General features: G+C 35.1%; 3 protein-coding genes and 1 pseudogene across 3 annotated transcripts; 2 read left to right on the top strand and 2 right to left on the bottom strand.

Annotated features, from left to right (window-relative positions):
• Window positions 1-37,721: 37,721 nt before the first annotated feature.
• On the top strand, window positions 37,722-44,792 carry LOC143590200 (type I inositol polyphosphate 5-phosphatase 13-like). Its single transcript, XM_077070755.1, has 10 exons — window positions 37,722-39,265; window positions 39,902-40,154; window positions 40,290-41,103; window positions 41,773-41,897; window positions 42,057-42,141; window positions 42,433-42,738; window positions 42,832-43,099; window positions 43,729-43,852; window positions 43,936-44,293; window positions 44,439-44,792. Exons 1-10 carry the CDS (start codon window positions 38,473-38,475, stop codon window positions 44,790-44,792), a joined length of 3,480 nt encoding a protein of 1,159 aa, XP_076926870.1. The 5' UTR covers window positions 37,722-38,472.
• A 522-nt stretch (window positions 44,793-45,314) lies between these two features.
• LOC143590189 (uncharacterized) lies at window positions 45,315-48,396 on the bottom strand. Its single transcript, XM_077070742.1, has 3 exons — window positions 47,213-48,396; window positions 46,571-46,980; window positions 45,315-46,499 (listed from the first exon to the last, which is right to left on the bottom strand). The coding sequence occupies exons 1-3, from the start codon at window positions 47,610-47,612 to the stop codon at window positions 45,639-45,641; spliced, it is 1,671 nt and encodes a 556-aa protein (XP_076926857.1). The 5' UTR covers window positions 47,613-48,396; the 3' UTR covers window positions 45,315-45,638.
• Window positions 48,397-51,121: 2,725 nt separating this feature from the next.
• Window positions 51,122-53,679, top strand: LOC143590199 (G-type lectin S-receptor-like serine/threonine-protein kinase At2g19130 pseudogene; annotated as a pseudogene).
• Window positions 53,680-55,497: 1,818 nt separating this feature from the next.
• On the bottom strand, window positions 55,498-58,440 carry LOC143590198 (polygalacturonase-like). Its single transcript, XM_077070754.1, has 4 exons — window positions 57,790-58,440; window positions 56,709-56,998; window positions 56,347-56,572; window positions 55,498-55,716 (listed from the first exon to the last, which is right to left on the bottom strand). The coding sequence occupies exons 1-4, from the start codon at window positions 58,219-58,221 to the stop codon at window positions 55,498-55,500; spliced, it is 1,167 nt and encodes a 388-aa protein (XP_076926869.1). The 5' UTR covers window positions 58,222-58,440.
• Between the last annotated feature and the right edge of the window lie 13,649 nt (window positions 58,441-72,089).

The raw sequence follows: 72,089 nt of genomic DNA, 5'->3' as shown, positions 1-72,089 counted from the left end.
AGCAAATTTAATGAAGAGTTTGGGCTTGAAGTCGCATTTTCTTATTTACTTACCTTATTACTTTTTTATTTGTTTATATTATTTTTATTTCTATTTATTTTTTATTTTTATTTTGAGAACAAAACAAAGCTTTTCAACTTTCACGAAGCATTGTTAACTATAAATCAACATTAGAGCATGTAGGTTTAATTTAAAGTATAGTTGAATGAGAAGAAATGAAAATAATAAGAAAAAATCCTATAAGGTAGACATGGAAAACAAAAAAGCAAATCAAGGTTAATAAGACTTTTTCAAAATGTTTTGTGAATATTTAAGTAAAATGTGATGAATTGCAACATATTTTATACTTTCTATCAAGATATGGGAGGAAAGTAACATTCATGTGAGTATATGAATTTGGTAGAACGAATTCTATTCCAAATATATATAGTGGTGAACCAAACATATAATTTATGAAAAGTTTTTCAATTCCTTTAGATTTTGTGAATCAAACTCGATCTCTCAAGCTCGTTTAAACTGGACTCAGTTTTAGTTTTTATCAAACAAATCTTAAGTAACCCGTTAGTTTGCAATGCCGTAGTCCGAGTCAATGGTTAGAGTTTTCTAGTTAACAAACCTGGAAATGCTCTAAGGAGTATTTTCTTGATAAAGTGAAGATGAGTTGAGTTGAGTGTGATGTTGCGTTAGGACATAATGAAAATTTGGTGAATTGGGGAGAACGCCCACATGGTTTTATGAATAGGTGAATAATTAGAAATGGTACATTTAGACAATTTTGAAAATTATTTTGGTTTAGTTTTGAGGCAATGTATTAGGTTTTGTATTTAATATCGTTTTTTATGAATTTGAATCTTGATATAATATGTAAATCCAACAAAGTCGCTTGCGCTGGTTTTGGGTTCTGCCACGTATGAACCATAAATGCCGATTTGATAAGATTCCATCTACTTAGAAATACAACAACTTTCCAAAACTCTATTACTTGTCATATCGATGTGTTTCTTCTTCATTGCATAAAAGCCATCAAATAAGTATAAAGTATTGCATATATTTATATAACATGTCAGTGTGTTGTTTTTACTACTTTATTCCTTTTTTATATAGCACATATTCTTCCTATTTTTCCTTTTCATTTATGTTTTTTTAAAAAGGTTATCATTTACTCATAATAACATAACATATATTCTCTATATATTTCTAAATATGCACACATACGTGTATATACATAAATACGAGCATACATAAAACACCATACTATTGCAAACTTTTGTCACTACATTCATCACGATCATCATCGTCGTAACAGTTTCATTTAGATTACTTGGACCACCTACTGGCTCGTTATTATGCCAACTTTGAGTATTTTGTTTTAGATGAGACATGATAATCTTTAATATCTGGAGTTTCCTTCGATGGTAAGGTGGAAATAACCTTTTCAACAGTCTTTTTTACTATCTGCTTATGTGCGTCTTTGCTCCACTTACCATCACACCATGCTGACTTCAATAATCCTTTCACGGATTCAATCAAAGCAGCACAGACACATCTAAGCAGTTTAGAGTCTCTCTGTGGTTTAGATCTTCTATGCATATCCCATTCTGCAACAAAATCTAGTTTATGAATATAAACTACAACAATGCTTAATTATCAGTTAGGCTTCTAATTTCTTGTCTCTAATATTTTGTAAAAAACGAGACTAAACTGTGAATCACCTAAAAAATTTGAATAGGTGTATTGTTTTACTATGGTAAAAATTTAATATATTAAAAAATAGAGAATTTCAAGACTTAATCCACAATGGCTAGATCGACAACATCAGAATTTTGATACATGTAATTCAACCTAAATTTCATATATGGAAGTAGTGATTATTGTAAAAATGATACTTACTTTCTCAATCACCTTGAAAACCTTTCATATCGCTCCGCAAGAAAATCATTTCATATACAATAAATTATTTAAGGAAACGTTTGATGTAAGAAAGCGAATTCATATGCGGTAAATTTTTATTAGGAAATATGATTCGAAATTCAATATAACCAGTTAATGAAAAACATAGCATCAAACAAGGACTCTAATTTAACATACTACCTCTAAGTGGTGAAATAAAACCGTGATGTTTAACATTACCATGCGACTCCAAATTTTATGGTTGCTTGTTATTTTGCTATGAACAATCAACATGTTATAATGGATTGACATATAAGGTCTCCAGTTCCCTGCATGATGAAACAATGTAGAAGTAATTAGGCATGCCACTTCGTAACAAAATCAAAAGTTAATGATAAAATGAACACGAAATTCTCGTTACCTATATAACTCAAAATATTATACAATTAATTAAATATAAGTAACAAATTCCTACCCTCAGATGATGGTAGTTATTTTCCTCTAAAGCTAGCAGCCAATGGTTTGGCTTTTAAGGCGGCATGTGACGGCGTGCGGCGCTGCTAGCTACTAAACAAATGTTTTTGGTGATATAACAAAAAAAAGTATGTTTTATGAATGTGACAGAGTAGGGCGTGATATTTACCGGTTTATATTATTGAACTACTAAAGAAAAATGTATTGGGCCTAGGAAAGAAAAGTGTGCCGACATTTACAACTGACAATATCTATACCATAGCAAGTACCCACTACATCTACATTGATTTACAAGTTAAGATGCACGTGACACTGCTCTTAAATATAATAAATAAATATGATATACAACTTTTCTCTTAATAAAATTAACTTATTGTAGAGAAATTGAATTTTATCAATCTCACATTTTTAGGTTGGTCGATAACAATCTCACATCAGACCAGTTTTAAGCCTTTTTTGTTCCTTTATTCACAATTTTCATGAAAGGGTCATAAAATCTCATTTCGATTTAGGCCTCAAAAATCGTTGAGCTGGTCCTATTCGTAGAATGTTTGTGATGAAATTGGAATGTTTAAACGGAATTGGAATTTAAAAGAATATAAATTAATTCCATCTAAAACATGTTACTTGTTTTTGGTAAAAGTATAAAACGAATTGGAATGAAAATAAAACTCAAAATACAAAACCATCATTTTGCATCTTAAATGTCATTCTTAGCCAAAAGAGTGTCACAAGCAAATTCAATGAAGATTTTGGGCTTCTAGTTATACAATTTTTATTTACTTACGTTATTACTTTTCAGTTTGATTACGTGTTTTATATCTATTTATTGTTATTTTTATTATGAGAACAAATAAGAGCTTTTTAATTTTCACGAAGCATCGTTAACTTTAAATCAACATCACAACATGTAAGTTTGACTTTGAATACAACTAAATGAGAATTGTTAAGGAAAAAAAACTTTCTAGGAAGAAATGGAAAACAAAAAAACAAATTGAGGTTGACGAGACTTTTTCAAATTCTTTTGAGGGTATTTAAGTAAAATGTGATGAATTACAAAGGATCATACTTTTTATCAAGGTGTGGAAAGATAGTAACATTCCTATGCTCGAGTTAATGAATTTGGTGAAATGAATTTCATTTCAAATTTATCAGTGATGAACTAAACGTTATAATTTATGGAATATTTTTCAATTCCTGCCTTAATTCAATCAGATTATGTGAACCAAACAGGCAAACACGACCTAAGTCTCAAGCTCGCTTAAACTGGACTCAATATCAACTTTTTTTTATTAAACTAATCTTAAGTACCCCCGTTAGTTTGCAATGTCGTAGTCCAAGTCAATGGTTAGAGTTTTCTAGTTAACAAACCTGAGATTAATTAATCAACTCACTTTCTACCCTTAGTCCACTACGTAAGTCTTTGATTGAAAAAATCGAATGAACTTATTTCGGTTTTTGTTAGAATTCGTTTTTGTCATAGCCCCCGACCCCTATACCCTTGGAGGGAAGCCGTGAACATTGATTGGTAGTATCGGTGTTTATTAAATTATTTTGCAGCGGAAAATTTCATCAGAACCGTAGTTAGGGAAAATGATCAGAGTTATAAAAACACCATGATTGTTATTATAATAAACTGGAAATTTAATCTATATTGATATATACATAATTTTTATAGGGATAAACCCTAATTTACAAAACACGTTTCTTTATTCTGGTGACAAGCCACTTATTTAACCTGAGATCCCGCATGCATCATTCCTTCCTCTAACAAGTCACCTGAAACATGTTTAAAATATTTGATCATCAAGAAATACTGGTGAGTTCATTCATTTGTAAATGACACATTTTACAGTTACAAGATTAAGATGTTTTTACATCTGTCTGCTTACAAATTACCGAAAGATACTTGTCACTCGACCGTATCTATGACTGTGGTGATATTACTTATTGGCTAACACTTGTCCAATAAGTAACGTGTATTAGCCTAGTAGGCTAGCCTTGTATACAAAACCCCACAATACCATTAGTAACCATCCTGTAAGTCTAAAGAGACTTAATAACTGTAATGTATTTAAAATACTTTTAAAAATATATTTGAAAACATTTAGACCATTTGCCATGAGCTTTATAGGTTTTGAAATTATCATGACAATGTCGGAAAAATAGTTGTCTCACGCAAATGTGAGTGTACAAAAACTCGAATGTCTCACCTTGCAAGTTTACAATTAATGAATGCCTCTTGGTATTAAGCACCTAGGTTAAACACAATGTAGTATATCTAAGTTAGTATAAAACCAATAATCATAACGATAATCACAAGATTAGAAACTTTACACGATGACACAATGTCTTACATTAATACGCTGAGCTTTTGGATTCGCGTATATATGTTTCTTTCAATCGGATAGGATATCGTTATGACACTCGGGTATTATACCATTCTCTTAATATATATCTATAATATATATAAACGAAAACATAAAAATCATATGTGTCGCGATGTGGTCGCTCCCTCTTTTTTTGGAGTCACCAAATTTTCTTGATTTTTAAATGGAGGCTTCTCATGCATTTGACCCGAATTCATGGGTATGGGTCTTACCAAACCCAGATATTTATTAAACGGGTTATAACATCTCATTAAATTAAAAATTATTCTCACCAAATTATTGATGTAAAAATCCTATAAAATAGGATATACTAAAAATTAATATCTTATTTATTTAAAAAAAGATATATATATATATATATATATATATATATATATATATTATTTAAATTAAAAAACCAATTTTATAGTAAAAAACATAAACGGGTCTTGAGTCTCATCAAACCATAAGTATATTATTAACTTTCAAAAATATTATTATAATTAAAAAACCAATTTTATAGTAAAAGAAATAAACGGGTCTTGAGTCTCATCAAAACCATATAGCTGTTAAATCGGTTATAACATCTCATTTATTTGTGAAACAATTTATCACCAAACCATAAGTATATTATTAGCTTTCATACAATAAAAAAATATAAATTCAAAAAATAAATAAACATTAGAACAAATAATATAAAACAACCCCCATAATACGTGGGATAAAAACTAGTATATATATATATACATATATATATAGACAGAATTTCAGAGAGAGAAAGATTTTTGGACGAGGAATGAATGTCTCAATTCCAACCTATTTATAGCAAATTTTGGAGCAAAGTGCGCCATCAAAGCGCCACATTGCGCCCATAGCACTTAACCCGTGGCCGTGCACGTGCGCGTTCGGGTGCTTCGCACCCTCCGCTAGGACCACTGGGTGTGATTTGTCTTATAAGAACATTAACATATGAGTTTTCTTTCTTATAAAGAACTCACTAGTTTTATAATCTAGCGATGTGAAACAAGAACTTACACTCCTATTTATACCATGGTGGAAGCCTTTCCTTTTGTTTCCTCCACCAATGTGGGATGAAATTTTATTCTTTTATTTCCTTTACTTTTCCTTTAATTTATTTTGTGGTTTGTTATAGTCTCCTTATTTTTAATCTCGTCCTCGAGATTTACTGGAATAAGTGTGGGTACTTCTGTTTCATTTCTGATTCTAATTTCCAAGTATATTCTGGCCCACGTTTTGAATCCCACTTCACTTTGACCAGAACTATTCTTTTATGCTTGAGATTCTTGATCTTTCTATCTTCAATTTGCAAGGGTTTCTCAACAAATTTCAACTTTTCATTTACCTTTATATCTTGAAGGGGTACTTTTAGTGATTTATCAGCTAAGCATTTCCTTAAGTTGCTTACATGAAATACATCATGTACACATGTCAATTCTTCTGGTAATTCTAGCTGATAGGCTACTGGTCCAATTCGTTTGATAATTTGAAATGGTCCAACAAATATTGGACTTAACTTTCCTTTCTTACCGAATCGAATTACTTCTTTCCATGGAGATACTTTCAGTAGCACTTTGTTTCCAACTTGAAATTCCAATGGTTTGCGTCGATGATCTGCATAAATTTTCCGACGATCTCGTGCGGTCTTTAATCTCTCCTTAACTTGATTTATCTTGTCAGTACTTTCTTGTATGATTTTAGGACCTGATAATTGTTTTCCTCCTATTTCGGCCCAACACACTGGAGTACTGCACCTTAGTCCATAAAGGGCTTCAAATGGGGCAACATTAATGCTTGCATGATAACTGTTATTATATGAGAATTCTATTAGTGGTAAATGGTCATCCCAATTTCCACCAAAATCTATTACACATGCTCTTAGCATGTCTTCCAATGTTTGTATGGTCCTTTCACTTTGACCATCAGTCTGTGGATGGTATGTTGTGCTCAAGTTTAATTTTGTTCCCATAGCTACTTGGAAACTTTTCCAAAAATGATGTAACATCCCGAAATTTCCAAAATGATATTAATTATATTACTTAATAATAGAGGGGAAGTTGACTCGGGTTCGGGAAATAAATAATAGAGTAGGAGTTGGTATGAGTCGGGCTAGTGTTAGATTATTTGAGATGGGTTAAATGAGAATGGGCCTTAGGTCCATGGGCTTTAAGGGATATAAATATCCCCTAAACCATCATAAAACCCTAAACCTCATCTCTTTCCATTCTAATCTCTACACATTCAAAAACACACACACACCATAAACGAGCAGGATCCGAGAGAGAGTAAACGTTAGTTAGTGCTAGATCGTCGTGACGAACCAAAGCAACAAGACCAGCTAGTGTTCGTAAGTTCGACTCGTTCAAGGTACGTTTATGGTTAGAAATCGTTCGTATAGGTTCGGTTTGATTTGAGAAATGGTAGATCTGAGTTTGTATGGTAAAAACGAATCCAACAAAGCTAAGCTTACTGAAAATGGTTATGATTTGATGGGTTAATCGATTGATAAAAAGGACCCGTAACCTATATGCCTAAATCGCACCCTCTAAACATCGATGTTAGGTCGATTTGATAGTTGGGGTTTGTATGCGCTGGTCAGACGATTCCATGGGTACATAAATCGAGTTATTTGGTTAAGGAACGAAGGATTTAAGAGCGAACAGAACCTGCAGACGACAACTTCGCCTGCAAGCTAAGTTCGCCTGATGAACTTCGCCTGCAAGCTAAGTTCGCCTGATGAACTTCGCCTAAAGCTAAGTTCACCTATGGTTTAACTTCGCCTAAAGCTAAGTTCGCCTAAGGTTTAACTTCGCCTAAAGCTAAGTTCGCCTAAGGTTTAACTTCGCCTAAAGCTAAGTTCGCTTAAGGTTTAACTTCGCCTAAAGTTAAGTTCGCTTAGAAAATAAATTAAAAACCTAATGGAAAATGTGTTAAGACAGTTAATGTAAATAAAATTTTTCCAAGCTGACCTGGCAGCTCGACCCCAGCCAGGGGCTCTGCCCCTTGGACCCTGCTAGGGGCTGCCGCCCCTAGACCCCGCTGCCAGGGGCGCTGCCCCCGGACCCCCGTTCGTTGTGGGTAGTAGTTAAGACTGGAAAGATGATATGAGTAGTGATAGTTGTTTGATACGTGTACTTGTTATACAGTCAGCCGTGCACAGCTGAAGAAAGGGATTACGATTAACGGTGAACGTAACCGTGTTCAGGTGAGTTTCTAGCCCCATTCCTTGTTATGTTTTCGGGGCTGCGTGCATACTCGATGTGTTGTTAATACATTCATCCTAAGTGATAAGTGTATGTCATATGTGATATGTGTGATAGATATGAATGATTGCTTCGGTACGCGAACGATCTTCGGATATTGCGCGTACTGTCAGGTTAAAAATAAGGGTACGAATATTATATATCGAAGATGTATGATTATTTCAAATGAATACTTGTCGGGGCGTGAACGATCTTCGGATATTGCACGTGTCGACAAGGGGTATGGTTGTTAAATGAATGAGGTAAAGAATGCCTAGAGTGTTCTTATGTTATATGTAAGTATGTGTATATAGTACACGAATGGCATGTGAGTTCTACGTTCGACATAGTAAGTTAGGATGGCAAATCCCTCTAGCTTCTGTCGGACATAGACTCGGCTGGTGATGGCGTAGTTAAGGACTGCGAGCCTTATACGTGAAGTTGATGATATATGTAGACGTAGATAAGGACTTCGAACCTTATACGTAATGTAGATAGGCGTCAGCATAAGAAAGGACTGTGAACCTTATACGTGCTGTATTTGTAGCATAGGGGAGGACTGCGAACCTCGTACGTGCTATGAATTAGGTTGCAACATAGGGAAGGACTGCGAACCTTGTACGTGTTGTGGATATATTACAGCATAGGAAAGGACTGTGAACCTTATACGTGCTGTATTTGTAGCATAGGGGAGGACTGCGAACCTCGTACGTGCTATGAATTAGGTTACAGCATAGGAAAGGACTGTGAACCTTATACGTGCTGTATTTGTAGCATAGGGGAGGACTGCGAACCTCGTACGTGCTATGAATTAGGTTACAGCATAGGAAATGACTGTGAACCTTATACGTGCTGTATTTGTAGCATAGGGGAGGACTGCGAACCTCGTACGTGCTATGAATTAGGTTGCAACATAGGGAAGGACTGCGAACCTTGTACGTGTTGTGGAGTGCTATGGTATAGGGAAGGACCGCGATCCTTGTACGTACCATAAATGGTGAACATAGGTAAGGACTGCGAACCTTGTACGTGTTCACGACCTTGAGTACAGGTATAGACGGTGAACTATGAACGTACTCTCGGTAGACTGAGGTTAGTGATTGTAGATATGTATGTATGTATGGTAGCAAGTATGTATGTAGAACAGAAGGGTAACTAGTGAAGTACGGATATGTATCTACGGATATGTATGTATGTGTATGTATTGAATGGCGTTCGATTAACTAGAACTCACTCAGCGTAGCTGACTTTTAGTATGCACGCAGGTGAGCTGATTATAGAGTTAGCATGAGGATGACACACGGCATGGATTGAACGGGCTGGCATCTGAAGAAAGAAGTAAAGATGTTTTAAATATAAAGTTTTGTGTTATGGTATCAAAGAAAAGATTTAATGTTTTGTAACAAATGATTGATGTTTTATATTCCGCGAAAAGTTTTAATAAACTCTGATTTGAAGAACTGTGTTTATGAGTAAATCCGACGCTAAATTAGGGCCACCGGGTTCGGGGCCTTACAAGTGAAGTAAAACGGCTATCTCGATCCGATACAATGGATAATGGAACTCCATGTAATGAGACAACTTTGTCTACATACAGCTTAGCTAATTGTTCCATTTTGAAATAAAATGAGCTGATTTTGTTAATCTATCCACAATCACCCAGATTGTGTCATTACCTCTTCTTGTGGTAGCTTATTTAGTAACAAAATCCATTGTTAGTAATTCCCATTTCCATTATGGAATTTCTAATTGTTGAAGTAATCCTGATGGCTTTTGATATTCTGCTTTAACTTGTGAACAAGTTAAGCATTTTGAAACATTACAAGTTATGTCATTTTTCATTCCTATCCACCAATAGATTTTCTTCAAGTCTTGATACATTTTATCTCTTCCAGGATGCATTGTGTATTTGGATTTATGGGATTCTTCGAGAATCTTTTCTCGTAATCCTCCTATGATTGGTATCCAGATCATGATCATGTTTCCCATTCGGAGAATTTCATCATTTCCTTTGACAAGTAGATCAATGGTACCATTTCTTTTTTCATCAGCAATATTATTTTCTTTTATTGCTTGTTTCCGAGCATTCTTTACTTCATCAATTAAATTAATTTGAAGTTCTAACCTTAGGGATCTCACTCTTTTAGGTTTCTCATGCTCTTTTTTGCTTAATGCATCGGCTACTACGTTAGTCTTACCTTCACGATATTTGATTTCACAATCATAGTCGCTAAGAATTTCCATCCAGCGTCTCTGCCTCATGTTAAGCTCCTTTTGCCCAAAGATATATTTTAAACTTTTATAATCTGTAAATACAGTAAACTTAATACCATATAGATAGTGTCTCCAGATCTTTAGGGAAAAAATTATTGCTCCCAATTCTAAGTCATGTGTTGTATAATTCTCTTCATGCTTCTGTAGTTGTCTAGATGCATAAGCAATAACTTTTTCACGTTGCATTAGTACACATCCCAATCCTGATTTAGAAGCATTACAACAAACTGTGAAATCTTCAGTTCCTTCTAGTAGTACAAGTATTGGGGCATTTGTTAACTTTTGCTTCAAAGTTACAAAAGCTTCTTCTTGCTTAGGTCCCCATTCAAACTTGACATTCTTACACGTTAACTTGGTTAACGAAACTGCTATTCGGGAAAAATTTTGAATGAAGCGTCTATAATATCCCGCTAATCCTAAGAAACTTTGAATTTCTGTAGGAGTTTTAGGAATTTCCTAATTAGTAATAGCTTATATTTTGGAAGTGTCCACATGAATACATTCATGGTTAATCAAGTGTCCTAGAAACTGTACTTCTTGTAACCAAAATTCACATTTTGAGAATTTAGCGTAACGCTTCTCTTTTCTCAATAGTGTCAAAAGTGTATGAAGATGTTTGACATGTTCTTCACTGGTTTTGGAATAAATGAGTATATCGTCTATAAAAACGATTACAAATTTATCCATATATGGTTTACATATTCGGTTCATCATATCCATGAATGCAGCCGGTGCATTGGTTAAACCAAATGGCATGACTGTAAACTCATAATGACCATATCTTGTCCTAAAAGCTGTTTTAGGAACATCTTCTTCTTGCACTTTTAATTGATGGTATCTTGAGCGTAAATCGATTTTAGAAAAATATCGAGCTCCTTGGAGTTGATCGAATAAATCATCAATTCTTGGTAAAGGATACCGATTCTTAATTGTGACTTTATGTAATTCTTTATAATTGATACACATACGCGTCGACCCATCTTTCTTTTTGACAAAAAATACTGGTGCTCCCCAGGGTGATGAGCTAGGTCGTATAAAATCTTTTTCTAGCAATTCATCTAATTGCTTCTTTAATTCTAACATCTCTGTTGGCGCTAATCGGTATGGTGCTTTAATAACTGGCGTTATTCCTAGTATTATATGGATTCTAAATTAAACTTCACGATCAGGCGGTTGTCCAGGAAAATCTTCTGGAAGTGTCACACCCCGACCAAAGGCGGCAGAACATGCCGAGGTGCAACGTGATTGGACAAATACACAAGACACTATTTAAAGTGACAATATTAATTTGTAACATCCTACTTTTGGTTATTATAATAAAATAAATTTCGTTATTTTATAGTAGGTCGTTATCGGTTTAGATAAATAGAATACGAGTTGGGCTAGTGTTGGGTAAATGAATATGGGTTATGGACTTGGGTTAGGAAAGAAAGAAGGAAATACCATGGGCTTAAGCCCATGATCCATAAATATATAAACCCTTAATATCCATTTAATCCTCATTCACACATATTCCATACACCACCCAAAACACACACTTAAGATCTCTCTCTAGTTCTTCCCTTTTCTCTAGCCGAAACTAAGAAGGAAACCGAGCACCGACCCGAGGTAATGATAGTTTAATATTGTATGAGATTAACCCGTTAGATATAGTCACGAAACGACGAGCCGACACCGTTAAACCGTTTAAGTCACGAGATCCGGGTGGAATTGGGTATAAACCGAACCTATGATGAGCTTAGGGGTCACCCTAGCTCAGATCTAGATCGAACGGGACGAAAAACGGTGAAAAACGAGCTAAAACTCGTTTTTCCGACGTGTTCGAGGTTTTCCAGCGGATTTCCGGCAATGGCGGCGCCAGAAAAGTTAATACGAGGTAAGGAGGTGTCAGGGAATGTTCTGACATTCCCTGACCTAACCCTAATTCGCTGAAGGAGGTCTAACGAACTAGCTTTGATTCGTGTACTAATTCGTTAAGGAAAGACTGACGAACTAGCTTCAGTTCGTTAAGTTCAATTCGTCTGTTGACCAGTTCGCTATAAGGTTTAATTCGTTATGAGGACTGGTTCGTCATAAGGGTTCAATTCGCCAAGGAGTTCAATTCGTTAGACAGACCAGACGAATTTGGACTGATTCGCTAAAAAGGCCAATTCGTTATGAAATAACGAATTAGCCAATTCGTTATGGAAGACAGAAGTAACGAATGAACCCCAATTCGTTAAAGAGCTTATTAACGAACTAGATTTTGATAAAATGACAGAACAGTCCCCGGACTTAGAAAAGAATGAATTAATTACAATTAGGCCCTTGAACTTTTTAGTAAGCGAATCATTTAATGATTCAAAATTGTAATGGAAAATGTGTTACGACGGTTAATGAACCCCAGCTCGACCCCAGCCAGGGGCTCTGCCCTTTGGACCCTGCCAGGGGCTGCCGCCCCTAGACCCCGCTGCCAGGGGAGCTGCCCCTAGACCCCCGTCCGTTGATGGTTATAATTAGAATAGAAACGTGATATGGATAGTGATAGATAATTGATGCGAGTAATTGTTATACAGTTACCCGTGCCCAACTGAAGAAAGGAATAACTATTAACGGTGAACGTAACCGACTTCAGGTGAGTTTCTAGCCCCATTCCTTGTTATGTTTTCGGGGCTGTGTGTATACTCGATGTGATTAGTTAATGCACTTATCCTAAGTGATAAGTGTATGCCATATATGTATTATGTGAAATGTATGAATGGTTTCTTGTCGATACATGAACGATCTTCGGAATTGCATGTATTGCCAGGAAATGGTTGATGTTATATGTATGTTGTAAGATGAAGAATGAATGATGTGTGTATGAAACTTACGATTATGTATGTAGAAAAGTATGTTAAAAAGGTATGGAAGAAAGGGCACCGGACCCTAATAATATCCGAGGATGGAGGGTACCGGACCCTAATAATATCCGAGGTATGTAGGGCGAATGCTCTTTATAACGTAAGGTTAGATATGTATGCGTATGAAAGATTGATGGACATGTTAAGTATGTAATGCGTACCTACGGGCACGTGTATGTGTATGTAAAGTAAGTTATGTGATTAACTAGAACTCACTCAGCGTAGCTGACTTTTAGTATGCACGCAGGCAAATAGGTTGAGGCAGCTAGCATGATTGAAGACACATGGCATGGAATCGAAGAGATTGGCATCTCGAAGAAATGTAGTGATGTTTTAAAGACCATGTTTTGTTTTAAATGACTATGAATGTTTTATAAGACAAGATTTGAAGGTTATGTAACATATTATGGTTGAAGTTTCAATGTTCCGCGAATGTTTTAATTAACTCTGATTTAGAACTGTGTTTATGAGTAAATCCAACACCAAAGTAGGGCTACCGGTAACGGGACCTTACATAATTCAACTCGTTTATCTCAACAAATCAATCAATAAGCAACACATCTCGTACACACAAACAAGTCGAATACAAGTATCAATTATGTTGTTCGTTTTACTAATATCCTAATAGTCTTGATAATGTTTTCATCAAGTCCCCGAGACAACAAAAGTCAAACCTGTAACATTTCATAAAATAAAGTTTGTCAACACAAAGGTTGGTGAACAATTCATAAGTTTGAGCATATAACTATATAGTAATAAAATGCCACAAAACTTGTATACAAAACAATAAATAATAGCAACAATTTAGATATGCAAAAGATAAATAGTTCGGACCATTTCTAAATAGTAACAACCAAGTATACTCGGATCATAGTGTCCATGAGGCTACCCGCCTCATGCTAAAATAGTTATCGTTAATAAGAATACATTAACGACACCCTCCATAAGAGAATACCAAATGGACTAGGAATTTCGATTCGGATCGCGATACCGTCTATAAGGGGATGCCAAATAGATCAGATTTTGTGAGGCCAACCTGCCTTAGCATTCAAAGTTTAGCATTCAAGTGTGGCTACCCGCCAAAGCAATAAACATTTAAGCATGTAAGCATATAGCACCAAATCGAGCATTTATTTAAGTAAAGTATACAATCACGTTTGTGGGTTTAAAGATTCAAGTAAATAAAGCATTTAGTTTGATAAGTATGAAATGTCACCCCAAAACGGAAGATGGAAAAAGGGGTATGAAAGTACTCACCTCGATTGATGAATCGAGAAATAAATACATAAATAAATGAAGCTCAAACGGTAAACGAACAGATCCAACTTGAAACGATAAACACCTTAGCTAAAATAAATAATGTAATATATATTAATGAACTTGAAACCATAATAAAACTATATTTGAAACATTGGACGGGAAGGTTCGGTTGTTTATCAGGTTACCGGTTAGTTTGTTAATGATTAAGGACTTGTACTTAATTGATAATAAAATATTATTTTATTGGGCTTTTAAATAGCTAAACCGATATTAAAAGAAACAAGACGGGTTTAGATCAAGATTTCGGTTTTATGAAAATGAATTTATAATGAAGCTTATAATAATATTATTTATGATGATGATAATAATGATAATGATAATTTTGAAAAGAAATGTTTCATATATATATATGTAAGATAATTACGGTAAAAAAAATAACCGTAATTATTGTTAATAATACTAATAATAATAGTTAAAGAATAAAGATCTTAATATTAATTAAAATGTTGTTGATAAAAATAATAATAATTAATAATATTGACAGTAAATAATGATACTATACTCGATGTCGGTTTGATTTCTAAACGAATTCTTAAAATAGATATAATAATATTATTGTTAATAATAAATAATAAAAATATGATTTTACTAAATAATAATAATATGATCTTTATTAATAATAATAACAACTTTAATATTTATAAAAATAATGTTAATAATAACAATGTTAATCATGAATACATATTTAGTAAGTTAACCATAATAATACTAATAATAATTCTCATGTAGTAATATTAATACTAATTATTAGAATTAATATACATTTTTATAAAGAGTTAATAATAATAATAATAATAATAATAATTGTTAAAATTAACGAGTCTTATACATTTAAATAATTTTATACTAATTATATGACTTTTAACAACGATAACACAAAATCGGTTTTAACGTGGGACTCGAACTCGGGTCTTGACGAGACGACTCAACAATCTAATCTCGAAACACAATTTGTTAACAATTCAATTCCATATTTTATATGACAAATTTAACCAAACTCTTCCCCACAACAAAAACACCAAATCCTAAATTTATTTACCTTAGAGGTTCGCGAGTCGTGGTCCTATACCGAGAGGGAACCGAGCCGGTTACCGGAGACGGAAATAGACACCAGAGGGAGAGAGAAAGAGAACGGCTGAGAGAGAGAGAGAGCCGAAGAGAGAGAGAACGGCTGAGGGAGAGAGAGAGCCGAAGAGAGAGAGAGAGAGAGCACCAGAAGGGAGGTTGTGGCTGCCGGAGGTGGCGTCACCGGTCTCCGGAAAAACGAGGGAAAGGAAAGGGGGCTGAGATGGTGGTGGCGTCGCCGGTGCTTGTGGTCGGGGAGACGGGGTGGAGGTGGTCGGAGCTCGCGTCGGTTTCTCGCCGTCAACTCGGAGCTCGCAAGAAAAACGGAAAGGGGAAAGTGGGGAGTGGTTTTGGATGGCTGCGGTGGAGGAGGTGGTCAGTAAGGGGGCAGCGGCGGCCGGAAATCGGCCAGGTGGGGCGGCGGCTGGTTAAGAGAAGAGAGGGGGGGGGGAGATAATAATGTTAGGGTTAGGGTTTATTCTATATATATATATATATATATATTAGTTATTTACATTAAGGCCCTCCAAGTTTAAGCCAAGGTTTAAAACGAGTTTAAAGGCTTCTAAATCTTATAACGAGTTTACGAAAATCATTTTAAACTCCTTAAGTTTATTTTTTTAACAACACCACATTATGACGAACATCGATTTATTGGTGATCGAGGTATATAATAATATTATATAGTAATTAAAGAAAGAAACAAAAATGTTGAGTCAGGTTTACATAATAAAAGTTTACAAAACTAATATAACTCAAAACTCAAATTTGACGAATGTTACAGGAAAGACGTCAGAATATTCTGATACTACCGGAATTTCTTTTAGCTCTTTTCCTTTGGCGCTAATGATTACAGAACTCATATATACTACGCCTTGTTTCCTTAGATAGTTGTTGCTTTCAATATTGATATGAACTTTCTAGGCTTGAACATTTTATCTCCTTGAATGGTAATGATTTTTCCCGTTGGCGTGCGGATTTCAATAGAATTTGTATTACATAGGATTCGAGCATGATTGGCTGCTAACCAGTCCATTCCTAATATGACATCGAATCCAGCCATATTCATTGGGAGTAAATTTGCTTTAAACTTGTGGCCTTGTAAGTTTATGTTTTCTTCTTGAAGTACTTCATGAATCTGAATGGAATTTCCATCGGCCATTTCTACCGTGCAGACTTGATGAAGTTTGATTAATGGTTGATTTAGGGCTTGGCTAAACATCGTGTTTATAAAACTTTGATTTGCTCTGGAATCAAACAATACTTTAGCGTAAACGTTATTAATAGGGAACGTACTCGCAATGACGTTTGGAATCATTGTTGCTTCTTGTGCAGTAAGCTGAAAAGCTCGTGCATTCTTCTTAGGTCCATCTGTGTTCTTTGCTTTGTTGTCAGGTACCTTTATTGTGACATCTGCCCCGATCCGACCCGACCCAGGTACCCGTTTCCCTTATCCGATCTCTTTCTTTTATGATTTAATATTTATTTATACTTATATTTTACTTTTAATAATAATAATATATTTTCCTTCCCGCCTCTTCCTCTCTCTTTCTTTCCGCCGTCCCTCTTCTCTCTTTCCGTCTTCTTTTTCCTCTTGTCGCCGTCCCGCCCTTAAGCCTTGTTTCCCTCTTTTTCTTCTAACTCTTTGCTTGCCCTTGTTCCTTCCCGCCTAAGGTTGTCTGCGCAGCTCCACGCGCCAGACTCCTTACAAGGAAGCCTGCGTGAAGGCCATCTGTTCAAGCGATACGCGAGACGAACTCTTCTCGCAGCGCGCTGAGAATTTTAATTCTTCTCGCAGCGCGCGAAGAACGGTAGTTCTTCCCGCGACGCGCTAAGGATTTGTCAGCGCGCTAAGAATCGTAGTTCATTCCTCGACGCACTAGGAATTTTAGTTCCTCCCGCGGCGCGCTAAGAAATGTGATTCTTCCCGCGGCGCGCCTTAGCTTTCTCGCGCTAACCCTTTGAGTTTTCTTCTGTTTAATCTAGCCGTTTGCTTTTGTGATGTCTTATCTTCTGTGTTGTTGACCTGACCTATCTTATGTCTGAAAGGTTACTTTCGGCGCAGCATGCGCACCAACCCCATTGGTTGGCAGAAAAAGTGACTGACATTATCTTTGGAGATCTGCTTTTTCCATGCTTGACCAGTACCTTTATCTGACCCGCCCATGCCTTTTTACTGTTCCCTGTCAGCCTTTTTTCTCTTTTTCCCTGCTGCCATATCTTTTAATATCTTTTACTTTTCTGAACTTGCTTTTGATATCTTTTGTTATCTTTTGTTTTGTCTTGTTCTGTTTGTCTTGGAATCTTTTCCCCTTTTTCTGGATTCATGTCTCCTAGGGTTTCCCTATAAATAATAATGTTAATTTCCTAACACTACACACACAAAGCACTTAAACTCTCCTGTTCTCTCTTGCTCCTTGCCGTTGTTCTTCCTCTGCCGTCTCCTCTCTCTTTGCCTTCGTCTTCTATCCTGTTCTGCCCTGCTTTTCCGGTAATATATATTATATATAATAATTTACTTATTAATTATGCTAACTTATAATCAAGACTTAAAACAAATCATTAAAACAATAATCTTATTTATAGGTTAACTTGTGCTTGTTTAAAGTTGGTTCTTGCTTTATCTTACACCGCATCGTTTATCAAGTGAGTAATCTCGTACCTAATCCCTTTTTATTTTAATGTTTTGGGATGTTCATGTGTTCGTACAAACTTAGAGTCTTAATCTGTTTATGAACTTTAGTCGCGCAGTATCCCATGTGTTGAGGACGTAGACTTGGCTGTTTATTTGTATGTGTGGATCATTAACCGTCTTGTCGGTCTATTCCGCAGTTCTCATGGTACCATTAGATGAACACGGGAGAACTATCGTTTATGTTTTTCTCTTTTGTTTACACTTGCACAGTCTTTCTTGTTTGTGAGCTCAATTGTGAGCACTGGCAGTCTATGAATCTTAGAGTTGGTCCCGATCAGATTACACCCTTGTTGAAAACCAGACATACACATGTTGCGCGCAGATTTATTGTTATCTATGTATTGTATTAAACTTGATTTCTCACCAACACGCAAGTGTTTGACGTTTATTTTAACACATGTTCAGGTTTGCAGTAGCTGTTTTGGAGCTTGTGGACACGTAGGAAGTTTTCTTTATTTTGGACCTAGATTAAAATGTATCAAGACAAGCTATTAATTGTTTGAATATTTTGCCTTATAATATAATGATTTATGATATCTTCTGTCTACTTTGCGCGTGCGCGAATGAATGTATTTATTAAATATTGACACCCAATAGTGTCACGAGTAATGAAACAATATGTGGCGCCCCGATGTATAATCCGCCTTTGGTCGGGGTGTTACAGATTGGTATCAGAGCTCGTTGACTTTAGGATAGGTGGTTAGACGTAACGGCCTAGAATACCTAAGAGTCCCTTCTCGCACATGAGAGAAATCTCATGTTTGCACGCTTATTGTTAATTACTCGTTATTTATGAATATGCTCGCGCTTGCGCAGTATGTGATTTTATGTTTTATTTCGCGATATTTCGATTTTTGTTGAATTTCGATTTTTATTGATTTTACTTACATATTCGTTTGTTGGATTTGAAAATCCGAAAAGTCATGGTGATACATGAATAGTTGATTTTCAATTTCCATTTACGATTATGTTCTGAGGTTGGAGACTTGAAAAGTCATGGTGATACATGAATTCTCAACCTCCAATACTCATTTTCTTGTATATTTTATATTGAAGATTGAAAAGTCATGGTGATACATGAATCGTCAATCTCCAATACTCGTTTGCTCGTATATTTTAAATTGGGAATTCGGAAAGTCATGGTGATACATGAATTGTCGATTCTTGATTCGAATTTGTTACCTTTATTAAGTCTGCATTTAGGGTCATTTATTTTACTTTAACTTTTGACAGTAACTGACTCCGCGAAACCAAGCTTTATAAGGTTATACTTTGCGATAAAACCAAGATATTAACTAAAATTAAAACTTTTATAGAATGCCTCCGCTATCAGCTCGCCATCTCAAGAAGAAAGAAGCCGCGCGCAAACGTTCGCTGCAACGTTCCCAGGAAATGGCCGCCGCAATAGCCCAAGCCTTGAGCCAAAACAATACCTCCGGTTATAACATTAAGTCCTTTAACGCGGGTAACCCTCCAAAGTTCACAGGCCTTGAAGGAGCCACCGTGATGCTCCAGTGGCTTGAGAAAATAGAAAACACTTTCCTCCATACCCAATGCCCTCCAGACCGACGAACCCTATATGCCTCTAGTGTCCTGGAATCAAGGGCGCTTACTTGGTGGAATGGAGTAGCTCATGCGCGTGGCGCAGAAGCTGCTTCTAGCATGACATGGGAGGAATTCAAGGAAATTCTGACGCGAGAATTCTGCCCTCCCAACGAAGTTAAGCGCCTGGAGGAGGAATTTTGGAACTTGAAGCAATACAGCGGTGAAGCGCGCGAGTACGCGACGCGCTTCCATGAACTAAGCCTGCTTGTCCCTCACCTTGTTACCCCTTCCCGCCGAGCCATAGAGAAATTCCTTGGGGGTCTCCCCATGGAAATTCAAGATTCTGTATGGGCCAGAAACCCAGTAACCCTCTCTGACGCCATCGAGTTGGCCGCTGTGCTCAGCGACAACCATGTCAGAGCAGGAACCCTGTTCCTGCGGGGATCTGAGAAGACCAAACTCACCAAGATTGTTCCTGAACCAACAGAGACCAAACCAGAACCCTCAAACCGTAACAACCTCAAGCGCAGGCGCAAAGCCTATGCGCTTACCAACCCGCCCATTGTCCAGCAACCCATCTACCAACCTCCAGTTTACGCACCTAACCCACTGTCAGCCTACCCAACACCTCCTGTAGCCCACAACTATGCCTTAACCAATCCAGCACTCCCTGCCCCGCCAACTAAGAAACCTTACACAGGAAACCACCCCTTTTGCCCAACCTGTAGACTCCACCACCCACCTCAAGTCCCATGTCGACTTTGTAACCGATGTGGCCGCGCTGGTCACCTTGCAGAAAACTGTAGAGTCCTTCCCGCCAATCCAATTGCGCCAACACCACCAGTCTACCCGCAGAACCCACAACCAACCTACCAAAACCCACGACCTAGATCGTGCTTTAACTGCGGTGATCCCAGTCATTTCCGGAACGCGTGCCCGAGACTACAAGTTCAGATTACGCAAGCGAATCCGGTGAACCAGATTTCGAACCAAGTGGCACGCGGACGAGCTTTTAACATAACCGCGCACCAAGGCAAGCGAATAATGACGTAGTTAATGGTACATTTTTGCTTAACGGATTTTATGCTTCTGTACTTTTTGATACTGGCGCCGATCGAAGTTTTATCTCTCGCGCGTTTGAGCAGAAGCTTGCGCGACCGCGCGATAACTTAAAAGAAGATTTTTCAGTTGAATTGGCTAATGGCGAAACTGTTTTAATTAACTCTGTGATCAAGGATTGTATGCTTAACCTTAACGAAAACGATTTTCTAATCGATCTCATCCCCATGCCTCTTGGAAGCTTTGATGTTATCATTGGTATGGACTGGCTTTCGAAGAATCGCGCCGAAGTTATTTGCGCCAAGAAGATGATTCGCATACCTCGAGAAAATGGTGATCTTCATATCTACGGCGAGAAACCCTCCCGCGGTCTTAAACTTATGTCTTGCGCCGAAACCCGAAGGCTCATGCGGAAAAGGTGTATTGCATTCTTAGCCCATGTGGTTAAACCTGCTGAAGAAAAGAAGAAGCTTCGCGATATCCCTGTCGTGCGTGATTTCCCTGAAGTTTTTCCTGATGATCTTCCTGGTATCCCTCCCGCTCGTGAAGTCGAGTTTCGTGTTGATCTTGTCCCTGCTGCTTCCCCCGTAGCTAAATCTCCTTACCGTCTTGCGCCCGCTGAGATGCAAGAATTGGCAAGCCAACTTCAAGAGTTGACTGCTAAAGGATTCATCCGCCCTAGCTCTTCGCCCTGGGGTGCCCCGGTGTTGTTCGTTAAAAAGAAAGATGGATCGTTTCGCATGTGTATTGATTACCGCGAGTTGAACAAACTCACCATTAAGAACCGGTATCCCTTACCGCGCATTGACGACCTCTTTGATCAACTCCAAGGTGCCTCTTGTTTTTCCAAGATTGATCTCCGCTCTGGCTATCACCAGTTGCGCATCCGCGATGAAGATGTTCCGAAGACTGCTTTTCGAACTCGTTATGGCCATTTTGAATTCTTGGTCATGTCCTTCGGTTTAACCAACGCACCCGCCGTTTTCATGGATCTAATGAATCGGGTGTGTAGGCCTTTCTTGGATAAATTCGTGATTGTGTTTATCGATGATGTTCTGGTGTATTCTAAGACCAAGGCCGAGCATGAGCAACATCTTCGGTTGGTGTTGCAAAAGCTTAGAGCTGAGCAACTCTATGCTAAGCTTTCCAAGTGTGAATTTTGGTCTGATGAAGTACAGTTTCTTGGCCATGTTGTGAACAAGATGGGTATTCATGTCGACCCATCCAAGATTGAAGCAATCAAGAACTGGATTACGCCATCTACTCCTACCGAAATCCGTTCCTTTTTGGGCTTAGCTGGTTACTACCGGCGATTTATTTCGAACTTCTCAAAGATCGCTTTGCCTTTAACAGCTCTAACGCACAAAGGTAAACCGTATATTTGGGGCTCGAAGCAAGAAGAAGCCTTTCTAACGCTCAAGCGTTTGTTGTGTGAAGCTCCTGTCCTTGCGCTACCTGAGGGTAATGATGATTTTGTCGTGTACTGCGATGCCTCCAACCAAGGTCTCGGTTGTGTTCTTATGCAACGAGGCAAGGTTATCGCTTACGCATCAAGGCAACTCAAGGTTCATGAGAAGAATTATACAACTCACGATCTCGAACTTGGTGCAGTTGTTTTTGCCTTGAAGATCTGGAGACACTACCTCTATGGTACTAAGTGTATCCTTTACACTGACCATAAAAGCCTTCAGCATATCTTTGATCAAAAGGAACTTAACATGAGGCAACGCCGATGGAACGAACTCATCAGCGATTACGATTGTGAGATCCGGTATCATCCTGGTAAGGCTAATGTGGTAGCCGATGCGCTCAGCCGAAAACCCTGCCAACTTAACTGTATCTTGCCGCGCACGCAGCTTCACTTCGCGCCGATTCAAAGCAACCTTGAATCGCGTATTCGTGACGCGCAACGCGCATCCATCAGTAATGGTAACCTTCGCGCCGAGTTAGCGTGTGGCGCGGAAGCACATTTTGTGCCCAATCTGAGTGGAATTCTCTGCTATCTTAATCGCATCTGGATTCCCTTTGATGAGAATCTTCGCGCTGATATCCTGAGTGAAGCGCACAAATCTCGGTATTCTATTCATCCTGGCGCTGATAAGATGTACAAGGATTTGCGCATTACTTATTGGTGGCCCGGTATGAGAAAGGATATTGCTGTGTTCGTAGCTAAATGCCTGACCTGTTCTAAGGTAAAAGCTGAACACCAACGCCCATCTGGTTTGCTCGAACAACCAGAAATTCCTACGTGGAAATGGGAAGGTATAGCGATGGACTTCATTACCAAGTTACCTTTGACAGCAAGCAAACATGATAGCATTTGGGTAATAGTGGATCGTTTGACTAAGTCTGCTCACTTCCTGCCCATTCGTGAAAACTACCGTGTTGAGCATCTCGCGCAGCTTTATGTCAAGGAAATTGTCTGCCGCCATGGTACTCCTTTGAGCATCATATCCGATCGCGATGGCCGTTTTATATCTCGCTTTTGGAAATCTCTCCAATCTGCGCTAGGAACTCGCTTGGACATGAGTACGGCATATCATCCTCAGACTGACGGTCAGTCTGAGCGAACTATTCAAACTCTTGAGGATATGCTCCGATCTTGTGTTCTTGATTTTGGAGGTAATTGGGATTCACACCTGCCTTTGATTGAGTTCTCTTATAATAACAGCTATCATTCCAGTATCGGTATGGCCCCATTTGAAGCACTTTACGGTCGTAAGTGCCGCTCCCCGATTTGTTGAAGCGAAGTGGGAGAAGCTCAAATCACAGGACCCGAACTTGTTCAAGAGACAACCGATAAAATCGCCAAGATCCGTGATCATCTGCTGACTGCCAGAAGCCGACAGAAGAGTTACGCAGATCGCAGGCGAAAGCCTCTCGAATTTCAAGTTGGTGATCTTGTTCTCCTCAAAGTGTCGCCCTGGAAGGGTGTTGTCCGCTTTGGGAAGAAAGGTAAGCTTGCTCCTCGATATGTTGGACCATTTAAGATTCTCGCGCGTATAGGAAAAGTTGCCTACAGACTTGACCTGCCGCCCGCGCTCAGTAATGTGCATCCAACGTTCCATGTATCCAATCTCAAGAAGTGTTTAGCTGACGAGAACCTTCACATTCCACTTGATGAAGTTCAAGTTGATGAATCTATGCATTTCGTTGAGAGGCCTGTTGAGATTATGGATCGCGAGGTTAAGCAAACCAAGCGCAGTCGCATCCCTATCGTGAAAGTTCGCTGGGAGTCCAAGCGCGGAGCCGAGTTTACATGGGAAAGGGAAGATCAAATGAAGATCAAGTACCCGCACCTGTTCTCTGCGCAACCTACTTCGAGATAAATTTCGGGACGAAATTTCCTAAAGTAGGGGAAACTGTGACATCTGCCCCGATCCGACCCGACCCAGGTACCCGTTTCCCTTATCCGATCTCTTTCTTTTATGATTTAATATTTATTTATACTTATATTTTACTTTTAATAATAATAATATATTTTCCTTCCCGCCTCTTCCTCTCTCTTTCTTTCCGCCGTCCCTCTTCTTTCTTTCCGTCTTCTTTTTCCTCTTGTCGCCGTCCCGCCCTTAAGCCTTGTTTCCCTCTTTTTCTTCTAACTCTTTGCTTGCCCTTTGTTCCTTCCCACCTAAGGTTGTCTGCGCAGCTCCATGCGCCAGACTCCTTACAAGGAAGCCTGCGTGAAGGCCATCTGTTCCAGCGATACGCGAGACGAACTCTTCTCGCAGCGCGCTAAGAATTTTAATTCTTCTCGCAGCGCGCGAAGAACGGTAGTTCTTCCCGCGACGCGCTAAGGATTTGTCAGCGCGCTAAGAATCGTAGTTCATTCCTCGACGCGCTAGGAATTTTAGTTCCTCCCGCGGCGCGCTAAGAAATGTGATTCTTCCCGCGGCGCGCTAAGAAATGTGATTCTTCCCGCGGCGCGCCTTAGCTTTCTCGCGCTAACCCTTTGAGTTTTCTTCTGTTTAATCTAGCCGTTTGCTTTTGTGATGTCTTATCTTCTGTGTTGTTGACCTGACCTATCTTATGTCTGAAAGGTTACTTTCGGCGCAGCATGCGCACCAACCCCATTGATTGGTAGAAAAAGTGACTGACATTATCTTTGGAGATCTGCTTTTTCCATGCTTGACCAGTACCTTTATCTGACCCGCCCATGCCTTTTTACTGTTCCCTGTCAGCCTTTTTTCTCTTTTTCCCTGCTGCCATATCTTTTAATATCTTTTACTTTTCTGAACTTGCTTTTGATATCTTTTGTTATCTTTTGTTTTGTCTTGTTCTGTTTGTCTTGGAATCTTTTCCCCTTTTTCTGGATTCATGTCTCCTAGGGTTTCCCTATAAATAATAATGTTAATTTCCTAACACTACACACACAAAGCACTTAAACTCTCCTGTTCTCTCTTGCTCCTTGCCGTTGTTCTTCCTCTGCCGTCTCCTCTCTCTTTGCCTTCGTCTTCTATCCTGTTCTGCCCTGCTTTTCCGGTAATATATATTATATATAATAATTTACTTATTAATTATGCTAACTTATAATCAAGACTTAAAACAAATCATTAAAACAATAATCTTATTTATAGGTTAACTTGTGCTTGTTTAAAGTTGGTTCTTGCTTTATCTTACACCGCATCGTTTATCAAGTGAGTAATCTCGTACCTAATCCCTTTTTATTTTAATGTTTTGGGATGTTCATGTGTTCGTACAAACTTAGAGTCTTAATCTGTTTATGAACTTTAGTCGCGCAGTATCCCATGTGTTGAGGACGTAGACTTGGCTGTTTATTTGTATGTGTGGATCATTAACCGTCTTGTCGGTCTATTCCGCAGTTCTCATGGTACCATTAGATGAACACGGGAGAACTATCGTTTATGTTTTTCTCTTTTGTTTACACTTGCACAGTCTTTCTTGTTTGTGAGCTCAATTGTGAGCACTGGCAGTCTATGAATCTTAGAGTTGGTCCCGATCAGATTACACCCTTGTTGAAAACCAGACATACACATGTTGCGCGCAGATTTATTGTTATCTATGTATTGTATTAAACTTGATTTCTCACCAACACGCAAGTGTTTGACGTTTATTTTAACACATGTTCAGGTTTGCAGTAGCTGTTTTGGAGCTTGTGGACACGTAGGAAGTTTTCTTTATTTTGGACCTAGATTAAAATGTATCAAGACAAGCTATTGATTGTTCGAATATTTTGCCTTATAATATAATGATTTATGATATCTTCTGTCTACTTTGCGCGTGCGCGAATGAATGTATTTATTAAATATTGACACCCAATAGTGTCACGAGTAATGAAACAATATGTGGCGCCCCGATGTATAATCCGCCTTTGGTCGGGGTGTTACATTTATCAGCTTTGGACATTCTGGACGGATGTGGCCTGGTTCTCCGCGGTTGTAGCAAACACGACTTTCCTTTCTTCTACATTCTTCATCCATATGTCCAGCCATTTGGCAATAATTGCAATACTTAGTTTTTTTAAAAGCGCATCTCCTTGAATGCCTCTTTCTGCAAACTCTACAGAATGGATGAGCATAAGATTGCCCTGCTCCTTTCTTCCGAAATTCTTGGGTAATCTTTTGGGCTAAATCTTTCCTTTTGTTTTCTTCCTGAGTTTGGATTAATCCGCCTGTCATGGTATTGGCTAGCTCAACTATTTATTCAATAGTCTGAGGTCTAGCTGACTTTACCCGATCGTGGATTTCACTTACTAATCCCCAAATATAACGAGAAATTAGCACTAATTCTGGCGAAGCCAAAGCCGGTACCATTCTCACGTATTCGAAGAATTTTGTCGTATACTCATGACACTTCACACCTTCCATCTTGTGGTTTAAGAACATAGTAGCAATCTTTTCTCTTTCATGAGGAGGACAAAATTTCCTTTCTACTATTTCCTTAAACTCTTCCCAGGTCATAGTATAAACTATGTTGTTTTCCTTTGACTGGAGGACCGTGTTCCACCATTCTATTGCTTCATTAATGAAGAGGTTAGAAGCATATAATATTTTATCTTCTTCATCACAATTACTGATTCTTATAATAGCTTTTGTCTTTTCTAACCAACATAGTGCTGAAATAGGTCCTTCATTTCTAGAGAATTCGGTTGGCTTACAGGCCAAGAAATCCTTGTAAGTACAACCGTGAACTTTTAACTTTTTGGGTAATGGGTTTCTACTTCCTCTATTCACACTGTTACTAACCTCAGTGTTAGACTTTCGTTTATTACTCTCGGTCTTATGCCTAATTACAGAAACGGGTTGCTTAATAGCATTAACAATTAAAGAAATTGCTTCACTGATTTTCTGAGCTATCATATTTTCAATAGCATTCATATTCAAACGATTTTCTTGATTGAAAATTTCATGATTATGCTCGTTTTCGTAATTGTGCTCGTTTTCGCGATTGTGCTCATTTTTGCGATTGTGCTCATTTTCGCGATTGTGCTCATTTTCGTGATTGTTCTCATTCGACATTTGAATTACATATAAGAAAGGAATTATTAATATCGTAATCAAATAATAAGGTAAGCAGGATATTAATAACACATAAGCATAATTAACACATAGACACAGAATATGTCAAAATCGTCGATTTTTGTAACATTTACTCTTTATATATATATATATATATATATATATATATATATATATATGCATCACTATAATTTACATCTACACACTATATATATGCGTCACTACACATTTTTTTTACACCAAAGAAATTACAATAATGAACATATAAATATTATATATGTGGTTTATTTATAGGGTTCTCGGTCATAGTATTTCCAGGTTAGGTTCTCCCATAATATTTCTCAGTCTATTTCCAGTATCCACCAATTCTTCCCTGTAATGACGGAGCTCAGCTGTCATTTCCGGTGTCATATTATGGTAGTTTGAAGTTTCAGCATGGAATGGTACATACGGGTTTGTCATCATTGTTTGATACTGCCAGTCATTTGTCCACCATTCCTCTAGCTGGGCTTGGCTGATAATATCATCGGAGGGGAGTGTACTATTCGGGTTTTGAAATGGCATGTTCAGGTTGCTGGAGCTTGCTGCACCTATATCATTGAATATTGGTTGAAAAATTTCGCACTCATCTAGGCATCTGCCTAGGCGCTCCTGCATAGGTATTGTTGAAAGGAGTTGTGGTAGAGTTGGTTGTGGTTCAAATGGTTGTGGTTGAGTTGATTGTGGTTCAGTTGGTTGTTCAGGTTGTGGTGGTGGTTGTGTGACTGTGGTTCTTCCTTTCTTATATTTTCTCAATCCTCGTTGCCAGTCTTTGAGTCTTCTTCTTTTTTTGGACTTTGGTTTTTCTACAGGTTGTGCTTGAAAGATCATGAGTTCAGGGTGTTGTTTACTAGATTCCCCTTCTTCCATATCCGTGGTGTTAACGGATATGTTTTCGAAAGCTTCAACTAGCTCACTCATGTTGTTAATCAAAAGCAATAAAACAACGAACTCCAAAAGAAAATAGTATTTATTTTCACGTGTGGTTAGAATCTTATATGTATGGTTAACACATAGGTTAATACATGTATTTTCTAACTTTTAATTTTAAGATTAGGTATTATTAAAATACTCATATTGCTTAAACCAGTGACTCTGATACCACTTCAGCTGTCACAGCCCCCGACCCTTATACCTTGGGAGGGAAGCAGTGAACATTTATTGGTGGTATCGGTGTTTATTAAATTATTTTACAGTGGAAAATTTTATCAGAATCGTAGTTAGGAAAAATGATCAGAGTTATAAAAACACCATGATTGTTATTATAATAAACTGGGAATTTAATCCACTTTGATATAAACATAAATTTTATAGGGATAAACCCTAATTTACAAAACACGTTTATTTATTCTGGTGACAAGCCACTTATTTAAGCTGGAAGCCCGCAGACATCCTTCCTTTTCCTTTGTCTCTAACAAGTCACCTGAAAGATGTTTAAAATATTTGATCAGTAAGAAATACTAGTGAGTACATTCATTTGTAAATGACACATTTTACAGTTATAGCATTAAGATGCTTACAAATTATCGAAAGATACTTGTCACTCGACCGTATCTATGACTGTGGTCATATTACTTATTGGCTAACACTTGTCTAATAAGTAATGTGTATTAGCCCAGTAGGCAAACCTTGTATACAAAACCCCCACAATACCGGTAGTAACCATCCCGTAAGTCTACAGAGACTTAATCACTGTAATGTATTTCAAATACTTTTAAAAATATATTTGAAAACATTTAGACCATTTGCCATGAGCTTTATAGGTTGTGAAATTATCATGACATTGTCGGAAAAATAGTTGTCTCATGCAAATGTGAGTTGTAAAAAAACTCAAATGTCTCACCTTGCAAGTTTACAATTAAAGAACGCCTCTTGGTATTAAGCACCTAGGTTAAACACAATGTAGTATATCTAAATTAGTATAAAACCAATAATTATAACGATAATCACGAGATTAGAAACTTTGCACGATGGCACAATGTCTTACCTTAATAGGCAGAGCTTTTGGATTCACGTATATAAGTTTCTTTCGATTGTACTATCTTAAACATAGTAGTACTTTTTTCGTACCCGTACCTATACCCGATTGTACTCGTACCAAAAATCAATAAAAACACGTACCAATACTCGTACCAAATTTTTCGGTATGGTACGAGTACGGGTACGGGTATTGATAAGGGTATTTCGGTACAGTACCCGTTTTTGTACCACTTTGCCTTTTTATTTTCAAATCTTCGACGATCTTGAAACCGGTACCGGTACGAGTAACAAACAACTTGAGTTAGTCCGGGTATCGGTACTTTCACAGGTACGTCACGGGTACCAAATTAGTACACGTACCAAATTAGCCGTCGATTTAATGATAAGATAGTATTGAAGAACCCTAATTTGGTCGCCGACTTTAAGTGATTTTGTTGTTGGTTCAAGTTTTTGATGTTATATTATTTAATTTTGAAGAAACGTTTGGTACTTGTTCAATAATAACATGGTTGGAGGATTTATTTTATATATTAAATATGAAGAATCCTAATTAAACCCTTATATACTCCATACAGGTACAAAATACCAAATGTACCCGTGCCGTACCCGTACATGTACCCGATTGTACATGTACCAAAATTCAATAAAAATGTGTACCAACTATCAATACCCGTACCGAATAAGCTAAATCGGTACATGTACATGCACGTATACGGGTACGGTACGGATACAAGTACGGGTATTTGGTACAAAATGCTCATCCCTAGTTTTGATTTCTTTTGAAGTTAAAAACCCACCAACACTATTGAATTTCTAGGGTTTCTTTGGGTTTCCTTTTCTTTTTTGGTTGAATAGGGAGAACTGAGTGATACCGTTGGTGAATCATAATCGGAAGGTTGTCGAAAACGCCAAGCTCTTGCCAACATTACGAATAAGAGAGACGTACCACTCATAGCTGTAATGGCATCTGTTTTGAAATGAACTAATGTGAGTTGATCTTTGTAAGTGTGATGCCTCGTATGACCATGTCATTTGGATCGGCTATCTAGACCATGTGATATGGACCAAAATCCCCCCCTCCAATTATTTTGAGGTTGCTCATTGTGGAAGGTACAACTGAACAAGTTAGATTTCCACATTAATTCCCCAATCTCATCCATTTTTCGTTTTGAATTATTTTTGCTAATTTAATAATAAATACATAGGTTTGTACAAATATTTTCCTAACATCCCCGTATATACTTTAACGAAAACGGATTTTGATCTCGTGACGACTTTGGCACGTATTTGAAGCAGTAAATTTGGTGAAATATCATTACGTGTTTAACTACTCGGAGATGATAAGTACTAGAATTTATTTATTTTTAACTTTGTGTTTATATATATAGATTAGTTATAAATCAATGTTTTTAATTTAATTTGTTGGTAATGTTCTTAATTTGTACTATTAATTTTACTTTCAAATATTAAATGGTGAATGACATGACATAGTGAGAAATTTGGTGAATTAAGAGCATTCTTAGCCCATCCCCTAAAAATTATGAGGAGATTTGCAAATTATAAGATAGGATAGAGAGTGGTTGTGAGTTGAGAAGAAATAAAATATAATGATTTTATATATTTTGAGGAAAGTGACTATAAGTGAAAGACAGAAAAGATAGTGATAAATGTAAGGAAAAAGTATTATTTAATGAACATGAGAGAAATGTGGTGTTTTTTAGTGTAATTATAGAATATTGAGACAAGGAATCAGTTGGGAATGCTCTAAGGAGTATTTTCTTGATAAAGTAAAGATGAGTTGAATTGAGTGTGATGCGCTAGCAGGGCATAATGAAAAATTTGGTGAATTGGGGAGAACGCCCATCTACTTAGAAATACAATAACTTTCCAAAACTCTATTACTCGTCATATCGAAGTGTTTCTTCTTCATTGCATAAAAGCCATCAAATAAGTATAAACTATTGTATATATTTATATAACATGTCAGTGTGTCGTTTTTACTACTTTATTCTTCTTTTATATATAGCACATATTCTTCCTATTTTCCCTTTTCATTTATGTTTTTTTAAAAAGGTTATCATTTACTCATAATAACATAACATATATTCTATATATATATATATATATACACACACACACACATACGTGTATATACATATATACGAGCATACATAAAACACCATACTATTGCAAACTTTTGTCACTATATTCATTAAGATCATCATCGTCGTTACAATTTCATTTAGATTACTTGGACCACCTACTGGCTCGTTATTATGCCAACTTTGAGTATTTTGTTTAAGATGAGACATGATAATCTTTAATATCTGGAATTTCCTTCGATGGTAAGGTGGTAATAACCTTTTCAACAGTCTTTTTTACTATCTGCTTATGTGCATCTTTGCTCAACTTACCATCACACCATGCTGACTTCAATAATCCTTTCACAGATTCAATCAAAGCAGCACATAAACATCTAAGCAGTTTACTGTCTCTCTGCGGTTTAGATCTTCTATGCATATCCCATTCTGCAACAAAATCTAGTTTATGAATATAAACTACAACAATGCTTATTTATCAGTTAGGCTTCTAATTTCTTATTTCTAAAAATTTTGTAAAAAACGAGACTAAGATATACTAACAATGATATCAACAAAATAAAATATAAAGATATGTTTGAAACAATATACTCGGATGAATCTTAAAAAGAATTAGTCAACCATTGAAACACAAAAAGGCGTTAGAATAAAAAGAATTTGTTTTTCTTCTTTGTTAACGGGTAAAAAGAGAAATAATAAAATTATTTTTTTTTTCTTTGTAAAATGTAATCACCAATGAAATCATAATCAATGTTACTTGATAACAAAATTGAATATACCAATTTATTAGTTTGGTATATGAAAAACTCAATAACATGTTCATAATTTTGTAGTAAATTGGATTTAAAATTTTATAAAATTGGTGTATCACAGAATTACTTTTACATGCTTACTTTCAGTCTTTCACCAATTGCACTCGTCAATATATAGTGTGATTATTATAATAACAAATGTACTTTGTAAGTTTGAATAAGGTACCATGCTAAATGTGTACCATTCATTTTAAGTCAGAGCAATGTAAACCACATACTATCTTAAACATAGTAGTACTTTTTTTCATAGTTCTTTACTTGTGCATACAAAAAAATCACAATTCATTAAAGTTTTCATAACTCACGTACAAATGTAATTTAATTACATTTATTCTAATAAATACCACTATTTAAAATATTTATAGTTAAGTAATTATTGAATAATCATTATAATTACTATTGAGTTAAGAAGATTTACTTACTGAATATTTATAGTTTCCTACATTTTTGACGTTTATAAAATCATCACAAAAAATTAAAAACTGAAAACCCATCAAATAACTACACTGATTCACAACTTAACCTCGTAACCGTTTCCTCAAGCCGCTTTGCCCACTCAAACTCTAACATGAAAGAACTCTAATATCAATATTCCAAAATACAATATGTGTGGATTTATATTCAAATTTATCATGTATTTTTTTTATGTCAACCATTTGGAAAACAACTATCGTTTGATGACAACTCATGAAAAAAAAAGAAGTTATAAAGTACAATAATTCCAAAAAAGATAAACAATATTCTCTCAAATAACTCATGATCTGTTGGAGAATGGATGACTACATGGCTAGTGCTTTAATAATAGGTACACTGGATGCAATAAATTGGGCTGGGAAAACTTGATGTGCGATATGAGGAACCGAATATAAACCTTTTTAACTAATATGCATATTAACTCTTCAAATTCTTTTGGGTGAGGAAAATTTGCATACTAATTCTTTAGAATTTATAATACGTATCATGATTTATGAGAAAGAATAAAAAAGCATATCAGTGACTTAAATTTGTTATTCACCTTTCCTCGAAAAGAAAACAATAGCATGTGATTGTCAAAGATCAATAAAAGGTCAATATTGATACCTTGGTTATGACGGGAGAATGAGACTAAGAAGAATAGAAGAGACTCATGCAGTCATGCTGATAACGTGTTGTGAAACAACGACCTATTAGCAATCAACATTCATAGTAGATAAATATAAGAACACAATATAGTGAAAGATAGTATAGAATGATGAATGAGAGAAGTCTTCTCATTGAGTATATTAGATCAAATACAAGATGTCTCTGTTTATAAGGATACGATATGAGTATAAACTAAATGCTATGATGGGAGTTAGAACATAGATAGTCACCACAACATAAATGTTTATAACAATCATTTACTCATAATAACATAACATATATTCTATATATATTTCTAAATATGCACACATACGTGTATATACATATATACGAGCATACATAAAACACCATACTATTGCAAACTTTTGTCACTACATTCATTACGATCATCATTGTCGTTACAATTTCATTTAGATTACTTGGACCACCTAACGGGTGGTCCATGGGACAACCCTTAAGTGGTTTAAGTTCGTTAATATTTATGCGTTTAATATGTTTATTTTGTTGAATTAGATAACTATGTTTACTCGTGTAATGGCAGGTATGAGAAGATAGAAGATGAAATTACGAGAGCGTGGGCGAAAACGGTGAAGAAAACGGACTTAGAACGAAGAAGTTATGGAGAAAACAAGATGAAACAAAGTTGAAGCCACCGTAGCTTACGGTAGCCACCGTAAGCTACGGTGGGTGTTGGAGTAAAAAGCTGCCGTAAGGCAGTTTGTGGCCACCGTTGGTTTTTTTAAAGATACCGTAAGCTACGGTAGCCATCGTAGCTTACGGTGGAGGCTACGCTGCAATTCGTAACTGCCATATAACATGTATTTTTGGACGGCTTTTCACATCTGAATCATATCTTTTCACCCTAGAGCAACCAAGAGGCGATTTTGGAGTGCAAGAACAATATTTTGAGTGTGGTAATCATTAAAGACTCGTTTTTGATTCATATGCAAACTATAATTGAAGGAATGATGAACCGAATCATGTTCGGCTAAACTCCTTATTGTTTTCCCTCGGATTGTAAGGTTTATTTATGAATGTTTTGTTGAATGTTTATACAATTTATGAGATAATAATTGATCTTATTGATTTCATTATTATGGTGTTTATGTATTGGTTGATAGATTGTTAGTTTATCGAATTTGTGTTCTAAACCGTCAGTTCTTGGTGCTTTAAGTAATCGAGATTAATCGGGAGGGATTCGGGGTTGGATAAACTAATTGGTTTTTGAGTGATTACCTTGCGTTTTATAATCCAAGTACTTGATCCTCAATTATCGCAATCGTTTACATAAACACGAACTTTATTTATTGTTCATCTCAGTTAAACATTAACTTTGACATTCATAGAAACCTGAAACCGAGGGAAGGCATATTGTCTCATATTGATTAAAACTCGTTTATTGTTTTAACTATCTTTTTATTAATCAAAACCAAACAACCAAATCATTGAATTTACGTTTTGCACTTAGATTAATTTAGATTAATTTTATAGCTACCTAATAACACAAATTCATTTACAATTTCATTTAGATTACTTCATTACAATTTCATTTTACATTCATTAAGATCGTCATCGTCGTTACAATTTCATTTAGATTACTTGGACCACCTACTGGCTCGTTATTATGCCAACTTTGAGTATTTTGTTTTAGATGAGACATGATAATCTTTAATATCTGGAATTTCCTTCGATGGTAAGGTGGTAATAACCTTTTCAACAGTCTTTTTTACTATCTGCTTATGTGCGTCTTTGCTCAACTTACCATCACACCACGTTGACTTCAATAATCCTTTCACAGATTCAATCAAAGCAGCACATAAACATCTAAGCAGTTTACTGTCTCTCTGCGGTTTAGATCTTCTATGCATATCCCATTCTGCAACAAAATCTAGTTTATGAATATAAACTACAACAATGCTTATTTATCAGTTAGGCTTCTAATTTCTTATCTCTAAATATTTTGTAAAAAACGAGACTAAACTGTGAATCACCTAAAAAATTTGAATAGGTGTATAGTTTTACTATGGTAAAAATTTTATATATTAAAAAATAGAAAATTTCAACACTTAATCCACAATGGCTAGATCGACAACATCTGGATTTTGATACATGTAATTCAACCTAAATTTCATATATGGAAGTAGAAACTATTGTAAAGATAATACTTACTTTCTCAATCACTTTGAAAACCTTTCATATCGCTCCGCAAGAAAATTATTTCATATACAATAAATTTTTTAAGGAAACATTTGATGTAAGAAAGCGAATTCATACGCGGTAAATTTTTATTAGGAAATATGATTCGAAATTCAATATAACCAGTCAATGAAAAACATAGCATCAAACAAGAACTCTAATTTAACATAGACGACCTAACATACTACCCCTAAGTGGTGATATAAAACTGTGATGTTTAACATTACCATGTGACTCCAAATTTTACGGTTGCTTGTTATACTGCTATGAACAATCAACATGTTATAATGGATTGATATATAAGGTATTCAGTTCCCTGCATGATGAAACAATGTAGAAGTAATTAGGCGTGCCACTTTGTAACAAAATCAAAAGTTAATGATAAAATGAACATGAAATTCCCGTTACCTATATAACTCAAAATATTATAGAATTAATTAAATATAAGTAACGAATTCCTACCGTCAAATGATGGTAGTTGTTTTCCTCTAAAGCTAGCAGCCAATGGTTTACCTTTAAAGGCGGCCTGTGATGGCGTGCGGCGCTGCTAGCTACTAAACAGATGTCTTTGGTGAAATAACAAAAGAAGTAGGTTTTATGAATGTGAGGCGTGATATTTACCGGTTTATATTATTGAACCACTAAAGAAAACTGTATTGGGCCCACGAAAGAAAAGTGGGCCGACACTTCCAACTGACAATATATATACAATAGCAAGTACCCACTACATCTACATTGGTTTACAAGTTAAGATGCACGTGACACTGCTCTTAATTATGATAAATAAATATGTTCAACTTCTCTTAATAAAATTAACTTATAGTAGAGAAATTGAATTTTATCAATCTCAAATTTTTAGGTTGGTCGATAACAATCTCACTTCAGACCAATTTTAAGCCTTTTTTGTTCCTTTATTCACAATTTTCATGAAAGGGCCATAAAATCCCATTTCGATTTAGGCCTCCAAAATCGTTGAGTCGGTCCTGTTCGTAGAATGTTTGTGATGAAATTGGAACGTTTAAACGGAATTGGAATTTAAAAGAATATAATTAATTCCATCTAAAACATGTAACTTGTTTGTGGTAAAAGTATAAAACGAATTGGAATGAAAATAGAACTCAAAATACAAAACCATCATTTTGCATCTTAAACACCTTTCTTAGCCCAAAGAGCGTTACAAGCAAATTCAATGAAGATTTTGGGCTTCAAGTTATACATTTTTAATTTACTTACATTATTACTTTTCAGTTTGCTTGCGTGCTTTATATCTATATATTGTTATTTTTATTTTGAGAACAAATAAGAGCTTTTTAATTTTCACGAAGCATCGTTAACTTTAAATCAACATCACAACATGTAAGTTTGACTTTGAATACAACTGAATGAGAATAAATGGAAATATTTAAAGAAAAAAAACTTTTTCGGAATAAATGGAAAACAAAAAAAAAAAGCAAATTGAGGTTAACGAGACTTTTCAAATTCTTTTGAGGGTATTTAAATGAAATGTGATGAATTTCAAAGGATTTCATACTTTCTATCAATGTGTGGAAAGATAGTAGCATTCTTGTGAGTTAATGAATTTGGTGAAATTAATTTCATTTCAAATTTATCAGTGGTGAACTAAACATTATAATTTATGAAATATTTTTCAATTCCAACCTCAATTTCTTTAGATTATGTCAACCAAACAGGCAAACATGACCTAAGTCTCAAGCTTGTTTAAACTGGACTCAATTTCAATTTTTTTTATCAAAAAAATTTCGAGTAACTAGTTAGCTTGCACCACCGTAGTCTGAGTACGTCAATGAATGGTTAGAGTTTTCTAGTCAACAAGCATGAGGTTTCATTACCGTATACCGAACCCAAAAATAATAATCAGATAGTATGACTTTTTCGTTAAAATATATTAGGAATTCAATTTTAGAACTTTTAATAATATAAAATAGTTGGTCAACATTAAAATAAGCTGTGTTATAAAATCAAATCATATAATAAAATAGTTGATTAATTTAGGGGTGTTATTTGGGTTTGTTTTTCGGGTTTCGGGGTTTTCGGGTCGGGTTCTTCAGGTTTCAAAGTTTTAAATCTTGTACCGAAACCCAACCTAAATCTCTATGGGTTTTTCAGGGCTGGGTTAATCGGGTTTTGAGAATCCTATAAAACAAAACAACAAATTTAAAAAATTACAATGCTAAAATTAAAACAACATATTATTCTTTGCTCGTAATCAATTAATCAAATAATAAACCAACATAACTTGATAAAACAATCCAAAAGAAGAGTAAAACTAACTCGAACCATAATCGTCTTTAATCGGGCGTGATTTGGTTGTTCGATTACGGTTGCTATTAGTAATAAACGGGAAACATAAATTAACAATAAACAATCGATCTATAATAGTTGTAATGACTACAATCGATGGGGACAAGACTCTGATAAGGTTAGTGGCTAAGACTAAGTCTATTATACCTAAAACTATGTTTAATTTCAAACCTAAAAATTTATTCAGGTTGACCCGAAACTTATAAATCAAACCCGAGAATCAACCTGAATTACTTTGGCTCGGGTTCGGGTTAATCTTTTCTTGAGTTCGAATTTTTCAAATCGGGTTAGTTTGAGTTCGGGTACGTGTTTTCTCGGATTGGGCTAAATTAATTCATTAAAAAGAAACATATATAAAAACAACATAATTATAATTTATACAAAGTAGGCGAATATTCCGGGCATGAGTATAATATTTGCATGGCAATATTATGGTCCGTACGTGCAACCACATTCTTCGTCTTCAACTTCTCACCCTTTCAATCCTGTAATTCATTTCCTCTTTCAATCTTAGATTATAACTCAATAGCCCGCATGCGCGCAATGCAATCGATGAAGTTGAATTCGATCTTTTAATTTAATCCATTTGAAAAATGAGCAAGGCGTTAGATGAAGCCGACGCTAATGCCTTGTCTGCTCTAGCCACCGCTCCTCCACCCTCCGGCAACCGTAAATCCCATTCCTACCAGCTCCGCACCAACACCGGCACCCATTTCTTCAAGCGCCACGTCAAACACCACCACCATCGCAAACACAGCCTCGACGACGCCACCATGAACGCCTCCGCCTTCTATAATTACCCCGAAGACGAAGACGACGACCATCAAAACCAAAATTTTCCTTACAATAATAATATTAATAATAATAATAGTAATCATAGTAACTCATTCCAAGAAAACCACCAGATGCCAGAATTCTCTGGTACTAGTGGTGGGTCGGGGTTCTTTAAAGCGCCGTCCAGGTCGGCCGTCCACCCTGGCCGACCCACAGCGCTGGAACTCCGACCCCACCCCTTGAGAGAAACTCAAGTGGGCAGGTTCATCCGTACAATTGGCTGTACAGAGACCCAGTTATGGGCTGGGCAGGAGTCCGGGGTGAGGTTTTGGAATATTGCGGATGTGTACGAACCTGGGTTGGGGATTGGTGGGAGGGCGCGGAGAGGGGATGAGGACGCGGCGCCTTTTTATGAGTCGGTGAATACGCCGCCTACAATGTGTTTGATGGTGGACATGGGGTGTAAGTTGGTGTGGAGTGGGCATAAAGATGGGAAAGTTAGGAGTTGGAAGATGGATCAGCAGATTAATGATGATGTTTCGTTTAAAGAAAGTCTTTCGTTTCTGGCGTACCATCGCGGCTCGGTTCTTGCCATGGTGACTTCTTCGTATGGTAACTAGTTTACCAACTGCGTAGTGAGGTTTTGAGTTGACATATCTGATATGTTTAAAAATGGGTGGTTGACCTGTTTAACCAGTTTTGTTAAACAGGTAGACTTGCTAACCTGTTAATTAAACATGCGACTCATTAACCCGTTTAACCCATTTTTTTTGACAATCCACCAACTTTAATAACACGCTTACAACTTGGTTGTCACCTGCCAACCCGTTTCATATGCTTAGATAAATGGTTAACCAGGTCGTGCTTGGGTTACAAAACTTTTAAGTGTGTGCTTGTTAAGGTTGATGGCTTTTATATGAATAAAAATATGTGAGTCGTGTTCGGGTTGACCTAATTAACCCATTTAGTTAAACAGGTTGTCAACATGTTTAGTTAAACATGTCGCCACCAACTTGAATAACATGCTTACAACTTGATTATCACCTGTCAACACGTTTGACACGTTTAGATAAATGGGTTAATGGGGTCGTGTTCGATTAAACACTTGATGTTTTTGAACCTGCTAACATGACACGATTGACACCCCTACTGTAATTGTCAAACCATGCTTGATGGTTAAGATTTTGGTCACGATATATCATGTCCACAATTTAGTGAAAGTTTAAACCATTTGTTTTGATTCTGCAGGTGACATATGGACTGGGTCTGAGAATGGAGTGATAAAGGTTTGGCCATGGGAATCGGTTGAAAAATCACTCTTGTTATCGCCTGAAGAACGTCATATGGCGGCCTTGCTAGTTGAACGGTCAGGTATCGACCTTAAAAGCCAGGCCACTGTTAATGGTGTTTGTAGTATATCTTCTTCAGATGTCAAGTATTTGTTGTCTGATAATGTCAAGTCCAAAATATGGGCTGCAGGTTCTCTCAGCTTCTCATTATGGTATGATTTCACTTCATTACTTATATAGAAAATATATATCTATGATGACATATAAAATAAATAACATTTGATATTAGTGAAACACTTGCAAAACTTGGTTATCCAAATAATAATAACTGATCATTGCAACTATAGGGATGCTCGCACTAGGGAACTTTTGAAAGTATACAATGTAGATGGACAAATCGAGAATCGGGTTGATGCACCTTCAGAGAAAGATCAAACTCTAGATGAAGATGGTAGTGTAAAAGCCGGGTCAAAATCCAGAAAAGAAAAACAAGGAGGTAGTTTTTTACAGAGATCAAGAAATGCATTAATAGGAGCTGCAGATGCAGTTAGACGAGTTGCAACAAAGGGTACAAATGCATTTGCAGCCGAAGAAGCCAAAAAAACCGAAGCCCTTTTGCTTGCACATGATGGAATGATCTGGACCGGATCTTCAAACGGTGTTTTGGTCCAATGGGATCACAATGGCACCCGTTTGCGTGACTTTCATCACCACCATTGTGCAGTTTTGTGTTTTTGTACTTACGGGCCACGGATATGGGTCGGGTATGTGAGTGGTATGGTCCAAGTGATTGATCTTGAGGGAAATTTGATAGCGGGTTGGATGGCTCATAATGGGCCCGTTATCAAAATGGTAGTTGGGAGCGGGTCGGTTTTTAGTTTAGCTACACATGGTGGTATCCGCGGGTGGTATATTTCGTCTCCCGGGCCTCTTGATAATATTTTGAGACCCGAGTTAGCGAAAAGGGAAGATATGTATAATACCCTTGAAACAATTAAGCTTATGGTCGGTACATGGAATGTTGGTCAAGGAAAACCGTGTCAAGAAGCACTTATTTCGTGGGTCGGGTCGCAAGCTTCTGACGTTGATATTTTAGTTGTTGGATTGCAAGAAGTGGAAATGGGAGCAGGATTTCTTGCAATGTCTGCTGCTAAAGAAACTGTAAGATGTTTGAATTATTTTAATGGTTCTTCACATTTATAACGAGTTATTGCATTATAGATAGGGGTGTCAATCGTGTCATGTTGACATGTTGCGGGTTGGCGTGTTAAATTGTTCAACCTGAACACGGTGTCACGGCCCACATTTTTATTTGTGTCAAAAAGTTCAACCTAACCTGCACGCACTTAATATCGTGTAACCCAAACAGACATGTTTAACCCATTTGTCTAAATATGTCAAACGGGTTGTCAGGTAATTGGTTGATTAATTTTAAATAAATGGTTAAACAGGGCATAAACGAGTTAGTGGGTTGACCTGTCTAACTAAACCGGTTGGCGGGTCCACCTGTTCACCTAAACGGGGAAACAAGTCAACCCAAACACGACCTCGTTTTTAAACGGGTTGAATATGACAAACCAAAACCTGAATATTTCCCTGTCGTGTTCGTTTCATGTCGAAAATTGCTACCCCTGGTAAAATTAATAAAGCATTTTTGCACTCAAAAGGTCAACATACTTCTTGAAGTCTTTTTAGTATATCTTACTTTAAAAATCTTGAAACAATGAACTTTTGTAATTATCATCAGGATTAATAATATTTCTCTAGTTAAACATCATTTTTGAGACATATGAATTGCATTTTGCACTTATTGTTTGATGTCAAGTGCAGATAGGTGTTGAAGGGAGTTCTAACGGACAATGGTGGCAAGATGCAATAGGGAAAGCTATGGGCGAAGGATCTAGTTTTGAGCGCGTAGGATCTAGACAGCTGGCGGGCCTGCTCATAGCCATTTGGTATTTACTTCCACAGACACAGATTCATACACACTCATTTCAGCTTTATGTGATAATTAAACAACTTTGAGACCAACTTTTTACTTTGTATATTGCCCATAAAGTTTCTATCTTTTGGTTCTTTCATATGTTACATTATTGTAATATGTCATCTTTTAGGGTAAGAAAAAGTCTTAGAACACATGTTGGGGATCTTGATGTTGCAGCGGTTGCCTGCGGCTTGGGTCGGACGTTTGGCAATAAGGTATGCATATTGGGTAGCTTAAACCTCTTGTTTTCATTAGAAGTGGTAATTTTATCTGTTACTTAACAGTTAAGTTGGCAAAATAAAAAATAACAAAGAAGACAGGTTGAATTCCCTTTAATTTGTTTTTAGTTTTTTATAATTTTAAATAATTTACACAAATAATCTCTAAGTGTAAAAAGACTAAAATGCCCTTGCATTTAACAGAAGATCAAACAGTATTAAATATTTGGATTTAACTGAAACAAAATGAACACAAAGTGATCTTAAAATATCATCCTTTGTTTCCAGGGTGGTGTAGGGTTGAGACTGAGAGTTTACGACAGAATAATGTGCTTTGTAAACTGTCACCTGGCTGCACATTTGGAAGCTGTCAACCGCAGGAATGCAGACTTTGATCACATATACAAAAACATCACATTCGGTCGATCAATCAACAACGCATCTGGTATGGCGCGATACCTGTTTTTGTGTTGCTCTCTTGCCTTCTCCACATATTTATTTTGGGTGCTTTATTATTCCTTTGGCTTGCTATGGTTTCTCCTCGTTCTTTCAGCTAGTGTCTCCTCTACTGCGCAAATGCTTCGCCCCACTAATGTAAGTACATTATAATAGCACAACCATTACTATTACTATTATTGTTATTGCTATATCTATAAAAGTATGTTTAAGTTAGTTTGTATGTAACAGTCAGTGGCTATTAATCCTGATGAGGGGAAGCCGGATCTAGCAGAAGCTGACATGGTTATATTTTGTGGAGACTTCAATTACCGTCTTTTTGGAATAACGTACGATGAAGCGCGTGACTTTGTTTCTCAGAGGAGTTTTGATTGGCTGAGAGAAAGGGATCAGCTTAGAGAGGAAATGAAAGCCGGGAAAGTTTTTCAAGGAATGCGAGAAGCCATTATCAGATTTCCACCAACTTATAAGTTTGAGAGAGGGAAACCTGGTTTAGGAGGTAAGATTGATGAAATTTGGAGGTGGGAAATGGGCGAGTCGGGCGGGTTTGGTAACGGGTCAAAACTGTTCGCATAGTGTGTCAAATATGATTATAGAAACTTAAAAAGTTTAGTTATTTCAGTAAAAATTCGGTTTTTTCGGTAATTTAAGAGGTTTGATGCTTTAAAATATACACTTTAGGCTACTTTTGATTAGCTATATTCATTGTGCTGTTTTCTTCTTAAGCTCATTTTTGGATTTTACATGTTTGACTTATTATAAAGGTCAGCTTGTACACAAATGGATTGGTTGGATTGACCTGATGTACATTTCTGTAATTTTTTTTTTAATATTTTTGTAAATAAATTTTCAAATGTGTTTACAAAAGTATTATCATTTCAATAACAATGTAATCCTTAAATATAATGATTCAAGAAGCCTTTTGTGTTAAAAACTCCCTGGGCAAATTTCAGCCCGTTTGACCCATCTACGTTTACCGGTCTCCAGTTTAGCTAATTTTTCTATTTGACTTTGAAAGATTAAACATAGCCTGAATTGGCCCGTTTATAAGTAAACTGGTCAACATTGCCACCTCAAAGCATAATCTGAATTGACCCGTTTATAAGTAAACTATTTTTTGTTGTTCAGGGTACGATTCTGGGGAGAAAAAGCGGATACCCGCATGGTGTGACAGAATAATATACCGAGACAACCGCTCTTCACCGACATCAGAATGCAGTTTAGCATGTCCTGTTGTTGCTTCAGTTTGGCAGTAGGTCTATTTGGTCAACTTTCATCTTCTTACGCTTATTTTTATGATTTAAATCATTATTTTTTCTGTGATGGCATTTACAGGTATGAAGCTTGTATGGATGTAATAGAAAGCGATCACAAACCCGTTCGGTGCAAATTTAAAGTCCAAATTTCCCATGTGGACAGATCAATAAGAAGGCAAGAATTCGGGAAAATATTCATGTCAAACGAGAAAATAAGATCTATACGCGAAGAATTACGTTGTGTTCCAGATACTTCACTTAGTACGAACAAAATAGTCCTTCAAAATCAAGAAACACGGTCTTTATCGATCACGAATACAAGCAATAAAGAAGATGCAATTTTTCAAATTTTGTGTGAAGGTCTTTCTGCCATTAAAGATGGTGAAGAACCAGAGTACAGAAACAGAAGTTGTTTTGGATTTCCTAGGTGGCTTGAGGTAATTTAAGTAACTGCTACCATGTATCGAGACAGATTTCGACCCGTTTTTATTTTTCTCTAGTTTTTTATTAGCATTTTACCAGTCTGACTCGTGTTACAAAACACTTACAACCCGTTTTCATATAAATTGGTTGAAACTGCAGGTGGCCCCTGCAATAGGCATAATAAAGCCAGGAACCACAGCAGAAATCTCAATACACCATGACGACACACACGCTACAGAAGACGACGGGGGGCAAAAGTACTGGCATGGTGAAGACACGCGTGACAAATTAGTTATATTATCAGTAGTAATTAGAGGCAGCAAATCAACCGAAACAAGAAGTCACCAGTGTCACATACGCCACTGTTATTCTCCCAAAGAACAACAACCCGTTGTGCACGAACCATCAACAAAAGGTCACAGTTCTAAAAAGCATCAAAGTTCTCATCATCGGTCATCTTCTAAACATAATGATAAGTTTGATAATCACCATCGAAGTAGGCATGAGCATTGAGTAAGTACAGAACGGAAAATAGAGACAAGAATCTGCGGCTGCATGGCTTCTTGATGTATGTATATATACAACATGTTGATGCAGTGTCAGATTCCAAGATTCTTGATCCTTTTTAACAGCAGGCTGATTTGTATTTTGTTGTTGAATTTTGTGCATTAGACAGATTAAATTGTTTCTTTCTTTTTTTTTTTTTGTTGGAAGTAACTAATTTTATCATTAAGTAGTGTATTCATGCAACAAAAAGATTCTAACTTGCACTGGATTTGATGGCAATTTCGACCCATTATGGTCGATTCTGGTTATGTTTTATTTTATCTCAAACGGGTCAAATGGGAAAGGAAAATAAAAGGCACCATAGAATGAGACAAGTCAAACAAGTAAAAAACTGTGTTCTTAATACATAAAGCCTATTTAAAAATCTTATTTATAAATTAAATCATCACTGAAATAATATAATTTGCGTAATCATCACTGTAATCTTATTTTATTTAAAATTTCGTTGTTGACCCGTTTTGAGCTAGCCTCTAATTTCAAGTTGTATTCGCAATCTAGACAATCATGACATAAGCATAACTTAAAGAAAACAATAAACACAACTTTTCCTGCAATGATATTGCGTACTATGGATTATATACAAACATAGACGTTCGTATGATTATAATTTATTACAGAAAAGTTGAATAAACTCACAAGGACAACCGATAGACTCATCTGGCCTCTAGACCGATAGCAGTCACCTGACCTCTAGGCTTAAGACTTGGGGTTTAGGGTCTGATCCACAAGTAGTTCCACATATGAATCTCTTGATAACCATAATTCCAAAAATACCCCTGAACTCGATTTCTTCTAGACAGCATACATTCTCTTGTATTTCTCACTGTAAATCTCAGGATCAGATGCCATTGACATTGAATAAGAATGTGAATTAGTTTCGGCCCGTCTTATATTCCTCATTTTAGTCTCCTCCAACCTATGCCTCACAACACAATAACACATCGACCCGATTGTAGTCAGCATAACCGTGGCACCAATCACTGTAGCATAAATAGCAAGCCACCTCTCATGGGACCCAACTACCACATAAGTCAACGAAATAAACGCGATCGAGATAAAAAGGCACGCCAACCACATAACCTTATTAATCACAAACATAAGTTGTCTCTTCGCCTTCTCTTCAATCACCACAATAGATGTCTGAACCACCACAACCGCCAACGAGATGAAAAGGGCTAAACTGTCAAACAAAAAGAATAATATAAAAGCAGCATTTGTGGCTATATTCGCCTGCCCGAGGGTAAACCCGTTTTTCTTTTCCTCAACATATTGGCCCGGGACAGTGAAGATGGCTGCAAAAGCAACGGTAGCTATAAGAACCGCAACCACAGTGGCTGAATTTATGGCATTGTTGAGCCCGCTGATGTGGAGCTTTTTCACCTTCTTTGCAATCTTGCGAACCCTAAATCCCGTGTTACGGGTCTGTCTGATTTGAGATTGAACATCATGTTTTATGTCACTAACTGTCTGTTTAAGTTGCTTGGCGGCACTAGGCGGTTTACCATAGTCTTTAGAGTGAGCCGCTCCCACTTCTTTTAGAATATCAACCATTTCTGTTAATTTTAAGGTTTCTGCAATGTCAAGAGGCGTCTCTCCCGCCTTGTTGACCGCATTGACATTAATGTCCTCAAATGATAACAAGCATTTCACAATCTGTCAATTACAAAAAGTCAATACTCAATAATAATTAGTTATAATTCAAAACATAGAGAGTGAAAGTAAACCTTAGTGCGGCTTTTTTTAGTTGCAATGTGGAGAGGTGTATTCCCCTTATTATCTTCTAAACTCAAAACAGTTGGATCAGGTTTAATTAACTCAGCCACCATATCCATATTTTGGCCCTTGACTGCCATATGAAGAGCGGTTTGACCTTTCTTATCATTCCTAAAACCAATAGTCGGATCTTTATTCAATACCGATTTTGCCACTTCCAAATGACCCATTCTTGCAGCAGTATGCAGCACGGTTTTACCATTGTTTCTGGCTATCTTCGCAAGATTTGAATCAGCATCAAGAAGCAGGTTGACCACGTCTACGTGTCCTTGAGCTGCAGCCGTGTGTAGAGCGGTTGAATTGGATGTATCCGTGGTCATAACCAGATTCGGGAACGAACTCAAAAGTTCCCTCAAAACTTCTGCAAGATTGTAAAACCAGAACAACTTAAAACAAATTTATACATGAGGTGAACAAACTTTAAAATACTAAGTCATACCCTACCCAACATATTTTCTGGCTTATTAATGCCCTTTCGATCCTACATCATTAATTTCTTGAATAATCGACATCTACCGAATATTCATGCATTTATTACACTTTTTGATTACTACAAATTCATTTCACATATACAAAAGAATAAGCAATAATACCTAAATGTCCTTGTTTTGCAGCAATATGGAATGGATCATAGCCATTATTAGCAGCAATGGAAGCAGTTTGAAGATCAAGATGTTTCAAAAACTGAGATACAATTTGAACATGTCCATTCTCAGCAGCAACATAAAGAGGAGTCTCACCTTCTTGATTTTGTTTAGACAGTGCATCAAGTCCAAGACTTTGAAGTATCTCCAATACCTTTGATAGATTACCTCCTCTACAAGCCAAATGAAGCATAGAATCACCTCTTTTACCAGGTGAATCTTTGGTTTTTCTGAAGCTCATCTGTCTTCCCAAAGCTATCCTAAAACTCTCTTGTTTTTCCATGGCGGAAACCCGAAAACTTTGCTGTTTTTCCATTTTTCCCAACCGGAAACTGATCTGTTTCTCCATAATTGTTAACACCCAGAATCAAAGATTGAATCTTTATGATGAATATGTGATCAAGACACCTAAAAACATCAAATTTCAATGTTCCAGTGTGCAAAAAACCCTAATTTTTTAATAAAAAGTGGAAAAAACAGCAATTGAGTTAACAGTTTAACACCCACTGAAATCTTTAAATTCTTTTGTGATTCAAGAAACTGCAAATGGGTTGAGACCCAGAATCAAATATTGAATCTTTTGATGAATAAGTGAGCAAAAAGATTGAAAAACATCAAATTTCAATGTTTTAATGTGCAAAAAAACCTAAATTTTGATGGAAAGTTGAAAAGACTGCAATTGAGTTGACACCCACTAAAATCTTTTAAATTCTTGATTTGAAAGTGATAAAGGGTCAAGATTCAAGAAACTGCAAATGGGTTAAGACCCAGAAGCAAAAGATTGAATCTTTTTGATGAATTAGTGAGAAACACAACAAAAAAAACATCATATTTTCATGTCCCACATGCAGTAATCCCTAGATTCTTGAATAAAAGTGAATAACTTTTTGATGGATGTAAAGATTGTGTGATCTGAGTGCATGTATCTGAAATGGATTGTTGATGAGTTAGGCAGATGAATAAAAATTAAAAATAAAGGATAGATGGCCGCCATGGTATGTAAATGTATCATAAGGATGAAGACAATGATGGATAGTGAAGGTGGGAACCACATGGCATATGATTAATTGAAATGTGGGTCCCACATCGGCTATCATTTCATAAAACAAACAGAAACTGCGTTATATTCGGACAAAAGTGGTTATAATACAAAGAGTGGTGAGATAATCAGCAGTAAAGTGTAAAGCACTATCAAATTTAACAAATTTTTATAAAATAATTATTTAGGTCCTTTAGACTGTCCGTTGTGGATTAACGTTAGGAGCGTTAATCTCCATTCACGTCGTCACGTCCCCTTACTGTCCCTCTAGCTAGGTGTTTAACATTCGTTCACATAGCTAAGCCTGCAAAAGCGATACCCACGTGGGTTTATGTTGGTGGGCTTAACGCCCACAATGTATAGCCTTAGTGATTAGTCCAAGTCAAGCTATTGATTTTTGTAGCAACACTAACCTTTTAAGGCAATCTTACATAGTTACATCCTTTAATAACATATGTAATAGGTGTTTTGTGCCAAAGGCACCATTGTTTGCGCATTTTCAAGGACGAGGACAGGAAAGCTTTGGTCATTCTTCCTCAAGAACGCTAAGCTGAAGATTGAGGCGGGCGGGCCAACTCTTTAGTAATTTTAATACACAAATTTTTAAGTAAAAGATGTGAATATTAATAAAGATTTTGGTACTTTGATTTTGATTTGTGACCATACTAAAGATGAGCTTTACTCTTTTAAATAAATATGAATAATTTATTCTATCTAATTAATTAAATTCATATAAAGTAAAACTTTTCTATCAACTTTTAAAGTTCGGTGAGAAGATGATGAGAGGCACCCACTAGTCTTGTTATTTTACTTGAAATGTTGAAAGGTAGGACAATAATATAAACCAAAACAAGAGTCAAAGTTGGTGGTGGTAGTGGTAGGGTTTTGCATGGCATGGGTCAAATTGTTTTGATTCCTCAATGTCGTTATCATAGGTACATAACTACATATGGAGAGAAAGAAGCTTTTAAAAATCTCAATTATCTAGTCAACAAGGGTTACTTGTTCTAGAATAATTTGCTACTATTTTACAAGGTTATCAAATCCATCAAGGCTCTTCAAATAGCCAAGCAGAATACAAGATAAAGGTGTTAAATCTATCTTCATAATTGGAAAAGGCTATATGGGATGGACCAAACGTTGACTCATAGGGTTTGGCATTATTTTTTGTTTGAGAAAGTGAATATGAGCATGTTAAGCATGTAAGGTTTTTCCTCTAGGTTATAGGTCGACTTGAGTTTTAGACGAATACCATGCATCGCTCAAATATAATAATACAACGGAAGTCTTTATTCATTAAAAACCAAACCAATTAACAGGCAATGTCCTAAAAACCAACGCCGTAAACTATGATAAATATCTAAACGTACATACATAAACCAAGAGTTCACATAACACCATCCTATGTCAAGTATCAGTATGCCAGCAATAGTTGTTCCAAGTGTCCCTTACCTTAATTAATACTTCATGAATATACACACGTATATACATATGTACTTTTAAACAGGGGTGTTACACTATTTTCTATATAAATTGGCTAAAGATAGTAAACTAGGTTGTTGGTTCAATGAATATGAATGTTGGAGTGGTGGACCTAGCTCAAACCAAGATTCTGTTGACCGGCTGTACATTAGTGAATATAGGGTGTGCATGGTACGATTTGGGTTGGCGTTGGGCTAAAATTTAAACAAAAACTGAAACTTCGGTTTTTGAATTTTTGAAAACTGTTCAGTTTTGTTTGGTCACTTGAGCTTGGAATTTTGGGGAAAAAATGGCTTAAAATAATGAGTTTGAGGCTAAATAATTACGTTTAGTCACTTGAAGCTTGAAACTTTGAGAACTCATTCGTGGCATACCCAACATTTTCTTCCATTATTCTCGGCCCAGCTTAACTCCTAAGACAAGACAAGCCCATCTGCACATCCTATTTTATTAAACTCATTTGGCATCTGGATATATATATATATATAGTTGCAACATGTTACTACAATTATTTAATCAACTATTTCATGTAAGTATTTTGTTTACACGTAGTTTAAGAAATGCCATTCAACAATTAATTTACAAATTGTAAGCTTGATTATGTAAGCTTTAGTTGTTATGTTTTGTTTGTACGTCAGTAATCGAAACGACATTATTAGAAATATAAGCTGAAACGTCTACGGGTATAGGATTTCTAATATATCTGATTACCCGACCTAATTACCCAATAACATTTCCCCACTTACCCTATTTTATATCCGATTAAGCCAGCATAATAGTTTATCATATCAAATTGAGAGTGAATATCATTCCCGTGATAAGATTAGCATTGATATTCTTTTTTTGAATGGTAGATTCTAATCAGTAATAAAGTTATGAACATGTGAGAAAGTATAAAAGAGAAATTATACAGTTAAAAATAAATACAGTTTACCATCGGGATAGCATAGCATGCAATGTGATTCTTATGTCTTTAATTACGTTGAATTTTATTTTTCTTTTGTTATTATGTCAAAACGAGATGGGTTTTTGGCCGGATATACCCGACGGCATTCATATATGTTCAAACTAATGGTGATGAAGAAATTTCAAAACATTCAAAACAAAAGCTGGAGAGACCAAGAGCAGGTCAAAGAAAATGATATAACAGGTGGAAACACACTTCATTTAGTGATGACTTGCTCACAAGTATTTTGTCATTCACATTGACTGATGGCTGATTTTTCAAGTCGTCTAATGTGTGTTGGCCACATGTTTTTCACTTATTCTGAATATATTTGCCATGATAATTTTTGTGGGATCAGCCACAATGGGCAAGATTAACAAATAAAGCAAGCATGGTTTTACTAGCTTTTGAGTTGTTTTTCTGTTTCTTTTTACTTCCTGTTGGCTCATCTGGAGCTGATACTTTGGCGGTAAATCAATCTCTCTCGGGTGACCAGACACTTGTCTCTCGTGATGGAAACTTTGAAATGGGCTTCTTTAAGCCAGGTGAGTCTCCCAACTATTATATCGGAATTTGGTACAATAAGACAAGAATTACTACTGAAACAGTGGTATGGGTAGCAAATAGAGATGCGCCCATCTCAGACAAATTCTCTTCTGAATTGAAAATAATAGATGGTAACTTGGTGCTCTTAGACGACTCAAACGACCGAATTTGGTCGACAAACATGAGCTCTACTGTTGCTGCTACACATGCATCAGTTGCTCTTCTTGATGACGGTAATTTAGTTTTAAGATATGGACAAAATTCAAGCCCGCCAATTTGGCAAAGTTTTGACCATCCAACGCATACTTTCTTGCCTGGTGGTAAGTTGGGATACAGTAAGCGTACAAATACAAAGCAGGTTCTTACTTCATGGAGAAATAAGGATGATCCTGGGATGGGACTCTTCTCTTTAGAGCTTGACCCAAATGAAAGGGAGTGGAATACCTCTGTGGTGTATTGGACTAGTGGTAGTTGGAATGATCAAGATTATTGCTTTAACTTAGTGCCTGAAATGAGGTTGAATTATATCTTTAACTTCAGCTACGTTGATAATGAAAATGGGAGTTATTTCACTTACTCTCTATACAACCCTTCAATTATTTCAAGATTGATTATAGACCTCTCGGGACAGATAAAACAGCTGTCATGGTTGGACAGCACCGACCAGTGGAATGTGTTTTGGTTACAGCCGCGAACAACAACTTGTGATGTTTATGGAGTCTGTGGGGCATTGGTGTTTGCAATCAGCAGATGTCGCCATCCTGTAATTGCTTGACTGGTTTCAAGCCTAGATCACAGAGTGATTGGAATATTCTGGGCGATTTCTCTGGCGGGTGTGTGAGAAAAACAGAAATACATTGTAGTGATAAGACAGAGAAACCGATGTTCATCTTAGGTTATGTGGAACAAAGCTTTTTTTTCCGCATTTCCTGAAAATGAATACTCGCGGCTGCAAATTGATGAAACAGAATGCAGAAATGTTTGCTTGGAATATTGTATCTGTAATGCATATACATATGTATCCAACATATGTATGCATTGGAATCGTGAAAAGTTGAATAGCGTATCATTTGTGTTTTCTTCGAACAGATCATATACAGATACAATCTACATCAAAGTTGCTTCTAAGAATGTTCCAGGTCTTATAAAGAATAGTCATAAAAAGATTAGGGAGGTCATAGGTGCTATAGCCGGGACCGTTGCAGGTGTGGTGTTCATATTGGGTTTAATTTTGCTCATAATCCGTATAAAACAGAGGATATTAGTTGGAAAAACGACAACGGCAGGATCGTTGGTGGCATTTGCCTACAGAGATTTAAAAATAGCCACCAAAAATTTCTCGGATAAACTTGGGGGAGGTAGTTTTGGTTCTGTTTTTAAGGGGATACTGTGTGATTCATCCATTGTGGCAGTGAAAAAGCTTGAAGGTGTCAGCCAAGGTGAAAAAGAATTCAGGAGTGAAGTCGGCACGATTGGGATAATCCAACATGTTAATATCGTACGCCTTTGTGGGTTCTGCGCACATGGTAAAAGCAGATTGTTGGTGTATGATTACATGCCAAATGGTTCTCTAAATTCTCATCTTTTCCTTGAAAAACAAGATAATGTTTTGACATGGAATACAAGATATCAGATTGCACTTGGAATTGCCAGAGGGTTGGTTTATCTTCACGAGAAATGCAGAGATTGTATAATCCATTGTGACATAAAGCCAGAAAACATTCTTTTGGATCTTGATTTCTGTCCGAAGATAGCAGATTTTGGTCTGGCAAAGCTCATGGGTAGAGACTTCAGTAGAGTTTTGACAACTATGAGAGGGACACGAGGGTATCTAGCACCGGAATGGTTATCGGGGTTGGCTGTCACTGCCAAAGCAGATGTTTATAGCTTCGGAATGATGCTGTTTGAGTTGGTAACCGGTAAGAGAAATTCTCAGCAAAATGAAGATTTGAATTTTACGTTCTTCCCTAGTTTGGCGGCAAATATTGTGGTGGGGGGAGGTGATATCCTTAGCTTGTTAGACGGTAGGTTAAATAGGGAAGCTAGTGCTGAACAAGTCACCAAAATTTTCAAAGTTGCTTATTGGTGTATACAAGTAGAGGAAGAGAACAGGCCTTCAATGAGTCAGGTGGAGCGTATTCTTGAAGGGGTTTCGGATGTGAGCATGCCTCCAATCCCGCTTTCTGTCAAGTTTTTTGCTGATGACACCGAGGTTGTTCTTTTCTTCAAACAGTCTTCTCAATCGGGAATTCACGTATAGATCAAATTTACCGGATGTCATTCCAAGTCCAAGAGTGGATTATCTTGAAATAGTAATAGTGATGTTAAGAATATCAATCATCATAATATATATGTGTAATGTATTGGGTAATGCCAAGTAACATGTAACGTGCATATGTACTGTTGGGGATATGTTTAAAAAGACATGTAACTGTACTTTGGTTTGGGTCTTTGGAAACGAGATAGCAGAGCTTTTTGTTTAAAACATGTCTAGAATAATAGAGATGGCAATAGGTCAGGTTTAGGTATTCCCAAACCCATACCCGGTTATTAAAGTCTATCCCAAACACGTCCCAAACCCGTCGGGTTTTAATAGGGTAATTACCCGTCGGGTTTCGGGTTTTCCCATTGGGTTTTCTATCGGGTTTTGATAAAATACCCCTCAGGTTTACCCGGCTCAAAATCCGCCGAAGCGCTATGCCGGGGCAGGGGGACGGGAAAAGAAACGGCTCCGAAGAAAAAAATTGGGGTTCCCAATGCTTCTCCACGCTCAACGAGATGCGCCAACCTCGGGATGCTTTACTCCTAACCCCACAAGGTTCCGAGACGGAGCTTAACCTGAGTCTCGGTTAAGAACGACGATGACCTATGTTTCACACGAGGGTTTTGACAAAATATTACTAATCGATTACAAATAAGGTTACCGTAAAGATAAAATATTTCCAATAATTAACATAAACAAGTTTCAAAATATAATATATTTGGAATATGGTATATATATAATATAATAAGTTGAATCGGGTAAATAACCGGGTAAATATGTTTATGTTATCGGGTAACCGGGTCAGGTAATCGGGTATATTAGAAATCCCAAACCCGTCCCAAACCCGTCCCAAACCCTAATGGGTCGGGTATTACCCGTCCCACGTATGTTGGGTTTCGGGTTTTCCCACCGGGTTCGGGTTTCGTTGCCATCCCTAAGAATAACAACATAGATATTGCAATGGGTTTATAAGTGGCAGCAGTGTCTTCCTAATTAACTGCGTATTTAATGGATTATGTGAAGATCTTAAAAGGGTTCACACCTTTACACGCGTGTGAGTTGTTACAACTGGGAGCACACGAAACCGAGAAAACACACGAGTTTGATCAACTTGATTAGTGAATAGTGGGCCATTTGGCGGCACCGTATTGATCGGTTAATTTGTTTCTTTGTTTAAGTTACCATAATAAACGTAATGTAAGCCGACCATATGTCAATTTTTTTACCGAATTCACACAAACTCGCTATCTTTTTTAAAGCCCGTAACTGAAAACGCTTGGGTTTAACCAATGCACAAGTTTATCGACCGACACCCCCCCCCCCTAATTGGTCGTTAGTCCAACTCAATTTTTATTTTGTTTTTTGTTTTTTTAGTTTCGGTACCGTAACGTACATAATCAAAACCGACCGAATTCGTGTCAAATTACTGCCTCAATGCTCGGGATCGACAACACTTATTTTTACCACCGCCCGGGTTTGCCAACCCAATAAACAGTTGTCTTAAATATTTTGTTTTCTTATATGTTAATGTTTTTATATGTTAATTTGACGAATTAAATTTTTGGGTTTTAACACTCAAATTTTACCAATGGTGTTTATATGGTAACAAACGCAATCGATACTGATTGAGTTCATGTCGACTCATCGTTTGGGTTTTACCCACGCCCACACTGGGGTATTGCCAGCTGCCCCAACGCAACGAGCCGGGTAAAAAAACTAGTTATAAATATAATCTTAGTTGGTCGTTCAAAAGCCATAGCGTGTTTGCCCTTCCAAAATGAAGACGGTTCAAATCCTTACAAGTACAAGGTTAGGTGATTTTGGGTGGAAAACGAGCATATGCCATTGATGAGTGATGGCACTAGACCAAATTCATACGATTTAATTTCAATATTCAACCAAAGGATTGAATAGAAAACAAAACTCATTACAATTGTTTGGCAACAACGAAAGGAAAATCAAAGGCAGCTTTTGGGCACCAGTTGACCCGAAGCCCTACCATGAACATTTTCACAAGTCGAGGTGGTTGCTCGATTCGGAGTCGTTAGTCTAATGTTTCGCATTTGAATCCCTCTACACGGATTACTTACACTGCACTCAAACTTCACTGCTTCCACTGTTGTTGATGTCCCTTTAATGTTGCTATATCGCACGTTGCTCACTTCGACTCCAGATGTCTGCATTTGGTTCGTAAAATGTTAGCGAGTTCATAATGGGTTTGAATATGATTTGGACTTGTATGGTAATTTCTAACACGACACAAAAATAATCATGTTGTCTAATATAGTCTATTTATTAAATGGGTCCATCAAAACACGACTAATTTATAAGCGCGTTAACCTGACAATGGCCCATTTAATAAATGGGTTGATTTGCTAACCGGTTTTTATCCTTAAGGGTGTTTAAAAAGGAATTTATTTGGATTTTGGACAAACTTGTTTAAAAATAAAAAGGGTGTTCATCGTTTAACTGTTGATACTTTAATTTTTTATCTTTGACACGGATAAATATATGGGTGTGTTCGGATTCACCTATCCAACCTATCAATCGAAAATTATTTAATTTTGATACTTTAATTTTTAATTTTCATCTAGCGATTCATTTATAAAATTATTTTTCACTCTTAAACACAATTATAAGTGTCTGCATCAGGGTTAATGTCTTTGATACGGATAAATATATGGGTTGTGTTCGAGTTCACCTATTCAACCTATCAATCAGAAATAATTTAACCTATGGACCCGCCCCTCGATCTGACATAACTGACACCCTTGAGAAAACCGAGTGCATAATAAGTGTTGTCTCACCTGACGTGGGCATCGATCACCCGGGCAGTAAGTCTGATCAATGATAATCGGGTTGTCGACTGCCTTCATTACAATGTTCCTGAACTCCACATTTGTTGCATAGCTCTTGCTATCTCGCGCCCATGACTTGATCCGCACTCCATTTTGTGTTTTTGTAAAAACGGCATTTGTCACTGTCACGTTTTGCACACCGGCTTCGTTTAAACTGTTGCCCAAGCTACCTATGCTGCATATTCAGGATTATGCACTATTATAATGAGAAAGATATGAATTCTTTTAAAACCTCATGACATCAACCAAAGTATTTATTTCCAAAGAAAAGAAAGAGTTACAAAAAAGATTAAAGGGTCTGAAGTTTATACCTAATACCATGGCCCGGGCCGCAAGCGATTTTTTCCATCCATATGTTCTTGGAACCAGGGCCGACTGCGATGCAGTCGTCCCCGGTCCTAAAAAGACTGTTCCTGATGGTAACACCAGAAGATGATTGAATGATGAGACCATCTGTATTTGGGCTGCGGCTCGGGGCTATAATGTTCAAATGTTCGAACACGATATTGTTGCAGTCGCTTACGGTAACATGAATCAGTTCACTGTATAGCGACTTGAGCCCGCTAACCACCACATTGCTCGACCACAAGATCGATAACGACTGCACATCACACATGGTTTAACAAATTAAATCACTACTTGAAATATTAGTAGCACACATTCAAACACTTATATATGGATACTTAGGTTGTAAACAAGACGAATCGACCGTGAGCTACTTGAAATCGGCACCCTAAAAGCTTGAATCAAGCAAGCTTAAACGAGCTCGGGTTCGAGCTTCACTTACCTAAACAAACGTTTTATTTATATAAATACAAAAATTATTGTTTTGTATAACAAATATATAACATATAAAAAATACTCCCTCCGTCCCATTTTAAATGTTCATTTTTGGTTGTCCCAATTTAAATGTCATTTCTATACATATAAATTCAATTTTCAATTGTGCCCTACATATATTAGATGTTTCCAATGGCTTTTACTTTTTAGCCATAATAACTTAAAGGACATTATTGTCATTTTACAGATCATAAAATAAAATGATCAAAAATTTCTTAATTTGTGTGTTTTGGGTCCCATGACATTTAAAATGGGACGGGCGGAGTAATAATTTACAAACAAAATGTGCAAAAATAACTAAATAATACTTATTTTTTATAACGGCGACTTTCGTTATTCTATTATTTACAAAATTATATATAACTAACTATATAATAAGATGGTTAAATATTTATAAATTATAACAAAAAAGCAAGATGTGTTGAGCTCGAGCTTGAAACATTAATAAAGTTTTAGACATGAGATCTAAACGACCGAGCTCAAGCTTGAGCTTAAATTCACTTAATTTGAATGAGACGAGCTGGGCTCGGCTGCATAGCCTCGAATACTCACCCTTACTCCAGGGGGGCATCGACTACCAGTCCTCCGACAAGCCCAGAACTTTGAACCCCTAGCATCAATGGTTCCACCATGTATAGTTAACCTCGAAACCTTAGTGAACAATATCCAGAACCCTGAGTTACCCATGTCCTGATAATTTGGTGGTGCAACAATGGTCCCATCAATCTGAAACAAGATCCGGCTCCTGCACGGTCCACTAAACACGACCGGTTTAGTCATGAACACGCCACGAGGGATGTAAACCATGGTCGAGCTCGTTGAGGCGCATGCAGCCCTCCACGCCCTTTCAAACGCCTGGCTTGAGTCGGTTCGACCATCGGGTCTAGCTCCATATCTAACCACATTGTAAGAAGCTGCATTACATGACATAAAGAATGAAAATATGAAGCAAATGCATGCAGCTTTTAGGAGGTGTTGATCCATGGCTGCAAGCTGTAAAAAGAACTGTTAGTTAATGAGTTATATATCAATATATGTGGTGTATATATACATGTATAGATATATAGATGATGGTTTATTGGGAAGGATGTAATTATGAATTGTTTAAAGAAGCATCCCGGAAAGAATGCATCTAAGCCTTAAATTCTATGCAGACGAAGACTATAAACACATGCATGTATATTGTAAATGAAGATATCAAGTATTGTACGGTATGAACATGGTTTTGAATTTTGGACCCTAGCCATGTGACCATGATGTTGTTCATTTAAAAATATAATTGGGATGATAACTGATAAGTATTCCTTCGTATAATTTGCAGCATATCTCCTAAAAAGAATTTACATGTCATGTTTACAAAAATTGATTGTAGGTAAGTGTATAAATATTAAATAGTGACTAATCTTGAAGGGTTAAAAGTGTCTAATTTCTCTCTATAATAAATGGTCAAACGAATTCTTGAAATTGAAAGAATAGAATTTTGTATTTTTTTTAAATTAAGGTTTACTAAAAAGTATTTGAAATTTAAACTTGCTGCAGTCACAAAAAATGGAATCTATCATTACCACTGCCACTAGCAATGTTGTTATCATCACCTCCGTAAATCGCCATCGCCAACTGAGTGCTACTTTCCAGTGTCTACAACCATGGTCTCATCGCAGCATGCACCACCACCATCAATTACAATGGCAAAGCATAGTGGGAATTTTATGGAATTCTGCAAACCAAACATATTCTAAAAGTTAGGGCGTATAGGCGTAAAGTTCTAAATAGGTGAATTAGAGGCTTCATAAATTTAGACTCAGGGGATCTTGGATAATCTTTTTACATGCCAAACTAAAAACCAAAGCCAAACTAGATGGAATTTAGTTTGTATCGAAAACTCAATTCGAATTTGGTAATTTTTTATTTAGCTAAAGAATTAGAAAGGAATAATATGCAGCTTACATATTTTGTTAAAGCAAATATTGTAGTTTATCGATGATATAATAGTTAAGCTAAGTATGGAGATGGTGGCGAGAGGAGTTAGTGAGAAAGTAAGAACACACAATTAAACTATTTTTTATAAAACATGAATGAGACTTTCTATATGTTTACATACATTGTATGTGTGTGTGGGTGGGTGAGAGGGTCGCAATGTTATTCTTACAAGGAATCACATCTATGATAACTTGTCTTTTTATGGGATCACTTGATGTCATTATCTAGACAATTATTCTGTTGCCCTTTGAGACCAACCCATGATCACGACTTGTAACTTCTTCTTGAGACCAACTAATGTTGTTGTCTACGTTGATGCGATTTAACTTTGGAATGGTTTGTTTTAGGTGCAATTATATAAGAAGTAAATTACAAAACTTACAATAACTATTAAGTATCGGTAACAAAGTGAATTATAAAATTTACAATAACAGTGAAGTATCATAAATGATGTTATTTTTAATAACTTAACCTTGACAAAAAATATAACTTGTTTCCTACATGGTATTTTAACGGTAAAACTTTACATCAATAATTTTAAACTACTACTGAGTATTTTATTCAGATTTGAACCTCATACATTAGCTCCTATGTCATGCATGTATTATAGTCGATCTTATTCTTTTGAAGTGCAGGTATTCTTACGTATGTGATTAAGATTGATGAGAGAAGATATGAAAAGAATCTGAAAAATTAATGTTTGCCTCAAAAATAGGCATCAAAATCGGCCAACACACCACCAATTCCATATTTGAATGTCACGTGCCGGCGTATATGGATCCTAATGTATATAATCTATTTGTTCAGATCATATATGTATATAATATTAAAACTAATTTTAATCTTTTCTTATCAATTTAGTTTTAAACACATTCCAAATTCCCTCTATTCTTCCAGTTTTTCCCTCCAAACTTATCTTAAATTTATGCATTTTTATTATCAAAACTAGTTTTAGCTAAAAGTTATTTAGTCTAGATAATCAACACCTTTTGTTTTATACTAGTAATAGTTCATCTCTTATAACCTATAAAAAAATCAATTAAAAACAACCAAAAAAAACAACAGAAAACATTCAACAAATTCATAGATAAATTCAATGTCAAACAACCAAAAAGAACAAACTAGTTCAAATATATATTCCAAAAGTAGTTCATGTACAATTCAAAATTCAAAACGATAAATCCAGCCTTAAACCTTTGTAACATCCATTATCCAATCATTGTAAACCTTCAAATATGCAATAACATAATAAATTTGTGCCCATGTAATATATATTTGCGAATTTTATTTTAATTTTCGGATATCGGATAATCCGATTATCCTATCTTTTCAGGTTTTTTCAGGATACAGATTTTTCGGATATTTCGAGTTCAGTATTGGATCACGACTTTTTTCAACACCCCTAGTGAAATCCATGGTTTATGGTTATTTATTGTGAGTGCGCTAGATTTATATGAAAGTGGGCTAAAGAAAGCAGCATTTAGACTGCAAGATATGATGGGCCAAAGTAGTCGGTAGCCCAGTACCGATCTTCTTGAACTAGTGCAACAAGCCAACAACTCAACAAGTGAACAAACCGCATGATGTAAAAACCAATTTATCAGTGACAAACCCGAAATTGTACAAACCAATTGGGTCGGTTTAAGGGTTGGAAAATTCGGTTTTTATAACTTAAGTTTTTATTTATTAACTCAAAAACTACTCACAATTTACTATTTTCTTAGTCAAATATAAAATGAGCTTAATAAGATTTTGGCTAAGTGGTAGGAGGGATTCCTACTTTTGGTGGATGCCAGGGATCGAAATTGGTGTGGTGTAATTTATTTAGGAGTTTAGGAGATAGCCAATTTGCCATTAAAAAAAAGCGATATTTAATTTTTTATATTAAATATCATGCACACATCAAAATTGCAAAATCTTTATAAATAAGGTAAAAAAGATTTAGTTTTGGTCCTTTTGGACATTAAAAGAAAAAATCAATTGCAATACATTGTTAACGAAAATATGTGTCGTAGTCGTTGTTTGAAGTTTAATCATCGTCGTTGTTTGAAGCTTTGTTGTCGTCAACGTTGTTTTGTAGTTCTTTTTGGTAAGTGAGTACGTGTGTGGCAAGTAAGGTTGACTTACTCATTGCTATTTCTTTCAAGTGTATTTCTTGTTTGAACCTCGGAAGACTAGATCGACACTCCTCCAACCTAGCAACGAAGCAGATAGACTATTGATGGACATGTCAAATAATCAAAGTTTTTATTTATTTATATATCTCCCTCTAAATGCTTTGATTATAGCTATGAGTTGTTTTTGGAGTTTTATATATACTTATTTAAAAAAAGTATATTTATATGTAATTTTAGTGTAAACTTGGTTATTAACCCGTGTACGACACGGGTGGAAATATTGAAATTTTCAAACAAACACATGTCATTTGAAATGACAGCATAAGTTGTTATATATTATTTGGGACGACAACATACTTTAAGTTGTAAATAATATTGGTACGAAAACAAAAGATTGTAAAATACAAAAATAAACAATAAATTCAAATTACAATCTTTGGAAATTCAACAACTAAACAATATACTATCAATTTTTTTAATAGATGGAAAGTTTATTGAGATGTAGACTATTAAAAACTACAAAAGAGTGGCCAAAATTCGGTTATTAAAAGTAGAAATAAATAAATGTATAAATGATTGGAATGTATCATTAAAATTAAAGATGATAAATATTTAGCATAAATAAGCAATTATAGTGAATATCTAAGATTTTTAAATATAAAATTGAAATAAGTAATAGAAAACATATTAAATTGATAAAATAAATTAATGTGTATTAATATAAAATTTATTAACTTTCGAGTATAATAAAAAAATAAATTATTTAAATTTTCAATATACATTAAATTTGTCATTTCTGCTAATAAAAAATTGGTCAAATATAAAAGATGGAAAGTTTGCTGACATTGAAGACTATTAAAAACTACAAAAGATTGTTGCAAGAGTGATCAATTTCGATTGTTAAAAACAGAAATAAATGTAAATATGATTATAAAAAACTTTCCATTTTTTAGAAGTTTACTAACTAAGCAATATACTATTAATTTTTTAAATTATCACAAAATTATTTCAAGACAACATCATTACCTTATTTAACAATAAATTTCATTAGATAATTCTTTTTTCAATTTTATATATTAATCTTGACATTTATGCCTAATTAAAAATTAGACAAATATAAAAGATGGAAAATTTTTATTTTCTATTTAGTTTATTACTTTATTTTTTTAATCTGGTAGGAATAATTTAGACGAATCGGTAATTCTTGAAATTTATGCCTAATTAAAAATTGGTCAAATATAAAAGATGTAAAGTTTATTGAGATTGGAGAATATTAAAACTAAAAAAGAGTTGTCAAATTCGGTTCTTAAAAACAAAAATAATTAAATTAAGAGTGAAAACGATGATATAAAAAAATGAATATAGATTATCGTATTTATAGAAATGATTGTTTAAAAGGTTTTTGAAGTATAAGATGAGATCAAATAAGTAGTGGAAATTTGAAATTTTAAAAATTGGACGTTTAATATGTGAGGGTTTGACAATAGTTATTACATGGTTTTATTTATAGATGATTTAAATTTGGAGTAAATACGTTTAGTAAAGATATGAATTAATTATATTATCAACTTTGACCTAAATTTGAATATTAAAATTGAACATTAATTGTGTCAGTTTCGGTTTAAATTTGAAATTTAAATTTAAATATTAAAATTGTCGGTTTTAGTTAAAAATTTGTTTATAGATGATCTAAATAATTATTTAATTGTGGGTTATTGATTAATTAATTTATTTTTAAATTATTTAATTGTTAAGAAAATCATAGAAGTGGTTGTTATATATGGAAACAATAGAGTTTGTTCAATAAAAGAATGCCAAGTATACACAAACTCAATTATTTTAATAGTATACTAGGTTATTGACCCGTGGGCGCCACGGGTGGAAAAATATAAATCATGTAACATCCACACGTTTCTAGCATCAACTAATATATAAATCATGTATAAACATAATATTCAATTAAAATAACATCCATTTTACAATTATAAATTAGTAAATAGTTCTTTATAACCCACATTTGTAGTTTTATTTGTAACTTTACCTTCCTTGTCTAATATATGCATTTTAACACCGTCTCTACTCTCCACTGGTGATAAAGCCGCATATAGTTGACCATGTGTAGACACCGGTTCTCGCAGGTGTAACATCCTAAAATTTATAATGTTAAATAAAGAAAGTTATGTTTAGTGATTTCGCGTTATTAATTAATTAATGTCGAGTAAAGAACGGATCATGGACTTAGATTAATTAAGATGGGTTAAATGAGAATGGGCCTTAGGTCCATGGGCTTTAAGGGATATAAATATCCCCTAAACCAACCTAAAACCCTAAATCCTCATTTCATTTCCATCATAATCTCTACACACAAAAAACACACACATACACTACACCATATTCGGCCGAGAGAGAGAGAGAGACATCCGAGACCAAGAATCAAGCCGACCATTATTAGATCTTCAATATACGAGATAACCAAGCAAACCGTGACCACACCGAACGTATAAAAGGTATGTTCTTGACCTTTAAAGTTTATGTAGTATTGAACGTTTTTACCTTAAAGGTCCAAGCTTTATAGTATATACGGGATATATATACGAACGAAAACGGTTAGGGAACGTAGGGGGTGATGTCGAACCATAACAAGGGTATTAAAATCGCCAAAATGCTTGATAAAAACCAAACCCGTAGCTGACCTGAACAACTTCGCCTGCAAAAGCTTAACTTCGCCTTCAAAGCATAACTTCGCCTTCAAAGCATAACTTCGCCTTCAAAGCTTAACTTCGCCTACGGCCAAGTTCGCCTAACTGGTAACTTCGCCTAAGGCCAAGTTCGCCTAACTGGTAACTTCGCCTAAGGCCAAGTTCGCCTAACTGGTAACTTCGCCTACGGCCAAGTTCGCCTAACTGATAACTTCGCCTACGGCCAAGTTCGCCTAACTGATAACTTCGCCTACGGCCAAGTTCGCCTAACTGATAACTTCGCCTAAGGCCAAGTTCGCCTAACTGATAACTTCGCCTAAAGCTAAGTTCGCTTAAGGTTTAACTTCGCCTAAAGTTAAGTTCACTTAGAAAATAAATTAAAAACCTAATGGAAAATGTGTTAAGACAGCTCGACCCCAGCCAGGGGCTTTGCCCCTTGGACCCTACTAGGGGCTGCCGCCCCTAGACCCTGCTGCCAGGGGCGCTGCCCCCGGACCCCCATTCGTTGTGGGTAGTAGTTAAGACTAGAAAGATGATATGAGTAGTGATAGTTAATTGATACGTATACTTGTTATACAGTCAGCCGTGCACAACTGAAGAAAGGAAGTACGATTAACGGTGAACGTAACCGTGTTCAGGTGAGTTTCTAGCCCCAATTATGTGTTATGTTTTCGGGGCTGTGTGCATACTCGATATGTTTGTTAATACACTTATCCTAAGAGATAAATGTATGCCTTATGTGAATGATGTGATATGTATAAATGATGGCTTGACGGTATGTGAACGATCTTCGGATATTGCACGTACTGTCAGGTTGTAACGCTAAGTATAAGGTAAGTATGATATGTATGCTTATGTGTATGAATGTGATAAAGTTAATAAAAGAAGGAAAGGATGGTTGTATGGTTACGAAGAGGGTACCGGGCCCTAATAATACTCGAGGTATGATGTATGGTTGTATGGTAACGAAGAGGGAATCGAACCCTACTAATATTCGAGAACTAGGGAACCGAACCCTACTAACATTCGAGGAAAGAGGGTACCGAGCCCTAATAATACTCGAGGAAAGAGGGTACCGAGCCCTAATAATACTCGAGGAAGGAGGGTACCGAGTCCTAATAATACTCGAGGAATGAGGGTACCGAGCCCTAATAATACTCGAGGAATGTAGGACGTAATGCTCTTTATAACGTAAGATATGAAAGTAAGTTAATACAAAAGAAAGTATGAATGAAAGAATATAAGTTTATGTGTATTGTATAGTGTATGATTAACTAGAACTCACTCAGCGTAGCTGACTTTTAGTACGCACGCAGGTGAGTAGGATGAGGCAGCTCGCTTGAGGAGACACGTGGCACTGAATAAGAGGCTGGCATCGGAAGACTCAAAACGTTTAAGTTTAATGATTCGTTTATTTTGAAAGGCAAAATGATGTTTTAAGACAAGACGTGTTTTGTTATGAAATGTTTTATGAAAGTTTTTATATTCCGCGAATGTTTTAATTAACTCTGATATTTAGAACTGCGTTAATGAGTAAATCCAACACGAAAGTAGGGCTACCGGTAACGGGGCCTTATAGCAGGTATATGTCAACTCTTGCTAGTGATTGGTCGTGAATTTTATTATTGGTCATTGCAAAACAATCTGCAACAGGAAACTGTCTTCGTTTCAATATGAATGGCAGTTTCTTATCTGAAAGAGTTAAACCACTACGAGTTATATAAGTGCGAAACTCAATGTTAGTACCTGAAATAGCCTTTACTTCGATAAAACGCCTCCCCAAGTTAATTACTTGTAATCCGATTCCGTTGAATAAACCGTTCTTCTGATCAATATTCCTTAGTAACATTATTGGCACGCCAACTTTTAGAACCAATCTATGATTAGACATACCATACATTTTTAAGCCATTTAGAAAATTCGGTGAGTGTAATGCTGGATCGAAACTAAGACCAACACTATTAGACTTGTCTATACTATCAGAACTGAGATATTTAACTTCTTCTTCGAAAAACAAAGACAAAAATTTGTCATTAATATCTTGGACAACCTCATTTAAATGTGCAATTATGGCTCTTTCTTGAAAATATGAAATATCATTAAAATTTTCCAATAATGTTGGATATACAAAATCAATTAGATCATAAATAGGATCGGATGAATCACCAATCAAAAGATCATCGGGTACATCTATAATGGCGTTGTTGTATTTATAAATAATGAAATGCAAATGTTGTATTTATAAATAAATTATAATTTTATATGAATTATAAGACATCATAACTTATTTGAATCAAATACAAAAACATACAAAGACTAACAAAGATAAATGAAAAATTAAAATATTTTATAACTTATATCATGAGCACAATAATAAGCAAACAAATAAATTAATCTATAAATCAACAAAACAATTTTACAATTTTGATTCAACAAAATTTCTATCTCAATGTTGATTCAAAAGATGAAATTTATCTAAGACATTTGTTACACATCAATAACCTTAATGTTTATTACTCTAAAATAGTACCCATTTTTATTTACACATCAATAAATATTTGTTGCACATCAATGTAAAAGATGAACAATATCTAAGAAATTTCTTTTTATAAGTATATTTTAAAATTATGTTACAAAACAAACTGTTATGACAATCTAAAATCCAAATTTAGTCTTTCATAATACTTTAATTAATTGATCTTTAAAATAAAATCTTAACCAATATTCAATAACATATTAATTTTCATTCAAGTATAGTTAGCATATAATTGATTCCTAATATATATCATTTAGGAAATTAGACAAAGCTTTCACATCCATTTTTTATAACTCCTTTGTGAATAAATTATGTTAAATAGTTATTGTATATATAATAATAATAATATAATACTGTTTTAATAGATTATGCTCTGTAGTTGTATTGTTTTACCCATTTAGACAAATTTCATCTACTCGGGAGATTAAACTTTTCGTCATATTTCGTGCATGCTAATTTGGCGGTGATGAAAATATAAATTTATTATGTTAAAACTTAAACATATGGTCAACTATATGTTGTTTTATTACGAGTGAATAGTAGAAACGGTGTTAAAATGTTTATATTAGACAAAGCAGACAAATAAAATTACAAATGTCGTTTAAAAGGAACTATTTTATAATTTATGAAATTCTCATTTTTAATCTATCTAATGATTGTAAAATGCATGTTATTTTCGTTTGAAAGTTATGTTTAATAAAGTTTTTATTTTGTTACCGACATTATTAACAATTGTATATCATCTTTTCATCTCCACATATATGTATGAATTTATGTTTTCCACCTTCATATTACCGGTAGATGTTACATGATTTATATGTTTCCAGTCGTGACGCCAACGGGTCAATAACCTAGTAGATAATATACATCTTTGATTCTTTAAATGCATAATGTATGAATCTTGGAAGTTATAAAAGCAATGGTATATTCACTTTAAAAAATGTTGTAGGTAACAATATGACAATCAAAGACTAAATTTAGTCTTTTATAATATTATAATTAATTGATCTTTAAATTAAAGTCTTAATCAATATTCAATAACATCATTCAAGTGTAGTTGACATATAGTTGATTCTTAATATATATCATTCAAGAAATTAGCCAAAGCTTTCGTGTCTAGTTTTTTACAACTCTTTTGTGGATAAATTACGTTAAATAATTATTAAATACATATAATAATATAATATTGTTTTAATAGAGTAGCACTATTCTTACCAAAGGATATCCTCTCCTTCATAACAAAAGAGAAGTTAAAATACAAAAGTAACAGTCCCATATCACATATATTAAACATACAAATTAAAAAGTTTCCAATATTGCATAGACGGTGTTTTAGGATTGGATATCACCATTGCTAATCTAGTTTAATTCGGACATTTCAACCATTCAAGTAACAAAAAATAAACAAGTATTTTAATCTATAAAAAAATAATATGATAACATTTATAATATTACTAATACCACTTCGTTGTTAAAAATTTGTTCCAAACACTCCAGAAACAATATATCATTAGCAAACTTATCAATACGAAAACACTTTGCTCTTTCAAAATCGTTGTCGACCAAGAGTAGTAAGTATTCCTTTCAAAAAATAGCATTCCCAAACTGATGTAATTTCATATAGTTTAAAAACCATGTGAGTTATTTTTGAAACAATATTACATAACATTAATAAAGAAATCTAATTTGTGAATTATGGAAATGTCATAAGTCATTTATTTAAAAGTCTCTTACATAAAACTAAATTTAAGAAAATGTTTAATTATGAATTATGTATTAAGTTAATATATATAAATAATTAACTTGCTTATTATATATTAAAATTTTATATCGTTAAATAGTTTTACAAAAATAATATACCTTTATTTTAATATTTAAAGTGTCATTAATTTGGATGCATATTTTGATAAATATTATTGATTAACATTTAATAGTATTAAATATGGGTGATGTGTATTATAGAAAGATATTGAAAATATCATTATGTATTTTGAAAAACCGTAATCTATATTTATAGAAATTATAGAGACTTGGTCAACATATTAAATTTTGAGAAAATAATCTATATTAATATTGAATAAAAACTTAAACGAATAATAATGCAAAAAAATCTATAATAATACTGAATAATAATAATGTTGTGAACAATATATGTAAAGTAAATAACATGAATGCAAAAAAAAAACATTGTAATGTTTTTAGTTACAAATATTCAATTAAAATGGATTTAGTTTGAATTTAAGCAATTTAAGTTATTCAAATTCGGTTTTTTTAACAAATAAGGAAAGTCAAACTATATAATTGTAATAATGAGATTCTTAGACTAAGATAAATATATATATATATTTTTTAAATTGTACATTTTCAGACTAAGATATAATAATAATTTTTTGCAAACTAAGTATAGATAAGTAATAATCGGTTTCTATAATACCATATTAAATGTGTATAAATCTAAAAATGTAAATTAGAAAAGATGAGAATATTTTTCGTCTTGATTTTAAGCAAAGAATTATGCTTATGAGACCTTTTCCTTTTTTTCTCATCCAAAAAATTCCTAAATTTAAAAACACAAATCAAAACTATGAATGTGTACATTTGACATATATTAAGACAACGTAAATCATGTTGATTATCCGTATAAAAGATATATAAAAACACAATAAAATTAAATGTATAATATTAATCAAGGGGAACTTGTGTTCATAACTTACAAATGTAAATTAGAAAAACAAAATGAGAATATTGTTTTGAGTCATCCCATTTCAAGCAAAGAATCATGCTCGTAAGATCTTTTACTTCTTTCATAAAATTAAAAAAAAAAATCCTAAAACTAAAACACAAATCAACACTATGAATGTACAGATTTAGTTTTCCCTTGATCATGACCATAATACCAAAGATACCACTTAACAAACTTCTTCAACCCGGTTGTCAAATTCATCGTCGGCTTATACCCAAGTTCCCGTCTAGCCAAACTTATATTCGCGTGCGTAAATGGAACATCAATATAACAATCACCGACCTATTCTCACCAAGCCACACGTCATGCTTGGGGATGCAAGCCTTCCTTTCATAAGCTTGAATTTTGTTACCCTAATACATTATTATTAACATCAGTACAAAATTGTATGAATAATATAGTAAAATTAATGAATGTGTAACAATACCATTTCTTCAACATGGTGATATTGGTTGGCTCCATCTGGCTACAAAATTTAACAAAAACACCAAAAAATATAAATTAAATAACAACACTTTTAATCCTCAAAAATAAAATACGAAAATGGAAGATATATAACAAACAAAAACTAAAAACCTAGGCACAAAGCTACTCGATTTTATGTAAAAGGCTTTGTTGGTATAAGCTTTGGTGTATGAAATGTACATATTTATAGGATATGAATTAGGGTTATCGAAAATTATACAAGGAAGGTATAAATGTAATTGATTATAAACGTAAATTTAGGAAGTTTTGACAAATTTAAAAAGAAATAATAGTAAGAATGAATAGAATTGATATATTAATTAATGTATTCTCAAATAATATTCAATCTTACAAAATGAGATTCGAAATACCAATATTATATTTCCAAATGTTTTAATTTTATGTAATGGTAGACATGTAAAATAGAATGATAGATAATGTAAAAATGTAAATTATTAATAATATAGTATGTATTGTAATTGTAATTCATATAAGGTGTGAAAATAAAAATTGTCTATATTTTTAAATAGAAAAAAATTGCAGTAATTGTAGTAAATAAAACCGAGAAAAAGAAAAACAATAATAGTCAATGCTGGATCAAAATTCATACATAGACCTTTATTATTAAAAAATAATATTCAATGTATTTGTATTTTATATCTTAAAAGTAATTGAATGTAATTAAATCAGTGGGGGAATGACTCAATGGGTCAATGGGTCAAGTAAGGTAATTATAGAAAAAATTAATGATTGTTAATTAAATAAAACTGTAATCCAAATTTAGACCATAATTTAGTTAATATTAATTAATATAGGAGGGAATATCAAAATTTAAATTTAAAATTTTGAAGGATAGGAAGGAGGGAATATCATAATTTAGTCAAATCCGTAAATTAATCTTTCCTTAATACACAAATTTAAAATTTTACAAAGCATAATTAAACCTTTCCTTAATACACTTGAGCATCCTTTCCTAATATCCTTAATTTACTATTGAATTTGACTAATTTAATCACCAATAATAAATTATTTTAACAGAATTAACATATTTTATATCGCCATATGTATATATTATATAGTAAGTCATTGACCACAAACATATAGAAGCCATGAAGAATAACAGATATTAAAAAATAGGTTAATTAAAAATATGTTAGTCTAATAGATAAAAGCCTTTGGTGTATGAAATCAACCAAAAATATAACAAAGGTGGTGAATGAAATAAAACAAAAATAATAAAATTTTCAAATAATTTTTTTAATATTTCGAATTAAAACTATAGATACGATTTAAAAATATCAATTAAATATAATATTTTGTCTTCTTATTTAATTAATATAAGTTTACACTTTTAGCTAAATGTAATATCAATTAAAATTAAAAGGAAAGAGTTCAAGATAATAATGCAAGAGCATTAATGAATCTTAATTTAAATTATTATTGATTTATTTTATTCACTTGGAAATTAGAGAAGACCTTGATATAAATGGAAACTAAGAGAATCAACCAATAGGAATGGAGGATTTTGGCACAAAGCCTATTGCTTTAATAGTATAGTTATATGTAGATTTAAAATATTTACAAAATATGAACAATTAAAATAGTAAAACATTTACTCTCAAGTAATAAAGGAACCAATAAATGAGATTTGAAAGGAAAAACAATTAAAATTCGGTTCGAACACCCAATTATTTGTTTTGCTGGTGTACTCCAACTAATAACAAACCGGTTCAAAGAGACTCAACTAAAAAAGTTTTATGGTTGGTTTGCGATCTGGCAACCCGATTAGTAACTAACAACAGTGAAATATCATATTAGATGTCTCGTTGGAACATGTGTAATGAGGCGTTTTTAAATGTAAATTTGTCTAGAAAAATAAAAAGTGACCTCATCCCATCTTAGAATTTAATGAAATCTATTATGACAAATTCTTATATATTTTTCATTAATTGTTACATAATGTGAGTTAAAAGGTTATAATAATATTAGATTGTTTTAACTTATAAACTTTTTATTTTAAAGCACACCAATTTTTAATGCTGAAGATACACCCGTGCCAATGTTTAATAACAAATTTATAATATTGAATTATGCATTAATGCATTCTTTAAAGATATGTGATAGGGGTAACCTATTAGAGTATTTAGCTATTGATACGTTTTCACAACTTCACCCTCTTACCATGTGTACTTGAACCCAGGTACCAAGAATTAAACGAACAAGAATCAAGATGATCGAAACAGAAAATTAGGGCTTGTATTATTGATTAATGGAAAATAACGAACTAACTGTTACAACACACTTATCCGTCT

The sequence above is a fragment of the Bidens hawaiensis genome, unplaced genomic scaffold (assembly GCF_021521415.1).
Source record: "Bidens hawaiensis isolate Kalapana, Puna unplaced genomic scaffold, B.hawaiensis_p1.1 tig00038207_1, whole genome shotgun sequence".
Taxonomy (NCBI): domain Eukaryota; kingdom Viridiplantae; phylum Streptophyta; class Magnoliopsida; order Asterales; family Asteraceae; genus Bidens; species Bidens hawaiensis.
This window is presented reverse-complemented; position numbering and strand designations above follow the sequence as displayed.

What these genes read in the sequence shown, in the direction of transcription:
- LOC143590200 (XM_077070755.1), top strand. Translation starts at nt 38,473, where the DNA reads ATGAGCAAGGCGTTAGATGAAGCCGACGCTAATGCCTTGTCTGCTCTA. An exon ending in TGTCTGCTGCTAAAGAAACT is followed by an intron (nt 41,104 to 41,772) that starts GTAAGATGTTTG and finishes TGTCAAGTGCAG; the next exon opens with ATAGGTGTTGAAGGGAGTTC. An exon ending in GTTGTTGCTTCAGTTTGGCA is followed by an intron (nt 43,853 to 43,935) that starts GTAGGTCTATTT and finishes TGGCATTTACAG; the next exon opens with GTATGAAGCTTGTATGGATG.
- LOC143590198 (XM_077070754.1), bottom strand. Translation starts at nt 58,221, where the DNA reads ATGGATCAACACCTCCTAAAAGCTGCATGCATTTGCTTCATATTTTCA. An exon ending in GATGCCCCCCTGGAGTAAGG is followed by an intron (nt 56,999 to 57,789) that starts GTGAGTATTCGA and finishes TGTGATGTGCAG; the next exon opens with TCGTTATCGATCTTGTGGTC. An exon ending in GGCCCGGGCCATGGTATTAG is followed by an intron (nt 56,573 to 56,708) that starts GTATAAACTTCA and finishes CTGAATATGCAG; the next exon opens with CATAGGTAGCTTGGGCAACA.
- LOC143590189 (XM_077070742.1), bottom strand. Translation starts at nt 47,612, where the DNA reads ATGGAGAAACAGATCAGTTTCCGGTTGGGAAAAATGGAAAAACAGCAA. An exon ending in TGCAAAACAAGGACATTTAG is followed by an intron (nt 46,981 to 47,212) that starts GTATTATTGCTT and finishes ACAATCTTGCAG; the next exon opens with AAGTTTTGAGGGAACTTTTG. An exon ending in CTAAAAAAAGCCGCACTAAG is followed by an intron (nt 46,500 to 46,570) that starts GTTTACTTTCAC and finishes TGTAATTGACAG; the next exon opens with ATTGTGAAATGCTTGTTATC.